The 69,093-nt window shown below is 53.0% G+C and overlaps 3 protein-coding genes across 9 annotated transcripts in view; all 3 read right to left on the bottom strand.

Moving 5' to 3' along the window:
* C1qc (complement C1q C chain) overlaps positions 1–2,129 on the bottom strand; it is a 3,521-nt gene extending 1,392 nt beyond the window's left edge. Inside the window, exons 1-3 of the mRNA XM_057784590.1 lie at positions 2,039–2,129; positions 1,566–1,758; positions 1–332 (exon numbers count right to left, since the gene is read on the bottom strand). The exon at positions 1–332 is cut by the window's left edge and continues 1,392 nt beyond it. Coding sequence (XP_057640573.1) covers positions 1–332; positions 1,566–1,746 — 513 coding nt within the window. The 5' untranslated portion in view covers positions 1,747–1,758; positions 2,039–2,129. The remainder of the gene's footprint in view (positions 333–1,565; positions 1,759–2,038) is intronic.
* A 2,886-nt stretch (positions 2,130–5,015) lies between these two features.
* Positions 5,016–8,375, bottom strand: C1qa (complement C1q A chain). Of its 3 annotated transcripts, none has more exons than XM_057784834.1 (3): positions 8,253–8,375; positions 7,052–7,221; positions 5,016–5,804 (listed from the first exon to the last, which is right to left on the bottom strand). In XM_057784834.1, exons 2-3 carry the CDS (start codon positions 7,212–7,214, stop codon positions 5,230–5,232), a joined length of 738 nt encoding a protein of 245 aa, XP_057640817.1. In that variant the 5' UTR covers positions 7,215–7,221; positions 8,253–8,375; the 3' UTR covers positions 5,016–5,229. The 3 variants fall into 3 exon arrangements, with proteins under 3 accessions (XP_057640817.1, XP_057640816.1, XP_057640815.1); XM_057784833.1 differs by having other exon boundaries at positions 7,052–7,242; positions 8,253–8,374; XM_057784832.1 differs by lacking the exon at positions 8,253–8,375 and adding an exon at positions 7,711–7,720.
* A 30,661-nt stretch (positions 8,376–39,036) lies between these two features.
* Epha8 (EPH receptor A8) lies at positions 39,037–66,939 on the bottom strand. Of its 5 annotated transcripts, none has more exons than XM_057783946.1 (17): positions 66,790–66,939; positions 61,964–62,028; positions 56,008–56,671; positions 50,038–50,193; positions 47,915–48,250; positions 45,715–45,839; positions 45,384–45,546; positions 44,550–44,643; positions 44,068–44,135; positions 43,223–43,387; positions 42,894–43,079; positions 42,574–42,635; positions 41,876–42,085; positions 41,452–41,601; positions 41,177–41,367; positions 40,839–41,012; positions 39,037–40,707 (listed from the first exon to the last, which is right to left on the bottom strand). In XM_057783946.1, exons 1-17 carry the CDS (start codon positions 66,878–66,880, stop codon positions 40,593–40,595), a joined length of 3,015 nt encoding a protein of 1,004 aa, XP_057639929.1. In that variant the 5' UTR covers positions 66,881–66,939; the 3' UTR covers positions 39,037–40,592. The 5 variants fall into 5 exon arrangements, 3 of the variants coding, with proteins under 3 accessions (XP_057639929.1, XP_057639930.1, XP_057639931.1); XM_057783947.1 differs by having other exon boundaries at positions 43,223–43,318; XM_057783948.1 differs by lacking the exons at positions 39,037–40,707; positions 40,839–41,012; positions 41,177–41,367; ... (1 more) ...; positions 41,876–42,085; positions 42,574–42,635 and adding an exon at positions 42,736–42,792.
* Between the last annotated feature and the right edge of the window lie 2,154 nt (positions 66,940–69,093).

The raw sequence follows: 69,093 nt of genomic DNA, 5'->3' as shown, positions 1-69,093 counted from the left end.
GTGGTAGACGAAGTAGTAGAGGCCGGGCACTTTGCAGGTGAACTTCCCTGTGCTGGTGTCATAGTCCCCCTGGGGGTTGGTGATGACAGAGTTGAACTTGACCAGGCCATTGGCCGCTGGGTACTGGGAGGTCTGCCGGGTGACGGTGAACACCGACTGGTGCTTCTGCTTGTACCGGCCCTCCTCACCTGGTTCCCCACGGGGTCCCATGGGGCCTGGATCCCCTGGCAACCCGAAGGTCCCCATGGGGCCATTTTTCCCACGATGGCCAGGCAAGCCAGGCTCGCCCTTCTGACCCTTGGGTCCTCGTGTCCCGGGGATGGCTGGGATTCCTGGAAAGAGAGCAGACAGGAAGGGATAGGGGGCAGGAAAGGGGACCCCAAGCCGGTTTGGCAGTGACCTCTTAGCCTATATTTCCCAGATGGCTCTGGCCAGGGGGAGGGGGCAGGGTGTGTGTGTGTATGTGTGTGTGTGTGTATGTGTGTGTGTGTGTCTCCTTTAGTCCTGCCCTTGGTCCATCCCTGTCTCACTTTCCAAATCTGTGGTGGAAGGAGAGGGGCCCTAGAGGCAGTGAAGGACAGTGGAACAAGAGCCACTATGTGACTTTGAGCCAGTTGCTTGATCTTTCTGGACCCCAGTTTTGACATCTGCAAAGTAGAAGCAAATCATGCATCTAAAGGATTTGGGCCTCGGTTTCCCCATTTGTAAAGCATGGCTGAGACGGTCATCTGCTCTGGGAGGTGAACGTACACCATGCTCAGAGAACACCAGAGCAAGGGGTTCACCAAGAGTATCACAGAACTGTCCCTGGCCAGCCTATGAGCAGGGTTTTCTAAAGTACAGCCCTGGGGGGGCCTCATGTGATCCCCTGAAGTGAGTAATTCCTTCCAGAGTCACAAGATTTTATTCTGTGGCTCAGAGGGAAGAGGGCCACATTCCTCTGTCCTCATGAGCTCTGTTCAGTCCCACCCAGCCTCCCTCATGCCCACATAGCACTGATCCCCCAGAGAAGTATGTTCACTTGGAGGAGGGATCACCACACCTGCACTCCCCTCCTCTCTAAGCCTAGCTGTCCACTCCTTTCCACAGCCCTTCCCTCACACCAGGACACCCATCGGAACATTCTGGGTAACGGTCTGGCCACCTGCCCCTTGCTTCTTGATTGACAGAGACCATCAAACCTGCCAGGTGCTTAATTTTGCCACATATGCAAACTCATTCAAAGCTGTGACACCCTGAGGAGCAGGGCCTACAGCGCCCGTGTCGCAGATGTGGAAACTAAGGCACTGCATGGTTAAGACACCTGTGCAAGCTGGCACAGGAGGTGGTGGGTGTGGCTTTGACCCTGCAGGTAGTGCACCCAGAACGACCAGGGTGGGGCACCTTTCCTAGGTGTCCACCTGCACAGTTAGCAGGCTGTTGCCTGCCCGTAGGGACAGGGCTTCTCCTTAACTCACTTAATGAGAACAACAAGCTACAAGGTCACCAGAGTCAGCTGGAGGCTGAAGCCTGGACTCTGAGGACGCAGGAACCAGCCCTGCCGAAAGAGAAGCCCACAGACTCACCTGGCTCACCCTTCAGCCCCGGGAGTCCATCATGCCCATCCTTCCCAGGAGTCCCCGGCAGGCCTGGTATCCCTGGGATTCCATAGCAGCTGGTGCTGGCCTGGCCCCTGAATGGCAAAGCCAGCAGAAGCAGCAGCAGGTAGAGTCCATGTTGGGGCTGGCAGCTGGGTCCTACATCCATCCTGAGGAGAGGCTGCGGGGTGAGGTAGGGAGGGGCTGGTACTGAGCTCCCCACTTGCCCTTTTTCCCCTCACTGCCCTGCCCCCTTCTATAGCCCTTCACCCTGGGGAGCCCACATCCATCCACAGATGAGGGTTGGGTGGATGATGGATGGATAGGGGGTAGTCGGGTCTCTCTAAGGCTCAAGACTGGGCTCAGCAAACAGAGCTAGTCCTTGTCCTATGGTTTAGGAAGGGAGCTGGATGTGGGGGGGATTGCATCTCACTCCCACCGGGGCAGGGTCCCAATCTCACCTGATGGTGTAGGGGACTTCAGGCCTAATCAAGGAGATGTCCTGTTCTCCCAGGCAGGAGGACAGAATGGACAAAGAGCTGCCCAGGGTAGGCTCTGGTGCCCCTCCCCCCACACCACCCTAATCCCACATCCTCTTTCCAGCAATTTCTCCTGACTTGACACTTTCTTTTAGGTTCTGAGCCAGGCTGACCACAGTGACACCTCTGTCCACCCCTTCCTTCCCTGGCCATAGGTCATGTGTGATGAAATGGGGAAGTATCTGCTGTCCCCTCATCCTGGGAACATGAGGGTGCATGCGTGCGTGCGTGCGTGTGTGTGCAAGTGTATGTGTGTTGCATGTGTACGTGCATAGACCTGAGCCCAGGGCATAGCTGCCTCCAGGGGCAGGGTGGCCATTGAATTTGTAGCCCCTCTTCAGCATTTGCCATGCCTGAGTCCCCATGTCCTTCCATCTCCCTGAGGGCAATTTATAGTCCCTCTTCCAGAAGAGGAGACTGGGGCCTGCCCTAAGTCACACACTGGATGGTTGTCAGGGTGACCCCTGTGCTCATCAACTCCCCAAAAACAAGCCTCACATGCAGCTGTCAAGGGGTGGGCTTGTTCTAGAAAGATCCACACACCCATTCCATTGTCAGGCTTGGGGAAGGACGCCAGGGTGAGCTTGCTTTGCCTCAGTGCATCGGCTGGTCTGGTTAGAGAGCCAGAGTCTCAGCTTTTCCTTGCTGGTGACTCCCTGATCAGTAGACACATCGCTGCTCTGCAGGCCCATTTCCCCACTGGGTGTGGGGAGCCAGGGCATGGCTGGCACTAGCTGTCTCTTTCCTGGGCTCCCACCACCTTGATGCGCAGCCCCAGCCCCATCATCCTGGCCCCCACCTTGGCTCTGGTCATAGGGCTTGTGGTGGTCAGGCCAGATGTCCCCTTGTCTCTTTCCTCAAGTGGGACTTTTAGGATAAAAGGAAGTTTGGGGTGGCAGAGCATCCCAGCCTTGCCCCTTTTATTACCTGGGCTTTGGTAGGGTCCCGTGTAGGGCACCATGCATGTGCCACACCCTGGCCCACGCTAGCAGTCCAGGCTGCCTAGCTAAGTGGTTCTAGGGGTCTTGTTTTTCCAGTCATTCTGAAGATTCTTCCCCGTATAGCCCAGAATATGCCATGAGGCCGGGGTGAGAACCCACTGGCATCCCAGGACTGGGAGGAACAGACATAGTGTGTTCTGCATTGTGGGAATGCCTGTAATGGAATCTCTTCTGTCTTGGTTGCCTCTGTGACATGTTTATCTCATCCAGCAGGTGGCAGTCTCGGTCTGTGCTCAGCCCTCTCTGCCCCGCCCACCTTTCTGCCTGGCACAGCTTCCAGTCTCAGAGGAACTGAGATTTTCAGGTGAAAGGATCAGGCAGGCTGGAATGCAAGCTCAGGAGGGGTTCAACACTCCTCCCTATTGGTTCATACATTGCCCCTCCTTTCAGGACCCCACAAAGTGAAAGGAGCCCTCCACTTCGGGGCCAGACAGCCTGGTTTAGATCCTCCATCTTCCAGCAGGGTGGTTTGACTCCTGCTTCCTTTCACGGAGCCCCAGTGCCCACAACTGTTTGCATTCCGTGCCTGTGGGAAGCCAGCACATGGGGTCCCCAAAGCGAATGTCTTTCCCAATCTGTGGAGGTGTACATTTAGGGGTCAGGGAGAGCTAGGGACAGAGTGGATGGAGAAAAAGTCAAGGAGCTCTAAGGGTCATGTGGTGGCCTGGAGCTGAGGGCCCACTCTCTCCCTGGAGTGTCCTACTTCTTTCTGACCTCAGAAGCTCCTAGTTGCAGGGGCGGGACATGGTTTGCATGCCAAAAGGGACATGCAGGATGTGCCGGGGATAGCTCTGAGACCAGGGGCACCAGCCAGTGAACAGGAGGGATCATCATCCCTGACTCTGAAGTGTATGCACACAGGGTAGGGGTTAGTGTGGGAGGAAACACAGGCTTTCTCATTGCTGTGCATGTGCTAACATGCACATCTATCACAGGTGTGCAGGAGTGTGTGCACGTGCATATGAGCATGTGTGTTTGGAGAAATAACATGTGTGTGCACGCGCAAGTGCACATGCACGAGTGTGCGCTTGGAGAAGTAACTGGTGTGTGACTCTAAGGTATACTTAGTGTGCTAGGAGGAAGTCTATGGGTTCATGTTTTGATGAGGAGTGGGTGAGTCTCAGCCCAGGAATGTGGGACAGTGTAAGTCTTGAGGGTAGCGTGTGATTGCTGTGAAACTGTGTGTGTAAGGCTCCGTGTGCGATTTTGTATGAGACCGTGATTGTGGGAATACTCTTGAACATGCAGCTTCCTCATCCGCCCCCCTGCCCCCTCCAGGCTGCAAAGCTGTCAGGATAGTCTGCTTGAAAACCCCTCAGGAAACCTAGCTCTGGGAAAGACTGCTGGGTGTCCCTGAGCCCCTCGTTTGCTCTCTCTGAGCTGGGCTGCAGAAGCACTAGTGGGATTGGTCCAGCATAGCTGGGAAGACTGGGAGGGAGTTGGTCAGCCAGCCTGACATCAGCCCCAGCTCCTCCCCCGAGGTGATGGCCTGGGGCTTGATGACCCCTGCTCCAGCCTCAGTGCCAACATCTTGGCCATGCGGTAAGAACACCCACCTTGGCACTTGGCTAGCAAGACGGAACAAAACAGAACAGCGATAGGCCCTGCCTGCAGTTTTCAGACACTGGTCCACAGCAGCCCCACCCCCCACCCTGCATCAGAGCTTTTACCAGCACCATTTAGCAGATTTGGAAACTGAGGCCACTCCGTGTGATCTGGCAGCTAGCAGGAGGTGACATCTAGATTGGAGCCAGGCTGACGTCCCCTTGTCCCCTTGCCCCCTGCCCACCTTTGTGTACAGTGCTAACACTGCAGTCTCTCAAGTAGTCAGCAATGGCTGGTTTTATGCCTCCTTCCTACCCAGTGCCCAGAACAACCACTACACTTCAAGCCACAGATACAGATGGGGTAATTTATTCCAGAAAATGCTTGAAGAAACCCCTGAGCTGTGTGCAGAGAAGCACCAGTCCTTAGGGTCCTCCAAGCCAGCCCTGCCCCCGGGCAGCTGAATCCCAGACTCTAGTTCCTTCCCTGAGCAGAGAGAAGAGGTCCAGGGCAGGGTCCCCTAACATGGAGTGGAGGAGATGGCAGAATGTGGGGTGGCTCCCCAGCTCAGGCCGAGGGGAAAATGAGAAACCCACTGAAAATGCTGTCGGCTTCAGGACCTTGGTAAATGCGACCCTTTGCGGGGTCCTTTTCGATCCACACTTGGTCCCCTTTCTGCAGCTGGAGCACAGTGCCCCCTGATATCACCTGGAAGAGCCCCTTGCTGTTGGCATCACAGAAACCCAGGGAACTCCTGACTTGGCCCCGGGAGGAGGACATGATAGACAGACAGAGATCCCACTTGGAGGTCACTTGGAAGGTGAAGTAATAGAAACCGGGCACCGCACATATGAAGCGACCCGTGTTGCTCTGGTATGGGCCCTCCTCGTTGGTGATGACCTGGTCGAAGATAACCACATTGCCAGCTGTCAGTGGGTTCTTCTGAATGGCTGAGAAAGCTGGCCTGGGCTGGTCCCTGATATTGCCTGGATTGCCTTTGACACCCTTCGGTCCTGCAGGGCCACTGCTCCCTGGGGGCCCAGTGGGCCCTGGGAACCCCATGTTGCCGGGTTTTCCAGGGAGTCCACCCTCCCCCTGGTCTCCTTTAAGGCCTCGGGTGCCCGTCCGGATGCCAGGAGCTCCTGTGCGGAAAGAGCAGATTGGTGGATGAGGGCATCATGGGTATGGAGTCCAGAGCTGCCAGTCCTCACAGAAAAAGCCTTTGCTTTAAAGAGACCGAGTCAGACTGGTCTGACTGGCTGTGTGGCGTTGGGCAAGCATCCCAACCTCTCTGAACCTCTGCTTCAGCCACAAAAACAGAGCGAAGCAAAGGCAGTCCTGTGACAGACCCTGAATTCTAGGAAATATGGGGCTCTTTGGCTGCTCAGTTGAGTTCTGCCCATGGCTGTGTCACCTTACATGTCTCCAGGTCACCAACTCCTTTCTCAGATTTGGGACCTTAGACGGGGACGGGATTAGTGTGTGTGTGTGTGTGTGTGTGTGTGTGCTTGTGTGTCAAATTGTCAGTGTTGATGAGGGTCCTTTCAACCTGCTGACCCAGAGACTGAGGATGACAGGGGACTTTCCTTCCTGCTCTGGGCTCTGGTCATAACCCCCTCCCTTCCAGTCCCCCTCAGGGTGACGTGTTCTGACAGGGTAGCGTGGACAGGGGAGGCAGGGATAGAGTAGGAGACTGGAAGGAAATGCAAAGGGCAGTTGTTATTGGCTGATTTTTCTTACATGGTTTTTGGTTTCTTTTTTGTTTATTTGCTTGTTTGAGACAGAGTTTCTCTGTGTAGCCCTGGCTGTCCTGAGACTCACTTTGTAGACCAGACTGACTTTGAACTCACAGAGATTCATCTGCCTCTGCCTCCGGAGTGCTGGGATTAAAAGTGTGCACTACCACCACCCAGCCTAATTTTTTGTTTGCTTGCTTTTGGGTTTTTATTTTTGTTTTTGTTTCTTTTACAGGCCAGACAGGCCTCATTGCTATGGGTTGACTTTTCCCTACACCCCAGGCAGGGCTCTGCCTCCATTTTACAGAGGAGAGGGTCTGTAACTTGTTTGAAGTCAACCTGTTGGCAACCTGTTAGGCAATGGCTCCTGACTCTAGATTCTAGGCTCTGTTATTTAGACCTTTGGCATCCATCCTCCATGTAGCCTCTTCTGCAGAGGAGGAAATGAGAGGGTCATGGAGGAGCTAGAAAGGTCACAGGGAGGCCTGGGGTCAGGGACAAGGTCCCAGAGAGAGAAGGCTGGGCCCACAGTTCCCGGGAGAACTGCACACTGTGGTGGCTTCCTGGAACCCAGACACACCACTGCTTCTCAGGACCATCCCTAGGCTGTTGCTTTGAGGACGGCAGGATGGGGCCCAGGAGAGAATGCTTACCTGGTTCCCCTCTCTCTCCTTTGAGACCTGGCCTCCCTGGGCGGCCAGGATTTCCTGCAACCCCATCCTTCCCATTGGGCGCTCGGCAGACATCCTGCGTCACTGTGGATACCAGGGTCACAGCCAGCACACAAGCTACCAGCCATCCCCGAGAGGCCTCCATGACGTCCCTGTAGAGACACACAGGAATCCTGGGCAGGAGGACAACCAGAATCACACATCTGTTCCACAATGAATCCCACAGGCAAGGTAGTGGACCCTTTCTGGAGCCTTTGTGTCCTCCCATGATTTACACATGTCCTCAGCACCTGTAATCAGTCATAGGTCCCTAACCCTAACCCTAATAATAACCTTGACCCTAGCCCCTAGCCCTAACCATAACCCCAACCTTAGCTCTGACTTTAAGCCTAACACCCAGTCCCTACCCTAAATCCTAATCCAAGCCTATAGGTGCTAGCTCTAGTTTTAATCCTGACCTTGACTTTAACCCTAATCTTAATCCTACCTCCTAGCTCTAGCCCGGATCCTGACCCTGACCCTGGTCCCGACCCTGATCTTAACCTTAGTCTTGATCCTGACCTTGACCCCGATCCTCACCCCAGCTCCAAACCCCAACACCTTTCCCCCTGCACCTGCTCAGCACGTGATCCGATACCCACATAGACCTCCCCGCTCTGTGGACACGCAAGCTCACATACTCCCACACATGATGGATCTCACTGAACAAATATTTACCAAGCATCAGCACTGTTTTAATTACAATCTCCGGCCCAGATGGCAAGCTATACACACTCACAAGCTTTCACAGACATCTGTCGGCTCCCCGGCAGCCTCGGCTCCCTTTCTACATCCATACACGGACTGACTGTCCCTACAAACCCTTCTGCTGGTCCAGCTGCTGGACTCTGGCTCCCCCACCCGCCCCTTGGCTTTTTGTGGTTTTTGATGGGAGAGAGACAGGACCCATTAACTCTGTTAGAACCGTGGGTATGAGCCCTCTCACCTCACCTTCCCCCAAGCTTTGGCCAGAGAATAGGATCCCTCCACCCGTCAGGTCTGGGTCTTAAATCAGTACCCCCCACCCCATACATCTTTCTATAGAACCAGCTAACAGCAATGTTCTTCCCTCCCTGCCTCAATTATCCAGACCGGTCCAGCTACCTTGTTTTCCCAGCCCCCTCCCCCTCCGGCTTGGCCTCACCTGCCTCCGTGGTCGGCTCAAACTGGATGTTCTGGCACTTTGCTGGTGGTGGGACACCCATCAGCAGAGGGGTGTCACCAGGGTGCCGCCGAGTTTCACATCCTTTCCCACTTCCCCTTCTTGGAATCTGCCCCCTGAACTTCCCCAGGGCCAGACACCAGGCATGGAAATTTTAAGCAGACCTCAGCAAGACTGGGACACGGGACGTCCTATCCCAGCCCAGTTACGAGGAGGGGACTCTGGAGGAGAGCAGGTTGGGGCTTTGGGATCCAGAGAAGCAAAGAATATCAGGGCAGAAGGAATCTGTCTTCGAATCAGTAACTTGGGGGCCTTTTTTCTTGATTAGGGAAGACACAAGAGTTCATGGCCAAGTGTTTGTAAAATTCAGAGAAGGAACAAAGAGGCTGCTGGGAGCAGAGAGGACAGACCACTGAGAGGTGGAGGCACGCAGCAATCGATTTCAAGCTTACCACTTCCTAGCAGCCAGTCTTCAGGAAGTTGCCACATCTCTTCACTCTCAGTTTCTCTTTCTTCCGTTCTCTCTGTCTCTCTCCCTCCCTTCCCTCCCTCCTTCTTTCCTTTCTTTTTTCCCTTTGTTTTCTTTAAACAGGGTTTCTCTGTGTATCCCTGGCTGTCTCTGGAACTCACTCTGTAGACCAGGCTGGCCTCTGCCTCCCAAGTGCTAGTAGGTTAAAGGTGTGCGCCACCACGGTTGGATTACAAGTGTTCTTGCATTATGCTTGGTTTATTCAAACCCAGGGCTTCATGAATACTAGGCACGTATTCTACCAACTGAGCTATATCCAAGTCCTTTATTTATTTATTTATTTATTTTTGGTTTTTCGAGACAGGGTTTTTCTGTAGCTTTGGAGTCTTTCCTGGAACTAGCTCTTGTAGACCAGACTGGCCTCGAACTCACAGAGATTCACTTGCCTCTGCCTCCCGAGTGCTGGGATTAAAGGTGTGTGCCACTGCCGCCCAGCTACCCAAGTCCTTTAAATCAATATTTAAAACAAAAACAACAGGGCCACAAGGCTGGCATGTGCTTCAGCTTGGAGACTTACCTGACATGTATAAGGTCCCAAGCAATGTTTTTTTTTTTTTTTTTTAAAAAAAAGACATATTTGTTTATGCAATATTTGCATACATATTTGCAGGGTTTTCTTGCTGTTGTTTAGTATACCATTACATCAAGTAAAGTGGCACATGCCTGTAATTCCAGCACTGGGGAGGCAGAAACAGGAAAGACCAGGAACCCAAGGCCACCTTGATGAGTTTGAAGCTAGCCTGGGCTATGTGAGGCCCTGTATAAAGGAACAACAGAAACCAAAACAAGGGCCAGAGAGATGTCTCAGCAGGTAAAGGCACTTGCCATCAAGGTTGGTGACCTGAATTGGCTTCTGACCTCCGCATGTGTGCTGTGGTATACACGCCTAAATAAATAAGCAAGCAAATGTAACAGAAGTTTCTTAGAACATGTCAGCTTTTGTGGCCTAGGAAGGATGAGACCAGCAGAACTCCACTGGCTCAATGAAGGCACCCAAAATTCACGTTTGTATCTACAGAGAAAAGAGAAGAAAGGAGGGAATTCCATCAAAATAACAAGAGTTCTGGAAAGTTTGTAAGATTGCCGTGTTAGAAACAAAATGGATTAAAGTTCTTTTGGAGTCAAGCCTGATGATGAGAGTTCAGTTCCTGGGAGCCACAGGGTGGAAGATGAGAACCCACTTTAGAAAGTTGACCTTTGACCTCCACGTGGATCTCTGCATGTAAGCACAAAATATATAACTAAATGTAATGCAATTTTTTAAAAAATTATAGTTCTGTGGGACAATAAAGCCTAGAGGAAACCCATCATTTACATCTCTATAAGGTTAAAATAATCTTGAGTTATTAATTTTCCCCCATTCATAGCTGTCTTATAGAGCAAACAGTGCATTGTGCAAAGTGACATTTCCATGAAGTGGCAGGCGACCCTTGGCACTACTTAGACACAGCTCGAACTTGGCTTTGAACAGACATGGTTATCTGCCTGCCTTGTTCGCACATGCTGGGTGATTTTCCTCATCAGGCTGTGTGCACACCCCTGCAGGAAGTCCAAGCATTCACATTCGCACACATAGCATTAGCCTGGAAAGGAGTGGCCCGGGGCTGGGGAGATGGCTCAGTGGGGAAGGTGCTTGCCTTGCAAGCATGAGGACCTGAGTTCAACCCCATGCCTGTTTATAATCCCACTGCTGGGGAGGTGGAGACAGGTGGGCCTAATCAGTGAATTCCAGGCCAGCGAGAGACTGTCTGAAAACAAAGACCACCAAGGCAGACAGAGCCCAAAGAAAGACACCTGGGTTCTCGGGTTGTCCTCTGGCCTCCACATGCTCGTGTACACACACCCTCACACACCACGCACACGCACGCACACACACCACATGGGTCAGCAACAACTGCAGCAATGTTGCACAGGGCACATCTTCAGGCCCGTACATTGTGAGTGGGCCCTTTCTTTCCTGCCTAGAGCTCAGACTCATGGACGGGAGGCAGTAGACTGAGACAGGAGCATGGCTCATGAAGTCATGGTTCATGCTTTCAGATGCATAGTGGAGTATTGTTACGCCTAAGGAGTAACAACAGCAAAATGTGTGTGTGCATGGGTGCGTGTGTGAATGTGTGTATGTGCATGCGTGTGTATGTGTATGCGTGTGTGCATGTGTGTGCGTGCGTGTGCGTGCGTGTGCGCGCGTGTGTTTTCTACTGGGGATTGAACCAGGCCTCACACACAGGGCACACGGGGCACACGGGGCACACGGGGCACACGGGGCACACTCTCATCACCGTGTCACATCCCCAGCTCTTCTTTTCTACATTTTATTCTGAGACTGAGTCTCTCTAAATTGCCCAGGTCGAGTTTGAATTCATTCTGCAGCCCAGACTGGCCTTGAACTCACAATCTTCCTGTCTCAGCTTTCCTACTTAGCTGGAATTATAGGCCTGCACCACCAGACCCAGAAAAACATGTATATACATCTGTGTCCTTTCAACTATCCAGATTCTTTCTGGTGGAGCTGTTCCCACCAAGGGCTAAGCTCTCACATCAGCACCTTAGGCGAGCCCTGTCTGTGGCAATGAATCTGCGGCTCCAGGGACAGCACTTGCTGAGCATGTATAAGCCTGGTTCTAATCCCTGGCACAGAAAGAAAAAATACTCCTGGAGGAAATAGCCAGAGAAAATGCCACTTGGGAGGACATATTAGCATTCTGCCATGGTCCTCTGCTGTCCCTCTGGGCTCTGGTGTTAGGACAGATTTTCCCTTCAGTGAGCAGTTGACTAATGCTAACTAATGATCCCTCCACAAAACGAACTGTGTCTTTGAAGACGGGAGAACACAGCGAGAGGAGCTGAGGTAGATCTGGGGACCGAAAGTCTTCCCTACCCTGCTCATCTCGGAAGCTAGCTCAACACCCCTGCTTTATTTCAAGTCGCCACTTCTAACTCTTCCTTTGAATCATAGTAGGCAAAGTATAGTGTTTATATATATATATATATATATATATATATATATATGTGTGTGTGTGTATTTCTATTTTTTTAATTTTTCATTTAGAAACATTGAACAGGCATAGTGGTACAGACCTGTAATCCAAACACCTGGGAGGCCTAACTGGGCTACATAGTGAGGTACTATGTTCAAAAAAGTAATAATTATAACAGAAGGAGTTGTAAGGTATAATTTATAGAGTGAGATGATGCCCAGTGTTTGATTTCCGGATATTGGATACCTCTGCCCATTGCCACCGGGCCAGACTTGAAACACTCCCACTGTACCCACAAGTGTCCTGGAGCCCCTTTTAGGCCACAAGCCTTCCCTTTCCGGAAGCAGAGTGGCCGACCCACTTCCTATTACCACTATTCCAACCTCCCACCATCTGCCTCATTGTCCCTCCTGGCATCTGAGTGGGCGCGAACGTCAGTTCTGTCTACAGCTACCTGGCATCCCTCACTCTCGCCCAGCACACCGGCTCCCCTGTTCTGTCAGTGGAAGTGGATGGCTTGGAACGAGGATGGGTGACATTGCGAGGTTCTCACCCCGCCCTGTGAACTGTTGCCTTGAAACCCCTCTTGTGCCGTTTCCACCACGCAGGGGCAGATTGGCCCTGAAGCCTCTCCCCCGACTCTCCTGTGGCATCCGTGCCCCAAGCCCTGCACCTTGGTGGAGACACCTTGCCTTTCCTCACCCTTCCCTCCTCACCCGGACAGTATCCCAGCCATTCTTCCTTACTCCTTTGGATCAATGCCTCCCCTCCTCCTTTGGGTCTCTCCTTCCAGTCTTGCCCTCAGCACCCGATAGATGCTTGTGAAGGCTGGAGTTGGGACGGACTGGCAGTGGCTACTGAGGTCATCTCTGCACACGCTTTGCCTCTCTTTGAACAGGCGGTGTGGAAGGCAGCTGGCCTGAGATCCAGGATCAGTGTCACTTTGGTTCTACCAGGAACTTCACCCATAAAACTGAGGGGGTGATGGACCTCAGTTGGTGAGCGTTGAGGTTTTCCATCCTCTAGAGGTTGTTACTTGGTGACATCCGGAAGCCTTTCCTTTCCCGGTCCTCACCTACCGCTCAGAGGGCTACTTCCATAGGGGACCGCTGAAAGTCTGGGTAAGAAAACAGAAAGCTGGGCCTGGTGGTCACATCTTTAATCCCAGCATTTAGGAAGCAGAGGCAGGTGGACCTCTGTGCGATCAAGACCAGTCAAGTCTATATAGTGAGTTCCAGAACAGCCAGGGCTGTGTAGAGAGAGCCTGTCTCAAAAAACAAACAAGCAATAACAAGAACCCAAACAAACTATGAGAAAAAGAAAAAAGACACTGTTGCTATTTAGAGAAGATTAAAGCCCCCACCCCCTTCCTTACCCCAGTTGGAGGGGGCACCCTGAATGGTGAAAAGGCAAATCCAGGATGTGCCAGAGGAGCCTCTTGGAGAAATCCCAGCTAGAAACCGCCCAGCTGGGCTCCAGGCAGGTGAGTTGTAAAGAGATCAGGAGGGATTAGGAAAAAGGGCTTAGAGAAAAGCCAGGCAGCTGGGGGAGCCAGATGGGAGGTGTCTCTGCACCTTGGCCACCGTGTAATCGGGCTGCTCGGAGCTTGTCTGTCCTGGCAGCGGCTCCCTGTGGGTCTTTGTTCAACAGTTCCCCTGACCTCAGGTCTAATCAGCCGACTCCTTTCCCCAGCGCCGGGGAGATGCCCAGGGTGACTGGGCATGCTGGGCCAAGGCTGGGTTGTGACACAGCCCTTACCCTGCACTCTCACTGGCGCTCTGAAATTTGGGGTAATGACAGTTGCTTCTGCTGGTGTCCTCCCCCTCTTCCCAGCCCTCTGCTGATTGCAAATAAACACCCGGTCGACGCGGGAGAGTAATTAACTCTCCGATGTGGGGAGAAGTAATCAGCCCAGAGTGTGCTGCAGGTGGGGAAAGTGAAGGCTTTTCCTAAGTAGTATGCAAATGAGCCGTAGTATGCAAAGGAGCCCCGGCTGCTCCTGGGAAGGGCTGTCACAGCCTGGAGCCTGGCTGGTGCAGGGGGATAGGCTCCCAGAAAGGGCAATGGCTGGGGTGTGTGTGAAAGAATTCATTCCTCAGATCTGGTAGGGGGGAGGGGGTCGGAGTAGGAAGAGCAGGTCTCCCCTTCAGGGTCCCAAGTTCACTTGTTCGCTGCTGTATAAGAGGCACCTGAGGAGGAGGAAGAGAACCAGGTTCCTGAATTTGCCTCTCCTCCACTCTCCCTGTGACCTTGAGTGTAGGTCTGCCTTCTTGAGTCTTAGTTTTCTCGGTTCTTAGGGGGATGCTAACATGTGTGGATTGGGCTGTGCTGAGAGCCCAGGAGTGAGCAGGTGTTCAGGACACGGGAGCTTACAAGCAGCATGGAGATACATCAAGGACCGCATGTTGCCAAGACAAGGCAGGGTCCCACCCAGGACGGCCTTCTAGGGTGCTCTGGGCTGGTGATTTGGAAGTCTCCTCTCCAGGGCCAAGCCTGGAATGCACACCTGATCTACTCTATAGAGGGAGGTTCTAAAGGCACACACCCAAGGAGGCACCGACTCTCTGTGACTTGAGTGCAGTTACTCCTGACAGTGATAAGTGTCTCTTTAAAGTCCTCTGCCCTTTCCTGTGCTGAAAATGGAGCTAGCTATGGGGGAGTTAGAGGTGACTTGGAGTTTGCTGACTAGCCCAGTTTTTGTAATTCCACCCTTGTTGAGTCTTCCAGGGGTCGGTGGGGGGGGGGGGTAGGCATTTCTTTCATCTTGGGTCTCCTTTAATATCCTGCCCTGTTCTCTGTGTCTGGAGGTGTAGCAGGTCATGGGAGAGAAGAAGTTCTATATGTTTATAAATCTAAGTGTCATAAAAAGTTTTTCAAATAAGATAAAGTCGGGGCAGGAGATGATTTCTGTTGGCAGTTTGTCTAGGGTGCACATGTAGCTTTGGGTTTTATTACCAGCACCATATAAACTGGGCATGGTGGCACATACCTGTTATCTCAGCACTCAGCAAGTGAAGGCAGGAGGATCAGAGGCTCAAAGGCTATCCTTGGCTAATAGGGTTTGAGGCCGACCTGGAATACAGGAGACCCTGTCAAAAAAAGAAGGCAAGTCTTTCCATGTAGATCCCAGGCTCTGTGATAATGGTGCCCAGTGCAGAATCCAGCTTCTGTCTGCATTCTCCCTGTGATGGGGAGCTCACTGCCTATGGAGGCTATGGTGCGTTTGGCTGTGGAGCTAGGATTGGAGCTAGGATTGCAACTTAGGTGAACTTGAGTCCAGAGTCCAAGGCCTTGACTCCTATCCACAGATAAAAGCGAGAGAGGGCCATGCGAAGTGTTGTCAAATGTGGGGTGCAAACCTCCAGCTGCCCTGCCCTGCCTTGTATGTTTCTGGAGGTTTGGCAGGTTTGCATATCCTGGATCATCCCTGGTTCTGTGAATTGGTGCAGGGACAGAAGTGACATCGAAGGTGCAAACTTTCCAGCATGCTCTTGCTCTGAGACGTCCTCACGGGTCCCAGGTAAAGCCCAGCGTCCTGGGGACCTGGCTCACTGCCTGTGCCTTGATGAGTCACTAGAACCCAGATGAGCTTTGCAGGTATGAAGAGGAAATCGCCATGGCTGAGCCACGGAGGCACTGTGACTCAGTTTACCCTGACTGATAAAGCACAGACAGGATGGTGTCCTCATGGTCTTGACCATAGCTCTCTTTGTTACTTTTCAGGACTGTGAGTGGCCACATTCTCATGGAACCTGCAGGGGGCACCATTCCTCCCTCGTCCCTGTTGAGCTGTCCAGGGTCCTGATGCGATTTAGCCTATTCCCCTGTCGCCTAGGTATCTGTAACCTACGAATTCTTAAATAAAAGATGACTGTCACCTCTACTGGGCTTAGACTCTCCTGGGATAGGCAGACACAGAAATGGAATCAGAAGACTGTGGGCACTAGAGACGGAAGTACCTGGTGTAGGTAAGAGCGGCATCACCCAGGGTAGGCTCTTGGGAGCTTGTTCAGAGAAGAGGGCAGAGGTGGCAGCAGGGACCCCCTTCTCAGTATCATAGGCTCGGGCTTTTGGTGCTCTGCTTCCCTCTGTGTAACCATGACACGGGCATCTTCTCTCCTAAAGCAACAAAAAATGACAACACATCCCCGTAGCATCACCATGAGAGTTCAGTGGGCTAATGTGTGCAGAGAGGCCAGGTGTGCTGGCTTACTTACACCTATGGTCCTAAGAGGCTGAAGCAGGTGGACTGCCATGAGATTGAGATTGAGGGTAGCCTGGGTTACAAAGTGGATTCCAGGCTAGTCTGAGCTACAGAGTAAGACCCTGCTTTAAAAACAGCCAACTGGAGGGTAGATTCTGGAGAGAGGGTGAACATGAGCTGGATTCTCAGCACCCAGATCCCAGTGGGAGACTTTGTCCCAAAAAACAGGGTATGAGCTGGAGAGATGTCTCCACAGTTAACAATGCTTGCTCTGAAATCAGGAGGACCTGAGTTTGGATTCTGGCACCCACACAAGTTGGGCACTCACAAATGCTTACAACCTCAGCTCTGAGGATCCAGTGCTTCCTTCTAGCCTCAGCATGTATGCAGAGACCTGTGCATCCCCCCCTCCTCTCACACACACAGAAATAAAAGGAAATCTTAAAAAAAATAATAAGCAGGCAGTTCCTGAAGAATGGTATCTGAGGTTGATCTCCAACCCCTACAAGTGTTGTGTGTGCGATATGCATACATACACTGGCACACACACCTGCACGTATGTATATTCACACACCTGCTCACACACAGAGTTCAGAGTGGATACTTTTATTTTATTTATTTATTTACTTATCTGAGATAGGTTCACTCTATTACGTAGCTATGGCTGTTCTGGAACTTCTGTGTAGACCAGGCTGGCCTTGAACTCACAGAGGTCTACCTGTCTTTGCTTCCTGAGCACTGGGACTTACGGTGTGTGCCAGCACACCTGGCTGGGGTGCTCAATGGATGGTAGGTGCTTAGTTCACACTTGTTGTTGCAGCCCCATTTGGTCCTTGCAGCATCCCGCAGAAGTGGGGTGACAAGTGTTCCCTCCATTTCACAGATGAGAAACCGAGGCTACAGGGGCAGTCACCTGCTCAGAGTCATGTGACCTGGAGCCAACTGAGCTTGACCTGAAGGCTGCACTACCCCATTGCCCAGGTCCGAAGTGTCATTTGTGATCAGTAGGCTGAATGTCACCCTGTTCCCCCAAGATTCCAAATCTTTGGATGTCCCCAACCCCAGCCTGACCTGTGAGAGTCACTACTTCTTTTTGTATTGCAGCAAAATACATATGACGTGACTACTGATTACCCTAATTTCAGGCATACAGTTCGGTGACATTAGGAAGGTCTTCCACGGGGCTGGAGAGGTGGTTCAGTAGTTAAGAGCACTGGCTGTTCTTCCAGAGGACCCGACTTTAATTCCTAGCACCCACATGGCAGCTCACAACTGTCTGTAACCCCAGTTCTAGGGTTTATAACACCCTCATGCAGATATACACACAGGCAAAACAGAAATGTACATAAATAAAAATTTCACAGCCAGGCACAAGGAGCACTGGGGACACTGAGGCAGGAGGATCACAAATTGAAGGTTAAGCTAGATGTATATATTATTAACCCTTCAGTCACTGAGGGACATTTGGACTGCATTCCCCTTTGGGCTACTGTGACATACAGGGGCAATATATCCCTATTTTCATGAGACCCTATGACTGTCGCCTCCTTGGTTCAGGTCCACAGAGCACAGATCAGCACCGGTCTGGTTATGTGTCCCTTCCCCAACCTGTGTTCCTCTTGCTGCTCCTCGGCTCCATGCCTCTGATTTCCCAGTCCCCACTCTCCATGAAGGTCCCCACAGTCCCTGCAGTCCAAAGCCACCCTCTCTCAAGGAGCATTTCCTGCCCACTGGAGGCCCATCTGCCTCTGGAGCTCCTGATGCGCTGTCTACCACTCACCTGGGTCTCCGATTACCTTAAACCTCAGATGACTGTGACCGCTGTCTGTCTTCTTCCACCCTTTCTACAAGGAGTTCCTTAAGACGTGGCTAAGGTTAGCATATCTTAAAGAAAGGTGGGATACAAGCTCTCCCTCCAGGGCAAACCCAGTTTGACACTGACCACTCCCACTAATGCAATATCTGAGAGGTGACCCTGCTCCCTAATCCACCCATACACAGCCCTGAGTGAGTGAACATGGGCTTCAATGTTCCCGTCACAGGAAGCCCTGGCCATTTTGCCTTGTTTCCAGCTTCAGGTTCAGTAGGCTTTGTGACTCTCTGCCATCTCCCCTCTCTTGTGTACGTGTGTGCGTGCGCACACACGCGTGCAACAACATGCATGTGGGGGTCAGAGGACACCCTTGAGTGTCTGGCCTCACTGGCTACCTTGCTGTGGACAGGAAACTTCACCTTCTGCCTTGCTGGGGACAGGATATCTTGTCCTCTGCTGCCTACTCCAGGTGAGCTGGCCCATGGACTTCTGGTGAGTCTTCCCTTCCCTCTTCCCATTTCTCCATGGGAGCACTGAGATTCCAGACACAGACTGTAGCATCTGGCTTACAGACCCAGGTCTTCAAGCAAGAACTTATACACAAGCCATCATCCCAGCCAAGGAACGTGTTAAAAAATAATCTAGATGTTCACAGTGTCAGGCTCCAAAAGTGACTTAACTCACCAAGACCTCTTCATGTGCCAAGATGCTCAGGGCAGGGAACTTAGACTTCAGTACATGTGGCTGTGTGGCCTTGAGCAGGCAGCTGTGCTTCTCTGAGCCTTGGCTTCCACATCACTAACATGAATAGGATCAACTTTTCTCTCCATGGGCTCTAAACAAAGGCAGGTGGTAAGATCCCAGCAGATCACGCGCACTGAGGCTCCAACAGTTGATAGACATCCTGTGACCACGTGGCGATCCCAAGCAGAATGTCTGGCTGCTTTCTCCAGAGCCTTTTGCCGCTCAGTGGGTGTGGACGCAGCTAGGTAGTCATGAAGCCTCCAGTCTCTGGGAGGTCTCCCCCTGCTCACATTTGGCCTGCCCCCCTCCTTGTTCTGTAGTCCTGGTTCTGAGGCTGCAACCACCCTCAGGCTTCCCACCTAAGTCCCAGAGCTGGATGTGGCCTGGGCAAGATCCTCCTTAGCCATGAGGGGCCTGTGACTTCCTGCTTCTGGCGGGGGACTAACCTGGGGTGTTACAGCAGAGAGGGCCCCTTTGCATCTCAGCAGTTGGGGTGAACAGGTTACAGCAGTGATGAGAGTTTAATACATTGAAAGGCATGGTTCTCGCTCTATACCGTAATTAGCCGTGGTGGCCGTGCTCCCCTAATTGTCTCTCTCACTCCAGACGGGAAGAGATCAATAGGAAGCGGCTGCTGTGTGCTGAAAGTCACAATTAATTAATTGTCGAGCATGTGTGTGTCTCCATCTCTGTCACATCAAAGGGCCTGGGCGGCAGCTGCCCACATCTCAGCGGTGTGGGGCCAACCCATCCCCCAGGCTCCAGGTGCACACCACTACATGCCAAGGGCTTGCTGTCCCCTCCCACAGCAGCAGGCTCCAGGGAAAGGGGGTCCTCCTCTGACAGGCAGCATCACCCGCCACCCCAACCCTGGGCCGGCTCTACCTTGCCAGTCGGTTTCCCCCTCCTCCATCTAACCCAGACACCCCCTGCAGTTCCTGCAGCTTGGTGAGCTTTTCCAGCTGTTGGTGAAGTATTGACTGGGGGAGGAATGCGAGGAATGCCGGGAATTCATGATGTGGTGTGCTCGCAGTGTGGGGCTGCGCTGAACGCTGTCTTTCCGAACCTTTGGGACGAGTAAAAACTGTTGAACACACACATGTGCACTCAAGGCAAACACACGTGCACATGCGGGTGCCTTCCCTTTATCGCATGGCCAGTGAGTGCCAAGTTCACCCATCTTGTCTCACAGTTGCTTTGGAAGTACAGGACGCCATCCGTGCCCCACAGATGGGAAAATAGAGGCACATGGGGATAGGGCTTGGCCCACTGAGGGAGGAGGCTGGAGGGTGGAAAGGGTAAACTCGGTGACCCACCCTTCTTCCCCCTAGCAGGGCTATTGAAGGGGGAGGGCACTTCCCAGCAGAGGCTAGGAGAGAGCAGCTCTCCTCTGAGGCTACTGTGGAGGGAGAGAACTCAGTGCATCAGAACACAGGTGCTCTTGTTCCTTCATCCAGCGGAGGGAAGGGAAAGTAGCAGACAGAGAGGAGAGAGGTGAGGGAGAGAGGTCAGTGAATCCAGAATCCCCCCAGCCAAATTCAAGCACAGACTAGGTGTTCATAAAGACACAGGCATGCAAGTGCATGCTCTCTCTCTCTCTCTCTCTCTCTCTCTCTCTCTCTCTCTCTCTCTCTTTCAGATACACACACACACACACGTGCGCGCGCACACATGTATATGCACACACCTTGTCATACACATACAGTGTACACATACATACATACGTGCATACATACTCTCACACACACTTGGTAGCAGCACCCACCCCATCTTTCTTGGGGGTTTCTGTAGCCACCCTAGGGCCAGATGTCCAACTTTTCCATCCAACGGGTAGAAGACCGTCTGTTCTCGGATGTGTTGTGCTCACCCATTGGCTAACACACCTAGGGGCTCAGTGAGGTCCCTGGGCCATATTGTGCCCCACAGCAGTAGGTAGGGCCACTTGGACTCCCGGCACCCAGCTGTGCCCAGGGTTTTCTGCTTGCAGGAGCCTCTTGGTTATGGAAAGGGCGTGTTCTGCTCACCCTGGCGTCTTCTGCGAGTCCCTCTCACCTCATAGCAAGCCTCCCAGTGCTTGCCAGTTGACAAATATTATACCAGCCAGTGCTGCAGGGGAGGCATCCTTGTCCTTCTGTCTACCTCTGGCGGCATCACGGTGAGAACAGAGGCGCAGTCTCACCCCCCACTCTCAGCTGGCCGTCAGGGGAGGCCACCTCCACTCCCCCATCACCGCTGCCTCCTGTCACCGAGCCTTTGAAGTGTCGCCTGATTTTCCAGTCTGTCTGAAGTCCTTTACTGTTTATGTAGCAGCTGGTCCAGCGAGGCCCTCCTGCCGGGCATTTTCATGATGGGGATAGCCGCTGGGGACACAGGGAGACAGCCACTGTGTCTCAGGGGGGCTGTGAGAGGAAGCCAGGATGACATTCCCATCTTCAGGGTCTCCTAGACCGACTTTGCTTATTTTTTTTGTTTAAAGAGACAAAAAGGGAGTTTCTGAGAACCCCGATGTGCTAGTTCACTTCAAAGAAAAAGGAACAAAGACAGAAAAACCCGAAACAAGGGGCGAAGGTGAAACTCAGAAATGCTTTGGAATATTTTTGCTGCTGCAGCAGCTGTGTGGTGGAAGACACTAACTGGGCTGGACAACCTTGGGCAAGTCGCCTCTAGTCACTTGATCCAGCATAGGGGTTGAAGGATCCCCGCTACTCTCCCCCTGTCCCAGATTAGGCCTCTTTTCCAACACAGATCAGGCAAAGGACAAGGCTACATCAGGATGCTCTAACAAGCCCTGAAGAATGGATTCCCCATCGTGAGAGAGCCATAGCTCAGGACCAGAGTGGTTAAGCAACTGGGCCGAGGTCACACAGTGAGGAAATCTATGGTAGAACAGGGCTATTGAATCTGTCTCTTGGCGACAGTCTGGGGCGTTTTTTCCTGCCTCTCCTGGTTCAGGAGGAAGTACTTAGAAAGGGGGTCTCCTTTCCTTTAGCATAATTTTTCTCCTTACATCTTTCTTTCTCTCATGTGTGGTATACGCGAGGTCAGAGCTTGCCTTGAAGACAGGGTCTCTCATTGAACCAGGAGCTCTACACTTCTACCAGTAGGACTGACCGCTGAGCTCTCACGATCCTCCGTCTCTGTCCCTACAATGTTGGGGTTACAGGCATGAGCCCCTATGCCTAGCTTTTTAGTCTAAAATTCATTCTATTCGTGCGTATGTGTATATGCCGGCATGAAAGCCTGCCGTGTGTATTGGTGCCTGAGGAAGTCAGAAAAGGGCGTTGGATACCTTGGAGCGTGAGATACAGGTTGTAAGTCACCCATTTGGTGCTGGGAACTAAACTCTAGTTGTCTGTAAAGCCGACCTGGCCGTAACCACTGATGCCTCTTCCCAGCCTCCCTCTTTACCTCTCCCAACAGCCTTCATGGGTGAAGGCTCTGGGGTCGAACACAGCTCTGTCCTATAGCGCTCTCTCAGTTCATGCCTCCAGCCTCAGTTACCCTCCCTGTACAATGGGCACCCTCAGGCCTCGCTCCCGCACAGTGGTGAATGTTAAGGCGCATAGTGGCTATGATTCCGGGCCAGCGTGAGTATCTGGGGATGCTGTTCACTGCCTGTCAGCATCTTCAGTACAGACTGGGGCCTTCTGCTTTGTTCTCAACTTTTTGGAAGAGGAGGGGACATGGGCTGCTCTCAAAGGCCTGGCTGTCACATCCCCTCTCCCATCACGGGCCCTTCCACCAGAGCCCCTTCCTGGGAGAGACAGGCAGTGCCTGCCAGGCTGTATGCAAAGTGTCAGCCTCATGTCACTCAGAGGCCTCAGCCAAACTGAGGAGCCCCCAGTGGGGGGTGCCCAGGGCCTGGCCTTTCTCCTTTACACTGTCACATCTCTGACTGTAGCCCCTGGGAGGTGACCCTGCTGGTTGTTTAGGTCACCTGCCTGGGCCTAGGGACCTGTCAGTGTGAGCCGGCCTTCAGGAAGCTGGAAGGCTGGGGAAGGCTCAGCCTCAGCAGGGTGCTGGGGGAGGGGGGTGGGGGAGGGGGATGGCTCAAGCACAGAACAGGCAGGGTAGAAGCTGAATCCACCCCTCACTCACAGGTGAAGTTGTCTCTGTAGCGGAGGGTTCACATGTTGGGGGTGGGGTCGAGTTGGGGGGCTGCAGAGCTAGGCAGTATCCTCTCCACAGGGCTCTGGGGAAGCCTAGAGTGGCGCTCACACCAGTGTTACACAGGTGATAGGAACCGGCCAGGTGGGAGATGGTCACCTTCTTGCTTCTCTGGTAGGCACAAGGCTCATCATTTCTTTCGTTATTATTACTATTGTTTTTTTTTTCTTTTCATTTTTATTGCTTTTCCCTCGCTGGGATTGAACCTGGGGCCTCAAGTATGCTGGGACAAGTGCTTGACGACTGAGTTGTGTTCCCAGCTTTTATAATTCACTTTTTATTTTGAGACAAAATGTAACAAAGTTGTCCAGGCTGGCCTTGCACTCCCTCTGCAGTCCAGGCGGGCCTAGAACTTCCGACCCTCTGCCTCCGCTCGGCTCGTTCATTCAATAAAGAGCAGTTGCTCACTCCTGTGACCCCCAGCCCCTGGGGCCCAGAAGCCCATAATGAACAGAAATGAAGTCACTCAGGGAGCTGACATTCTAGTGACAGAAATGGCCCGGAGGGGTCAAAGGGTGGCACAGAAGACCTGTTTCTGAGTCTGTCTCCACCACTAACTTGCTGTGTGACCATGAACAAGACACTTCCCTCTCTGACTTCAGTTCCCACGTTTTCAAAACGGGAATAGTCACCCAGTTTTAGAGCAGCAAGAGGCCAGGCCTGAGAGAGCACGAGGAGAACAGATCCAGGGATGGAGATCAGGGCTAGACAACCAGCAGGGGATCTGTGGGGAAGCCACTCACAGCACTTCCACTCAACACGGACGTCCAGCCTGAAAACCTAGAAGCTGTGATCCCAGAAATGGTGACTTGGCCTTTTGATGTCACCATTTTGAAGTCTCTACTTGCCTGGACAGCCTGCCTTCATTCATTCATTCATTCATTCATTCATTCATTCATTCATTCAGTCCTTGTCAATCACCAAACAGTTGGTTAGCATTTACCATGTGGCAACTCCATGCTAGACACAGAGCTTACTGTGAGGGAGTGTGTGTGTCAATTTTGTCTTAATGCATTCATTTCATGGAGGTGTGTCTCAGGGTGCGTGTGGAGGTCAATGTCGTCTGACTTGGTGACAAAGAACCTTTACTTACTGAGGCATTTCACTGACCCAGTGGTGTCGGTTTCTTCCAGAAGCCTTCAGCACCTCTGCTCCAGGCGTATGCATCTCTGTTCCAGGCATTGAGAACAGTGATTAACTGATTTGCTCTACCCTTAGACACACCACAGCCCTCTGCTGAGTGTGGAAGATTGAGCCTGTGCCAGGCTCTGTGCTGAAGGCAGAGAACAGAGACTCAGGGCTCCTTACACACCTGTTCTGCACCCTACTCCAAGCTTGGAGAATTGTAGCTGACGTTTTATATGCAGACTTGAAACCCGGTATCTCCCTGTGGCTAATGAATCGTCGAGCTTCACAAGAGAAGCCAACAGACCCCCTTGTCCATGAATTTGCTAATTGAGCTCCTCAAACTCAGACATTAACCTGCATTACCATAAAGACTGTGGAGGATGGTCTATGCTCACTCCCGGCTTGGAGCTAATGGAGAAAATCTGTTGAGGAATAAAACTGAAATGGAATCATAAAACCTTATTTTCACCATTAATTTAAACCTCATCTTCCCCAAATACATTTAGTTAAATCTTTCTCTTGAACTGTGGGGCTGGATTAGGGAGCCTGGGGCTGACAGAGGTCATGCTGTACTGAGGTTGTGGCTTCAGGGGTAGCTGGGCTGCCTCTCATGACTCCCTCACTGGCCCATGGCCTTAAGGGGTGGCTCTAGTGACTATAAGACCTCCTCCATGTGAAGAAAGGAATGGGCAGAGAGCAGAGGAAGAGCAGGGAGCTAGAGAGGAGACAGACAGGTAGGCCTGCCTGTCTGCCGGGTAGGCAGGAGAAATCAAAGGACAGGGTAGCCCAACCAATCAGGAGCGTTTACCAATGGCCAGCCTGACAGTTATAAGGACAAGAATACAAATGCACTGGAGGTGGCTCTGGAAGGACAGACAGACTTGATATAGAGAGAGGAAGGCCAGCAGATAGAGTGGCCGGCAGATAGGTGGACTGCTGGGCCCACTTAGAGCAGAAAGAGTGGTGATGGCTTGAAGCAGGTCAGGGTGGGGTGGTCAGTCTGTCTGCGGAGAAGCTGGATGGATGATTGACAGGCAGTGGAGAGGAGGCAGCAGCTGGGGGCAGGGACTTGGGCTGTGGGAGTGGGAGGCGGGGTAGGGGTCCCCCATGTGCTCTCAGCAGGAGGGGAGAACCGGGTAGCTGTCTTCACATTGCGTGTCAAGCCCTTTGCGTGAGGGAGAATGGCATGTAGGGTGCTCCCCTGGGCCCCAGGCTTCCTGACATTATCCCCTCCCTTCTTCCCCCTCAGAGTACCATGGCACGCAAGGCAGGGAGTCTGGAATGCTCCCTGAGTTTGGCTGAGGTGGGTGTGGGGCACTGTCTGCAAACTCTGTGGTCACCTGGGCCCAGTTGTCATCAGGGGTTCAGACCCAGTTCACAGTCCCTGCCCTTGGGATTGAGGGGTCGAAAAGTCTAGAAGGAACCTGCTGGGTTGTAGCCACACCTCTCTACCACCTTCTCATCCTCCACCCCTCTCCACAACTCAGGTGTGTAAGATCCTATTATAAACCCCACTTAGTAGACCAGTAGGGCTCAGAACAAGGAGGCAGGGGGAGGGGAGACATTCTCTCCTACTTGTGCTCTGGAGGTGGGGCTCCCAGTTCAGAGCTCCTTGGTTGAGCTGAGAGTCAGCCATACCCTAAGTTCACTGCAGGAAATCCAATAGCCCTCAGGACTGAGCTGCATCACCCAGTTTTTGAGGCTCTCTACCTGACTTTCAGATGGTGACAAAGTCAGGGGACAAGTCCTTCACAATCCCATAACAGCTGTGATTGGTCAGGTCTTCGCCTTCAGCTCCAGTCCAACCCTACTGCTGAGCATTGGGGAGCTCCTCTAAAGAGTGAATGGCGTCTCCCTTCCAGTTGCCTTGATTTGTTATTATTATTATTATTATTTGCTTTTTTTCAAGACAGATTTTCTCTGTAGCTTTGGAGCCTATCCTGGAACTAGCTCTTGTAGACCAGACTGGCCTCGAACTCACAGAGATCTGCCTGCCTCTGCCTCCTGAGTGCTGGGATTAAAGGCATGTGCCACCACTACCTGGCTTGATTTTTTTGTTATTATTATTGTTATTTTGGTTCTGATAATTGAACCTAGGGCCTCTTGTGTACTAGGTGAGCACTCTACCCACTGAGTCACTTGCCCAGGCTCTATTATTGTTTCTTTGTTTGAGATAGAGTCTCACTGTAGCCCAGGCTGACCTGGGACTCACTATGCAGCCCAGACTGGTTTTGAACTCACAGCAATCCTCCTGCCTCACTCTCTTCTAAGCGATTACAGATGTGAGCCACCACACTCAGCCGTCTCATCTCTTTGTAGTGGCCAGTCTTCAGGATGCAAGCACAGGAAGATTGTCATACCTATGGTGGGAGCAGCGGCAGAGGCTGTGACAGTGGCCAGTTATGGAGCCATGACTGAGAGGTGGTCCAGCTCTCAGGACATCTGTGCTTAGTCCTCACCCATGGGGCTGCCACTGTCCCATTCCTAGGACTAGCCACCCTGGAGCAGCTTTGGAACTCATAGCAGAAGGCAGAGTTGGCATCCATGCTGGAACCTTTTTGTCATCTCAGAGATGGGGTCCAAGCTGGGGCATCTTCATGAACCATGGGGAGCAAGGGAGGAGGGGACATAGTGGCAGATGGTGGCACAGACAGGAGAGCCCACAGGGCCAGTGGGCAGGTGGTCTGAGTGACCTACAGGCAATGGCTTCCTTGAGCTGCTGGTGATGAACACTGCCCCAACTCTCATGAAAGAAACATCAATTCTAATCTCCTTCAGCTTCACACACTGGGCCCCTACTCATCCATTTTTTATTCATCTCTTCTTTAAAAACCAACCATAGGAGGGAAGAGGGGAGGTAGTTGGAGAAAGCTGGGGAGCTGGGTTGTGGCTGGGCTGTTGAGCCCTGGGCTTGTTCAGGGAGCCTTCATAGCACTGAGTCAACAGCAAGGGTTTGGAGTCAGACACATGTGTGTGATTCCAGCCCTGTGGCTTTCCAGCTGTGTGACAATGATCGAGTGGTTTTCCCTCTTAGAACATGGTTTCCTCATGAATAACATGGAGCCATGGACACACATGCCTGTGGGCTGTGGGCTGTCATGGGATATTAGACTAAGATGTATTACATTTATTTATGCTGTGAAGTGTTTTTTTAATGATGCAAAGATGTGTTGCATTCTTTTATATTGTATTTGTTTAACTCTGTAAAACTGTCTTATTTTGCCTGCCCAAAACACTTGATTGGTCTAATAAAGAGCTGCATGGCCAATAGCAAGGCAGAAGAAAGGATAGGTGGGGCTGCCAGGCAGAGAGAAAAAATTTGGAGGAGAAATCTAGGTTCAAGAGAGAAGAGGAAGCAACAAGAAAAGGAGGCCAGTCACACATCCAGCCAAGGAGTAAGAAGGAAAGAAAGATATATAGAATAAGGCACAGTAAAAAGTCCAGAGAAGCAAAACATAGTTAAAGAGAAATGGGATATTTGAAGTTGGAAAGCTGGATAGAAACAAGTCAAGCTAAGGGCAGACATTCATAAATAAGAATAAGTCTCCATGTATTTATTTGGGAGCTAGGTGGCAGGCCCCCAAATAGTTAAAAAAAACAAAACAAAACTACAGTGGTCAGCACATAATAGGTGTTCAGTAGGTAGCAGCTATAGTGCTTAGGGGTTGATTCACAAGGACTGATCCTTTTTGTCAGGAATCCCACATATTCCTGACTGAGACAAGACAGTCCCATACTGAGGAGCTCTGGCTGTACGAAGAGTTTCTTAATTGAAATCTGTCTTCCCAGGGCTTCCACCATCTGGTTCTGGGAAGATCTTCCTCTACTGTTACATCCCCTCAGGCATACCCACCCTTCTTCTCTCTCTCAGCTGCAGCCTTCCAGACTCTCTGAGTTCCTGATGCTCCACAAGAGGTGTTCAGCCAACAGTGAAGCAAGCTCCAGGCATGCCAGGCCCATATGCAACACGGCGGGAAAACTCATTTTCCCTAACCAGAGATCTCTTCTCCTAATAATATGACCCCCAGGACCTGAAGTTATCATTGGATCAGAGTTTACAGCTTTTCAAAGTCAGTCGGGGTCCACCCCAAGCGCCTACACAACAGATACTGGCAGGTGCAGTTTCAGCACCAAGAGCAGCTCCCTCAAACTCAGGTGTTTCCTCCCTCTCCACCCAGGGACTCCTCCTACAGATGTTTGGTGACAGGGTGCACATGCTGAACTATGAATGTTAAGGAAAATTATAGAACAAAAGCCTAGACAAGTAGGGGTTTGGGAGAAGGCCATTTGAAGTTGGAAACAAGAATCTGGGTTCCTTCAGCTGCACTGTGGGAAGAAGGAAATCCCATTACATTTGTTACATTAAAGGCATGATGCATGGATCTTTCTGAGACTTAGTTCTTCTTGACATTGTATCGAGGACTGTGCCTGGCTTGAGGGGGATGCCTGAACCCAGTCAAGAGACCAACTGCCCTGTTAAGTAGATTCAACACCACGGACAGATCCTAAATGCTGAAGAGATGGAGAGCCTGGGTGCCAGCAGACCCTTTCAGTGTGACATGTGCGTGCGTGCGCGCACACACAAACACACACACACTCACACCCATTCACACACAAACACACACACACTCACACCCATTCACACACAAACACACACACACACACACACACACACACAGACATACACACACGAAGTACATACCCAGTCTCACACAGGCTCATTAACAACTACAGAGACGTGAACCTTTGGACACATGCACACAAAATCACACTGCGGTGCTGTGCAGCCATCATACATACGTTTATGAGCCTGTATCACCTAGCCTCAGCTTCCTTTGGTCTCAGAGAAAGTGATTACCTGTCCCAGCTCTGATCTTGCTCATTTGCATGCACATAGATGTACACACACACACACAGGTGTGTACACTCACTTGGAGATGATACCACACATACCTTTTTGTACCCATGGCATACCAACCATCACATGAGCTCATATACGGACATAATCCTTTCAGACCTCAGCTAAGACCATAACAGTGGCTCTGCCCCTCTGGCCAGTGGGCCCCAGAGGCCTTGGAAGGCAAATTCAGGTGTGACTTGTTGACTGGCAAGGTGAATCCTGAGCCAGGGTGACCTGGGCTGTGGTTGGAATGAGAAATGCTGTCTACAGGCTCCTGTGTTTGAGCATGATGTAAACACCAGTTAATGTCTCTGTTTTGAGAGCTTGAGGAACTTTGTAGGAGCAGGGCCTATCTGGCTGATTGGGTCATTAGGAAGAAGGCCTTGAGGGGGTGTTGTCTGAATGCATGTCTGTCTGGAGTTCTTGCTTCTTGATCTGCTGAGGTGTGAATAAGCCTAGCTTTCAGGTCCTATAGCCATAGAGAGAAGAGCTTTCCTACCACCATTGATGGAGCCCTCATAGCCATGGATGGAGCCCTCCTCCCACTATAGATAGAATCCTTAAATAGCCTTGGATGGAGCCCTCCTCCCACTACAGATGGAACCCTCCTATAGCCATGGATGGAGCCCTCCTCCCACTAGAGATGGAACCCTCCTATAGCCATGGATGGAGCCCTCCTCCCACTACAGATGGAACTGTTGAAGTGGGAGTGGCGGGGCTGCGGCCGCCCGCATGGCTAGCTTATGTCCTGAAATAATTGCATGGAAACTGTATTTTTTTAAATCACTGCCTGGCCCATTAGCTCCAGCCTCTTATTGACTAGCTCTTACATATTGATCTAACCCATTTTTTTTTTTTTTTTTGGTTTTTCGAGACAGGGTTTCTCTGTGGTTTTGGAGCCTGTCCTGGAACTAGCTCTTGTAGACCAGGCTGGTCTCAAACTCACAGAGATCCGCCTGCCTCTGCCTCCCAAGTGCTGGGATTAAAGGCGTGCGCCACCACCGCCCGGCTGATCTAACCCATTTTTAATATTTTGTGCAGCACCATGAGCTGGCTTACCAGGAAAGATCTTAAACTGCATCTGTCTGGAGTGGGAGAATCATGGCGACTCACTGACTCGGCTTCTTTTTTTCAGCATTTTGTTCTGTTTACTCCACCCACCTAAGGGTTGGCCTATCAAATGGGCCTAGGCAGTTTCTTTATTAACCAATAAAAGCAACAGATTATTACAAGACCCACCTCCATCACATGGAACCCTCCTATAGCCTTGGATGGAGCCCTCCTCCCACTACAGATGGAACCCTCCTATAGCCACGCATAAGCCTCTCTTATTGCTATGCATTCCTTCCATGGTGGACTACATCCCCTTGTGGTGGTTTGAATGAGAATGACTCTTATTGGCTCATATGTTTGAATATTTGATCTCCAGCTGATGATTGTTTAGGGGGGTTAAGGAGTGTGGCCTTGTTAGAGGTGTGTCACTTGGGGTGAGTTTTTAGGTTTCAAAAGACTCATGCCATTTCCAGGAGATCTTTTCTCTGCAGCCCCTTCCCTCTGAGAGTACATTTGGGTGTGTGGATAACTGCTGTCAGCATCTAGCAGATGTCATCCCTGCTCTAGGGTTACCTTGACCATGTCTAGGCTTGACTTTTTCTGCTAAATCAGCTTCTTCCTCCCTGGCAGAATCTGCACCACTCACTCATGCTCCTTCCCTTCTCCCTCCAGCAGCAAAGTTCCCAGACCCCTCCTTCTTCCTCGGGGCTTCTGCCATCTCAAAGCTGGAAGGTGGCTCTCTGGCTTATTTTGCATTTTTGGTATTCAGAGAGAAGCTCTCTCGGTAATCTCCCCACTCTTGATGCTCGTCACATCCCTCTTAAAGCCACTGGAGTCCCCCCTCCCCATCTTTTATTCATCACCTTCCACCAGCCCCAACACAAGAGACACAGAAAAGCATACTCTCCCAGGACTGTGCCTCGCAGGCCAGCATTGACCCTTCCCCAGCCACCATGCCTGGGGAGGTGGGCAGGTCCTTGTGAGGTGCTGGATGCTTGGGAGAGAATGAGAAGACAGCAGGAGGCAGAAGAGGCATGGCTGAGGTTGCTACAGCATCTGCGGTTCTGGCTAGCCTACCCTTCCTGCTTACAAAGCTGCACCCGTCTTTGATGGCTCAGCTTTCACATCACAGCTCTCTGCCAGCTTCCTTGAGGTAGCAAAGACAATCACCTGTCCCTTGCACCTAAGCCATCATAAGTAGACTGTGGGATGGATATGCAAAGTGACCCCTTGCTATAGATGATGAAACGGGATTCAAACATAGGTCAAACTTGGCATTCTTAAGTTTGCAGAGAGGAGGAATCTGGCCTACTATTTGAAGAGAAACTAGAAGCCCAATTAGGACTCCTTCACTGACACACTATCCCACACTGAATTCTACTAGGTTCAGGTCTGAGATACGTAGATGGGGACCACTCTCATTTCCCACCCACCCAGACCCCAAATAATCACACAGAAACTATATTAATTAAAACACTGCTTGGTCTATTAGCTTAGGACTCTTATTATATAACTCTTATATCTTAAATGAACCCATTTCTTTAATTCTGTGTATCACCACAACAAGGCTGTGGCTTACCGGGCAAAGTTCCGGCATCTGTCTCCTTTGTCAGCCACATGGCGTCTCCTTGACTTCACCTACTCTCTCTCTATATCTCTGTTCCAATTTCCCACCTGGCTATATTCTGACCTGCCATAGGCCCAAAACATCTTCTTTATTAATCATTGGTAATAAAACATGTCCACGGCATACAGAGGGGAATCCCACATCAGAGATAGGCATGTATGTGTTCTGCCTTAACAGAGCAATTCCCTCACTTGTTTGGGGCCAGTCCTTCATTAGTCCACGGGGAAAGTAGCATGTCTACCATGGTGTATTGTGAGTAGAGAAGCCCAGGGTCCTTTGTGATCTCAGAGAAGCGGGGTTCTAGCTCTCAATTAGGGGAAGTGTGAAGAGGTTAAGAGCAGCATTGTGAGTTAGAATTAGCCGAGGGGGTGGGGAGGGAAGAGGGAGCTTCCTCTAGTAAGAGTCACACATGCTAGCCAGGGAAACCCCAAGCCCTGATGGACCTACCAGAGCTTCTGGTGGTCAGAGAGGCCTTGTGACTTGCTGAGGATCAAGAGCAGGGAATGGATGCTGAAATGAGCAGGGAAAGACAAGAAAACGGGGCTTGGGGCCCTGGCTACCTCTTCCAGTGTTTTCTCTGAACTCCTGGGCACATTCCTGTAGAGGTGGGAGAGTTGCATCAGCTTTGTCTGTTCTAGGAGACTAGGAGACAATCTTCTGGGATTTCTGTTTGCTTAGGGAAGTCCAAAGCAGGCGAAGCTTGCTCAAAAGAGATGGATTTTTGAGATGGACAGTGCAGACACTGTTTGTGAAAGGGGAGGTGACCTGGGCACCGGCTCACACTTCTCCAGTTGTCATTCTGTTGGTGGCACCTAGGACAGGCTTCAGTCAGTGGGGGTGGGGAGGACTTCTTATAAATGCAAAGTACAGGAAAATATGTGGCTTGAGATCACATGTGGGCCATGCATCTGATGTTGGGTGAGCTTGGGAGAGTCCTTGACCTTCTCTGGCAGGCTTGGGCTATTTTAGGTAATAAATAAGGGGCGAGAGATGAGCTACCAGATTACTTTAAAGTCCTTTGATTCTTTAATAAGGGAAAGGGGGATTATCTGCCATCTGAGTCTGCGATTTGGCACTCTGTTCTCTCTAGCCTATGAGCATCCTGAGGGCAAGGATTATCTTATTTATTCTGGAATCTACAGACCCAAGTGCGATGTCTGTTACAGAGCAGGTGCCCGGTAAGCATTCATTCAACAAACATGAATTGCTACCTGCTGGGGACAAAGTACTGAGTGAATCACACAAGGGACCTGAAAGCAAACAAGCTGATAATCACACATGCGAGATAAGCCCTCCAGTGAGGAGTAGAGCAGGCATGGAGGTACAGGTGGATGGGAGCCCCAGAAGAGATCTCCTCTTGTGGTCACCTGTGGCTGAGCCTTCGGGAGTTTGGGAAGAAGGAAGATGGAATGCGAAGCTCCAAAGAATGAGAGGAAGTGTGCTGGGGGAGGATGGTGGCATGGTGGTGGGAGAGGCAGGAGAATCATCTGGGCAATGCTGAGAGCCAGGAAATAGTTTCAGATGCGATGGAACACTAACTCATAGATATCTGCCTGTCTCTGCCTTCTGAGTGCTAGGATTCAACTTATGACCACTTCACCTGTCCAGAATTATTTTCAATTTTTAATTGTGTGTGTGTGTGTGTGAATGTGTGCCCACGAATGAGTTCCTGCAAAGGCCAAAGTCATTGGATCTTCCAGAGTGAAAATTAGAGGTAATAGTGAGCCACCCAACATGGGCATTGAGAACCAAATCTATGGGGCTACAGAGGTGGCTTAGTGGTTAGAACACTGACTTCTCTTCCAGAGGACCCAGGTTCAATTCCTAGAACCAACATGACAGCTCACAACTGCCTGTAACTCCAGTTCCAGGGTTTCTGACACCCTCGCACAGACATACATGAAGGCAAAATACCAATGAACATAAAATAAAACAAAATAATTAAAAGAAACTATAAAATTATTTTTTAAGACATGAAGAATAGGGGCTGGAGGGGTGGCTCGGCGGTTAAGAGCACTGCGCTTCCAGAGGTCCTAAGTTCAATTCCCAGCAACCACATGGTGGCTCACAACCATCTGTAATGAAATCTGGTGCCCTCTTCTGGCCTGCAGGCACACATGTAGGCATAATACTGCATACATAATAAATAAATAAATAAATAAATAAATAAATAAATAAATAAATCTTTTTTAAAAAAAGAAGTGAAGAATAAAACTTAAGTTCGTGTATGTCTAAGCCATAGTGCACCTGTGAGGATGAGAGGGACACTTACACTTGATTTTAGCCAAAAATATGAGATGCAATCAGATAACAATTTATTAGAGTAGGTTCTTTTTTCCACCATGTAGATGTGAGAATTAAACTCAGGTCATTAAGCTTGCATGGCAAACTTCTCTACCTCACGAGCCATCTCTCTAGCCCCAAATTGGTGTTTTAAAAAGTTTCATTTCTCTGAAGTTGGGGGGCAGTGATGGAAACATTAAAATCCATGAAGAAGCTCCCACATGGCCTTGAAAGTATAGGACACGGAGCCCTGTCCTATCTGGGGCTTAGACTTGCAGGTATATTGCAATGCAAATTGTGCCCGCCACTGGAGTCCAGAACCCTGGACAGCTCTCTGCCTCAATCCAGGACCTTGGACAGCGCAGTCCTAGCCAAGTCTCGGGCAGCTCTTTGAGTCTTTTTCAGAGACACTAGTTCTTCCCAAAGCACCTCAGAACCCTCCCTGTTGATTAAAACAACAACCGCAACAAAAGCTATTCTTTTGTACATTTTATTTTGTGGGGGAGATAGTGTGGCACACACATGTGGCACAGGTTCATGTGTGGTCAGTTCTCTCCTTACACCCTTGTGAGTCCCAGGGTTTGAACTTAGGCTGTGAGGTTTGGTGGTAGACACCTGAACCCACTGAACCTTCGTGGTGGCCCAGGTACAAAATCTACTTTTTAGAGAAGCCCCAGGTTCACAAACAAGTTGAATGGGAAATAGGATTTGTAGGTACAGGCTCTGTGTGGTTTTGTTTGCCGTTCATTTTGTGTGAGTGTTTTGCCTGCATGTATGTATGAGCACCACATGCCTGGTGCCTCAGAGATCAGAAAATGTCTTCAGGTCCCCTGGAACTAGAGTTACAGATGTTTGTGAGCTGCTGTGCGGGTGCTGGGAACCAAACCTGTTTCCTCAGTAAGAGCAGCAAGTGTTCCAAGCTGCTGAGTCATCTCTTCATTTTTATGTTGCTGTGTGAAGCAAAGTTGTCTAAATTAGGGATTTTATTGCAATGAAGAGACACCATGATCATGACAACTCTTAGAAAGAAAAGCCTTGGTTTAGTCTGTCATCATCATGGTGTGACATGGTGACATGCAGGCAGACATGGCGCTGGGGAAGGAGCTGAGAGTCCTGTAGCTTGACTCTCAGGTAACAGGAAGTGATCTCAGACATTGGGCGGTATCTTGAGCATATATGAGACCTCAAAGTCTGCTTCCACAGTGACATACTTCCTCCAACAAGAACACACCTATTCCAACAAGGTCATACCTCCTAGTAGTGCCCAAAGAGGGACATTTTCTTCCAAATCACCACATTGGCCTTGAAATGTGTCTCAGGCTGGCTATCTGCCCTACTCAGTCTCCTTGATGCTGGAGTTTTAGGCAGGTGCCCACACATCCAATTCCTTCTGGCTTTCAAACTTTTTTTTTTTTTTAAGATTTAATGCATGTGCATGTCATATACTTGTTGAGTGCCCTCGAAGGCTACAAGAGAACATCAGGTTCTCTGGGGTTATAGGCGCTTGTGAGCTAACCAACGTGGATGCTGGGAACTGAACTCCTGTCCTCTGAAAAAAGTAGCCAGCGCTCTTAACCACTGAGCTCCTTCTCCAGCCTCCAACCATTTTTATTTTTAGTCATAGACTATTTTGACACACAGGAGTGGGAAAACCTGGAAAACAATTAACGGGCATATATGCATCCATCATCAAGATTGAGCACTTTTTGGGGCCATATTTATTTCAGCCCTGTGTTTTAGAAAAGAAAATCAATGAAACAGAACAAGTAGACTGGAGCTGAAGCCAGGGTTTATCTGCCCCACAGGGTCTGTGCTGCCATTATCCAGTTATTCATTCAAAACCTCGGCATCCTGTTGCAGTAGGCACTTCTGAGGTTTCCATAAACGAGATGACATGGTGCTTGCCCCGCTGTCATTCATTTCTCTCCGGATGACGTTTGGAGGACTCATCCATGCTGACTCGTGTTGATCTGGTTGTGTTAACCGAGGTAGATTATTTCATTGGACTTGTTAAGCAGTGTGCTTTCCTGATCCCCCGCCGAGAGCCTGTCTGCATCTTTGCTTTTCTGTTATGTGTTAGGCTGGGATGGATACCCTCGGACACACGTGATTTTGCATATTAATGGAAACCACTGCTGATGGGGCTGGGAGGGTAATTTAGCTGCAAACAGATTGCTTAGCATTCTTGGGGGAGCAGATTAATTCACAATACTGTCCCCCAAAGCTCCAACTCCAAAGTCACAGTTGATGCCCCCCCCTCGGTGTCTTTTCATCTGTAGGTGGCATTGTTCCTCAGCGGCTGTGAGAGTCGGGTGCTAAGGGCTCATAGCTGTCCCTTCTAAGCAGGCTATGAATTTGTGGATGACCCACAGGCTGTGGTTAACATGAAGGTACAGAAAGACAAGCTATAGGGTCACTGATACTCCAGTGCCTCCCTTGATCATGTTAATGCTAATGTCGCAAGATCACTGCACTGCCCTGCTGTCCCCTCATGTGCAGGACGTCCTGTGCAGGACGCTCCCTCCCAGGTCCTGCTGAGAGACCAGAAGCTATGGCAGCACGCATTCATTGTGATATTGACCAAGTCATAGACTTGTTCATTTTAAAATTTACTAAATGTTTCTGAGCTGGGTGTGGTGGTCTACACCCTTATCTCAGCACTTTGGAGGTAGAGGCAGGAGGATCAAAAGTTCAAGGTCATCCTCTGCTATGTAGTAAGTTCAAGGCCAGCTTGAGCTACAGGAGCCCTTGTCATAAGACAAACAACAATAAAATTTTCCTAAGCATTTTCAAATGACTCTCCAGAGTAGCATGCCAATTTGCATCCCCCCATAGCGTGCCAATTTGTATTCCCCCAGCAGTCTATAAACAGAGCTGTTTCCTTCACTCCATCCATAGCCATTATTAAGCGGATGCTACACTCAGATTGATGTAGACTGTGGCCTCATTATTGTTCTAGTTTGCATTTCTCTGTTTATTGGTTGAGAATCTTTGTAATATCTTTATTGGCTATTCAAATTTCTTCCTGTTGTCTGTCTGTCTCTGGCCCATATTCCTATTTTGGAGAGGGGGGGAGTTGGTTAAATGATTTCAAGATTTTGTTATTATTATCATTTATTTCTGGTTTTCATGGTACTAGAGATGGAGCCCAAGGCCTCATGCCCACTAGCCAAACACTACCTTGGTGTGACATCATGAATCCTGTGGATTTTAAAAGGGTTTTCCCCTACACTATTCATGTGTGTGTCACACATGTACACATATGTCACAGTGCACATGTAGAAGTCAAAGAACAACTTTGGGAGTTACACTGACCCTGGGAATCAAACTCAGGTTGTCAGGCTTGTTGGTAAGTTTTATAACCCACTGAACCACCTCACCAACCTTTGGATAAAAAAAATAAAAAAACAGAAACAAAAATCCAGAAATTAGTTTAGAAACAAATTCTGGTTTGACTACACAGTTTATAAGTATTTCCACAGTCTGTATGTAGCTAGAAAAAAAAAACCATTCTTATTGGGCTGGGAATATATCTCAGTGGTAGAGAGCTTGCCTAGATCATGCCCAAGACTCTGGATTTGATTCCTAGTACCACAAAAAGCATTATTCTTACTAGTCTATTGAGACAAATTCTTGCTGGGCAGCTCAAACTGACCTTCACTCATGATGTAGCCCAGGCTGGCCTTGGGCTTAAGAGCTTCCTGCTTCTGCCTCCCAAGTGTTGAGATAACAGATGCTACCCCCCATCTATCTATTTTCCAGTAGAAATCCTTGTATTTAGTAATTAAACCTCATTATATTTTCTTTTATCATTTATGCTTTTTATGCCCTGTTGATATTTCTCCCCTAGTTGTTTTCCTTTGAAAATTTTATTAGCTTTCTTTATCCATCTAAGGCTACAGTCACCCTGGAACTTATTTTGTGACTAGTGTGAGTTGGGACCCCGGTTTTCCTTTTCTGCAGCGCTGTCGTCCTGACATCATCCTTCAATGAGTCCTGGCTGTACCCTTGCCATTGTCAAACTCTCCTGTGTATCAGGCTTGGTTCGGAGGCAGAGTATCTGCTATTTTCCTAAATTGGTCCCTGGCTTGGGACTAAAACAAACTCTCCAGTTCCCACTTCAAGATGGTGACCAGCACACCGGAGTGAGTTCCTGTGCCTTTCCTCCTTGTCCTTTGAGAAGCCACATTGGCGTTTCTAGGTTCTTTCTTACTCCACACTTGCCTTGAGCTGACCTTGTCGCACCGCAGGGACGATGCTGGTGAATCTTTTATTCAAAGTGCAAGGCGTAGCGCAAAATGGAGGGAAACAACCCACTCTGACTCGACAAGTTTGCCCGTTCCCAACCCACCTCGCTCCTTTTCCTCTCTGCATTCTATGCTTTCTACCAAGGGTTGCCCAGAAAATCAACACCCAGCCCTTCTTTCTTCAGGAAACCCTCGGGGACAGTCCCAGGCACTCTTCTTTCTGGCCTCCCCGAAACCCCTGTGCCCATTTCAGGAAGGTCCAGCATGCTGGATAGTCTGTGAAACTCCGCTCAGCTTCATGGCCTATGTGGGTTCAGTGGAACCTGATGATTGGTAGGTAAGGGTGAAGTCTGGGCCTTTTCCTTCCAGAGAACAGCAGGAGTCACAGGGAGGGGCCTGGGGCTGGGTTTAGAGTTCCCATCAGGTATGGTTTCACAGTGGTTCTCGCTGCTGGGACACAGGACCCTGTTTGCTCACTGCCTCTCCTCTGTTCCCACTCTGTCAGTCAGAGGGAGCTGAAGAGGGAGGACGCCCCCTCCTCAATTGGAAAGCCTTTACTTGTCCACGGAACATGGAAGCATCTTCCCCAAATGCCCATGCCACTGACTCAGACAGCCTTGAGTCTCTCTGTTGCCATGGTGTCCTGTCCCATCCAGGCACTGATGTCTGCTTGCCCCGTTGGCTCCTGGTATTACATTCTCAGTTTCCTGAGGTGACTTCTGGGCCTCCCTGTCTCCCAGTCCCAGTGAGTTGTTCCCATGGGCCTTTCCTACCTCATCTTTCTCCACTAGCATGCATGTTTCTTACCTACGAGGCGTCCAGCAAGGCCATCAAACTGCTGTGAGGACTGGGCTGGGGGCTGAAGCCCAACTGCAGCCTTGGAGTCAGAACCTGGCCTAGGGGAGGATTGCATCTCCCAGTGTGTGGGCTTCAGTTCGCCAGTACCCCCGACTTGACTCCAAGACCCATTTCTCCTGGAGCAGAAACAGCTGGGGATTGGGGGATAATCTTGCTGTGAAACACACATTGCTAGTGCCCAGTGGAAACAGGAATGGGGGGAAAAACAGGATGCACAGGCAAAGATGAGACAATTTATTCTCATCACAGGTAATTTCCAGACAGAATGGGAGCCACAGAGAGGTCCCAGGAGCCCCCAGGGGGACTCACCTCAGAGGCCTTGTCTGAGGATCCCAAGCCCAGACACTGGGTGAGTGGGGTGGGGTGGAAGACGGGGTGTTCCCCCACCTCGTGTCCTGACCATGTTTCCCACTTCCATAGGAAGGAAGGGCAGCTCGGCTACATAGTACTATAATATATAGAAGCGCAGGAGCTGGCCGCGGCACCTGGGTGGGGCTGAGGCCCCTGAATTATTGCAGGAGGGAAGGGGCTCAGTGCTGGTGTCTCGCGGGGTGCTGTGCTGGCTGTGGGCAGGGCTGGGAAGGGGAGGGGGCCGCCCTTTGCTCTGTGCTGGGGCTCCTTGGGCCCTGCCTCCCCCAGGGTGGGGCTCTCTCACCCGGGGTGCTTTGTATGTGCTTTGAAGACCATTTTTGCATTGCCAGGAGTGAGGAAAAAAATATCCTGACATGGTAGAAAAAAAGATATTTACATACCCTGGTGGGCCGTAACGGGGGTGTCAGCCTGTGGGTGACGGGCTTCCCAGGCCCCTCCCATCCTAACAGACCATGACTGGGAGGAAGGGGGCCCGATCTGGAATTTGGTTGTCATGTGACCTCAGACAAGGCATCCCCTTCTCTGGGCATTCCTATCTGGTATAGGAAGGGGTGGGATTGGGGCTTAGAATTTGCCCCATGCTCCTGTTCCCAGCATGGGCAGGGGTGGCAGGGATGGGCAGTGAGAAGTTGGGAAGAGGCATCACAGCCGTAAGAGCTTGGCCAGGCAGCCAAGCCCTCTGAGGGCATCTCACACTCTGCTGTGACACTCTATGGAAGGTGGCCAGAGGGACTGGCCAGGAACCCTGTTTTCCTGTTGAGCAGCAAGAGGAGCCAGGCAGAAGCTGCAGGTGGCTCCCCCATATAGGAAGGAGGCCCGGACCTGAGATATAGCCATGGTGGGCTCACCCAGGCTGGACAGTGGGCCTGGTGCTGGTGTGATTCGGAAGCAGCCTGGGCTCCAGCCTCCAGGCACTGGGGGGAGTGGAAGTGGGTCTCTGCCTGGTCCCCACGGGTACTGGGAACTAGACAGTGTCAGCTCAGATTCCTTGCTCACACTATCATGCCTCCTCATCCATGATGCGCTATCTGTGGTCACATCCATGTGGCTCCTGCCCTAGTGGATAAGCACACGCGTGGTAACCTCCACACATCTGGGAACAGAGACATGATCACATATTGTTTCCATCAACTGCCAGGACCTTTCTGACTACCACCTACATGCATGAATGCACACAGGTAGGGGAGTGACATCACTGCTGGATTCTGGTGTTGGAGGGCCCAGGCTCTAGAAGACACAGGTCCTCTGCCTCCAGGGGGCAGGTGTTCTATCCACCTGGAGCACCAAGAACCTTGTCTCAGATGCCTGACTGCTCTAACTGTAGGTTCTACGGCAGAGCTCCGGGGCTATTGCGACTTCTGGGTGGCCCTGCGGAGCCCCTGACAGCTAGTATGACCAGGGCCAGGCGGCCAGGAGTCAGAGGTGCCGGTGGGGCCCCTGAGTGCTGCTTAGCTGGGCCCTCATGGTCTGGATGCTTCCAAGGATCTTCTTCTGGTGGCCCATGAGGGTGATGCCAAGGGCACGCACATCCCTGCCAAAGAAACGAGGTCCACTAGTTTGGCCTTAGGAGTCTGGGAGCTGGGAAGAGAGCCCACTGCCCACCCCTGAACTGCTGTGGAACTGCTTCTGGCCCTGCACCCTCTTTCCCGCCCTGTCACTCACTGGGCATTCATGCGAAGCACCATGCCAAGGGAGGAGTACCCGCCGGCTGCAAAGTGGTCCCGGTACCGGCCCATTCGGATTGAGTCCAACCAGTCCCCCACAGTGAGGTCCCCACTGCCACTTCCACCTCCTCGGAGGTCAAAGCAGCTCCTGGCAAAGGCAGGGGGTGGGCACCTGGGAGCAGAGAATTCAGTGAGTAGCCTATCAGGGCTCTGGCCTTTGCCAGGGAAATGGGCACTGGGCATCCTCTCCCTCCATCCCAGTCCCACATAAGGTAGATGATTTGCAAAGCTGGACTCCGGGAAGGAGGCAGTACGGCTGGTGCAGGGCTCAGGTACCTGCTGACGGTGGCTGTGGCCCTAAGGTTCTCAGGGCTGTGGATTAGGGCATCGAGGACGCTCACGACTTGAGAGAAGCGAGGCCGCTGGGCACGGTCCTTATGCCAGCAGTCCAGCATAAGTTGGTGCAGGGTGCGTGGGCAGCCCATGGGTGCTGGCAGCCTATAACCCTCCTCCACTGAGCTGATGACCTGGGTGGGGCACAGTGCTGGGCTCAAGCTGGGTTCCCTGTTGGAGCCCCACTGCTGCACCTCTCCCCTGGGTCCCAGACTCACATCCTGGTTGGTCATGTTCCAATAGGGCCGTTCACCATAGGCCAGCACCTCCCACATGACCACACCGAAGCTCCACACATCGCTGGCTGAGGAGAAAGTGCGGAAGGCAATGGCCTCGGGCGCTGTCCATCGAATAGGGATCTTTCCTCCCTGGTATGGATACAAAAATGTTGAAGGAGCCTGGGTTTGTCCTCTGGCCCCAGGCAGAGTCCTGCTTTCCAGTCCACCAACCAAGAGTGCCTGCCTTAGGGGAGCCCACCTCCCCAAGTCACTAGAAAGATAAGGGAAGACTAAAGCACCCTGAAACACATGGTGTGTTTCACGGAACACATTAGAACGTGACTATCTGCCCCCCCAAGCTATAGAAACAATTATAAAGCCTCGCCTATACCCCCCTGCTCACAAGAAGATGTTGGAAACGCACCGCAGTGGTATAGGCGGCTTCAGGGTCATCCTCCAGAGCCCTCGAGAGCCCGAAGTCTGACACCTTGCAAACCAGATGGCCATCTACCAGGACATTGCGGGCGGCCAGGTCACGGTGGATGTAGCCCAGGTCTGAGAGGTAGCGCATGCCAGCGCCCACCCCTCTAAGCATGCCCACCAGCTGCACGATGGTGAACTGCCCATCGTGAGTCTGCAAAGGGACACAGAGTGGTGTGGGCTTTGGAGGTAGTTCCTGGTTCAGGGCTGGGGAACCTCCCATAATTCCCTAGAGACTGGGCAAAGTGAAGTGTCGAGCTGCTTAGAGGTGTCTCCTCTGGGGAAATGGAGGCCCAGAAAGGTCACGTTCCAGGTCTGACAGCCCCCAGTGAATACCCAGCAGTGGTGGCACAGGACACGCTATCCCTTAGCTTGGGGCAGGGCATAAGGGCCCTTGCAAAAGTGGGACCTTCACGGTAGGGGGGTAGAAAGCAGTTCAATCACCTGACCCTAAAGATGTCCCTTGTACCTGCCTCTCCCCCACATATGTGAGATGAAAGCTTGGGTGGGGTGAGGGGTGCCACTTACAAACCCTCAGCAGCCAGACTGAACCTCCATATGTGGACGGCAAGCGAACATACCCCATCTGTGTGGGTGGCAGTGAAGGATAAGCACCCTTCCCCCAAGTGGGCTCAGACATACCCTGAGGAAGGCGTCCAGAGAGCCGTTCTCCATGTACTCAGTCACGATCATTGCCAGACGGCCTGGACAGGGAAGGGGAGATGCAGGCCTGGTGTGTGCGGGGTCAGGGCTGCCGATCAGGGACCCCAAGAACATATGCCCACCCGGGAGGTGGTCAGGACCGTTTTTAGGGTCCGACTGTGGTCCTGGGCTCTGAGTACTCCAGGGTCATTTAGGGACCTGAGACATAGGGACAGAGTTAGATGGCCCAGCAGCTGGGCCTGATCCCCCTGTGAGTAGGAGCGTCCCACAAAGTGAAGCTACCCTTGTCTGGCACCTACCACGGGTGACGACACCCTCAAGGCGGATGATGTTAGGGTGGTCAAACTGGCCCATGATGGCTGCCTCGCTCAAGAAGTCCTGTCGCTGTCTCTCGGTGTAGCCAGCTTTGAGGGCCTTGATAGCCACAGGCATGTCCCTCTGGCCCGGCACCTGCAGCCGCCCATAGCACACTTCTCCCGACTCCCCTGTGGGGCACAGAAGGAGCAGGCAGAGGTGGAACCCAGCTTCCACTAGGGTCCACTCTCTCCATGCCTCCAGCACCAGGTGCGCCAGGGTCCCCATTCCCTACCCTCTGGCCATGGGTCCCCTCCCAGCCTCTGGGGCTCACCCGAGCCTATGATCTTCTCGATGTGGATCCTGGATGCCTCGATCTCTCGGGTGAAGCTGCGGCCCGCTCGACCTGGTTCCTCGTAGGTGTGGGGCTCTGCACAGAATTGGGGTTCTGGGAACTTCCCCGGGGGGTGATTCAAGGGCAAGAAGACAGGTGGGGGTGCTGAGGAGTCAAGGAGAAGGGCCCTCAATAGGGACAGGAGGAAGTTACCTCTCCCAATATTTCCTGGGGGGAATGGGGTGTCTCTGGGAATCCCTAGATTTAGTGTCAGACAGCAGGGACCCCACAAGGCTTACCCATAGGCATAAGTGGTAAGTTTACGGCATGGCTCTCTGGATAATTCTGACATGTCTGTTGTTCTCTGTGCCCCTCCCCCCGCCCCGTGCAATCTTAAAATTGCTCTTAGGATGGTAATGCTACTAAGAAAAAGAGTTCACAAGTGCCAACTCTGCCTGAGGGTGGGTCACTAGGGATTCTGAGGCTGCATGGAGCCTCGTGGGGAAGACTATTCTGACTGGCATTTAATGGGCACGTGGTGGGACGTGGAGGGGAAGATCTCCCCTGCTTCCTGGAATCTCTCTATAGGACTCTGGAAATCTTTCTGTAGTGGGGTTCTTGTCCAAAACTGCACAAATCCCCACCAGAGAAATCACTGAGTGGACATGGCTAGGCCTCGGCCTGACCAAAGAGCCTTCAGCATCCGCCAGGAGGCTGTCATCCGACAAAGTGGGAGATGCCTCTGTAACAGTAGCCTTAGCCTGGGCCCTGCCTGGCCTTCCCTATAGACAGCTGGACCTGGCAGCCCTGCACTGGGTCCTGCTGGGGCGAAGCTGCATACTCACCCTGCCCATTCTGGTAATGCATCTTCTCCTCATCCGAGTCCTGGAAAGCCTTGCTGTAGCCGCAGTGCCTGCATGGGGGTGGGGGTGGGAGCAGTCACCACCCTGCTGGGGCCAGGCCAGCCTAGACCTAGTCAGAAGATGAATTAGAATGCCCCTCTCCCAGCAGGTTGGCTCTTGTCCCTCAGCAAGTCTGCAGGGGACGGTCCTTGTTTTGGGGCTCACAGCCCATGGGGATAGCCCCAACAGCCACAAAACAGGCTCTGCTGGGCCACCCTAGTAAGTCCCCTTTTTTTCCTGGCGTGGGTGTTGCTGGGCGTGGCTAGGCTGTGGCTGAGGTTGACTAGGCATGTATGTGTCTGGGGTAGGGCTGAGGTGGGACCGGGCTTGGTTGTGGCTGGGGCAGGACTGAGGTTGGTTGGAGAGAATAGGTTCTGGCTGGGCATGGCTGGGTTGTGGCTGGGGTGGGGCAGAGATGCACCTACCTCTTCTTGCAGATGAGAAGGAGCAGGAGCACCACCAGGCCCGTGATGAGTGTCAGGCAGATCCAGACAATGGTCCGGGTATCATAGCGGGGTCCTGCAGGAAGGCCTGGTCTTTTGCAACCAGCAGCCTGCTCTGTTCCCATGCCACCCTGCACTAGGCTTCCCTTGGAGTTTGTGCAGCTGGGCTGCCTGGCTTCCCACTGTGCAAGCTGTGCATGCTGGGGACAGCTACTTGCCCTCTTTGACTCAAACAAAGACGAGCTGAAAACCACCTGTGCTGCTGTCAATCTCACAGCACCAGGAGTGTGTTGAGAGAAGTGAGCACTGGCCTCTCTTCTCAGCCCTGTAAGGTCGGGTCTGGCACCGTCTGCAGCCTACTGGAGGCTCTGAGAACTCTTACTGGAGGCCACACAATAAATGGAAGGGAAGGGGCATGACTGCCACCTTTGGTCTCAAAAGGACCTATAAACACTGGGGCTTGTGCACACCTTTAACCGCTGGGCCCCCTTTTCAGGGTTTCTGATTCAGGGCAACAGGCCTGGGGATTAGTATTTCCAACAAGGCCCCAGTGATGTGGATGCTGTGGGTCCCAGAATACACACAGGAAAGCCTCTACCGTCTGTGGAGAACATGAGATTACAAGAGATGTCCCTGGGACACCCATAAGGTCATCTGGAAGAGGCCTTCCTGCCTGTAAAAATCCCACTGGATTGGATAATGAGAACAGGGGTCCTGAGGGCACAGCTCGGTATGGCCACAGGTTTTCCCCTGCTCGCCCTCCTCTTCCTGGTCTCAACAGTGGAGTTCCTTGTCCCTCCCCCTTCGTACACTCACGGGGTTTCCCGGTCTCCACCTCCATAGCCTGGCTGAAGCGGCCACAGCCAGCTGAGGTGCGGGCTCGGACCTGGAACACGTAGCGAGTGCCCGGTTTGAGGCCTGACACGGTAGCGCGGGTGGTGACAGCCTTGAGGGTGGAGTAGCTTTGCATCTCCTTATCCTGACCAAAAGGGACGAGGGCGGTGAGGCCGCGGGGCTCCGAGGCCCTCCTTGCTGCCCTTGCCCCTGCCGGCTCCTTGCCCGCCCACCACCTCCGGGAAGCCCGCCCACCTCCGGGAAGCCCGCCCACCTCCGGGAAGCCCGCCCACCTCCGGGAAGCTGCTCAAACCTTCTCGTAGTACTTGATCTCGTACTCCAGGATGATGCCGTTGGGCTGCTCTGGCTCCTGCCACAGCAGGGACACGCTGGTCTGCCCCGCCCGCTCCTGCCGGATCACCACCACCTGGGACGGGGCTGGGGCGGCAGCTACCCATCAGGCCCAGCATGGGCCAAGCCCAGGCCCCTCTGGGACCCCAGACTGAGCTTGTTGACCCTCCTGCTTCTACACCAGGTCAATCAGCAGCCCCATACCCTGCAAAGGCACTGGACACTCCCTGTGGCCAGCACAACAGCACAGCCTGGCTCTTGGGCCGGGATATGAAGTTGGCTACACCTGGATAGACCTGGTTGCCCTCAGGGCCTTCACCCTGAGCAGAGGTCTGACTGTAGCAGGTATGCCTGCGGAAGGACCCTGGGCTGGAGTCCTGGCTGGGGTAGCACTGGACAACGAGGGGCAGGAGCTGAGAAGGCCTGTCTGTGTTCAGGGGTTCTTTGGTCACCGGAGGTGCCCTGCCTCCTACCCCTGGCTTCATCTTCAGGTATCCTGTGCTCTCCTGAGTCTGCTCCAAGGTCACACATAGCTACAGACAAGGCCAAACAATGACATAAGCTGGGCATGGTGACTCCCACCTGTAATCCCAATACTTGGGGTGGAGGCAAGAGAATCAACATGAATTCAGGGCCAGCCTGGGCTGCAGAGTGAGACCCTGACTGGCCAGTTCTTCCTGCGTCTAGGTGTCCTGCTGCTCCAGCATGCCTGGGAGCGCTTTGAAGGCAGGAACTGCATACAGCTGGTGCCCAATAGATGTTGCTGCTGCTGCTAGACACTCTGACGAGAAAAGTCAAGAAGCCCCTATGGAAGGACCTGAAATAGGGGAGTCAGATGTGGGAGCTCACAGCTCTGAGGTGGCTTTCTTTCTCGCTAGCCAGGGCCAGCTAAGTCACTTTCCGCTGTCCCTGCAGGCTGCTCTAAGGAGACCGGGGCTGGCAGGCAGATGGTCAGGGTTACAGAACAAGGAGAGGCACCTGCTGCATGTGGCCATGGTGCCAAGGTGGGGAAAAGGCTAGCAGGTGCCGTTGAGGTCACTCTGCACGGAGAGCCTTGTGGGCCTTTTGACAGGGACAGCACGAGACCCACGGTGGGTGGAGTGGGGTAGCGGTATATCTCTTTCTAATGTGGGTGCTGTCCAAATGCTGCTGGGGTCTCTGCTCTTCCCTGCCCGCCTCCAGCCAGCCACCTGCCTTCCTGCTCCTGCACACAGCTGGCAGAACAGGGCTGTGAACCCAGGCAAGGGTCCGTTCCTGAATACTGTTGGACAAGTTGGTGGGAAGATGTGTGGAAAGGAGCTGTGTCCTGGATAGATGTCACTGGGCCATGGGAGAGATGGGAGTGGTGAACTTCCCAGGAGGCTGCTCATCTGGGTCCCGACCTTTGCCTTCTATGTGGAGACGGGAGTTTCTGAACCATGTCTGTGTATGTTAATGGTGGGGCGGAGCTGAGGGTCCTGGGAATGTTTCAGGGTGACCAAGCATAGAAAGCTGCCTCTGGCTGCTCTGAGGACCAGGCTGCTGCCCGGCAGGCAGGACCCCCAGAGTTTGGAAAGAACGAACCTCCGGGGGCTGAACTCAGTCCAACTGACCAGAAATAAGGGAATGACCATGGTCCCAATATATCCAAGCCCACCTGGCTCTAGAAATAGGCACGGATGTGATGATATCTGGGGCTGGGGATGTGGTTTAGTTGGTAGGGTGCTTGCCTGGCATGCATGAAGCACTGGGTTTGATACTCAGCCCTGCATAAACTGGAAGTGGAGGGCCATATCTGTCATCTCAGCACTTGGGAGGCTAAGGCAAAAAGACTGGTGTGGGTTCAAGGCCAGTTTGGGCCAGCGTCAGACTCTGTTGCCAGCTGCTGGGCTGGGCACTCTCCCCTCTCTATGCCTCCACAGTATGGAGGGCAATGCCGTTACTTCCACTTCACAAGAGAGAAAGCAGAGATATAGGTAGGGAAAGTTCTAGAATCCAGGCTTATGACCCCCCCCCAAAAAAAGAAGCCTGCCTCTGTACTTTCTGGGGTACATCCATTCACAGTATAGGTTCTACTTTCTTGCAGGCAAAAATGTCCCCTGCGTAGGTCTTGGTGGGAAGGAAGAGCCAAGAGAGACAATGACTTAGGGAAGCAGGGGGGTCCCTAGGGCTGCTCCGCCTACCTGCCTGGTTCGTGGTGATGTTGACCATGGCAGCACTGCGGGGCTCGGGGCTCAGGTTGGACACACCATTGACAGCCTCAATCCAGAAGGAGTAGTTCATATGGGCCAGCAGGTTGGCCACCAGCAGGCTAGCCTGTGCCAGGCTGGTCTGCTGCGGGACGAAGCGGGTTCCACTCCCACAAGCCTCACAGTGGCTCAGGGCCCAGGGGCAGCGTCGGCACACTGCGTTGTAGGTGATGTCACTACGGCCACCTGGGTCCAGGGGAGGGGCCCACTCCAGGGTCACGGATGTTCCATTCACACTGGAGATCAGGTTCACTGGAGCTGAGGGTGGCCCTGAGGGCAGAGAGTAACAAGTTGGGGTGACACTGGCCCAAGGCCCCCATTGTATCTGGGGCCTCTTTACTAAGGAAGCCACATCCACTCCATCCTCCAGAAGCTCACAGGGCAAAGACTGTGCCGGCATCAGAGACAGGAGCCTGAGTTTCCATGTCACAGGGTCACAGTGTGTGTCCTACAATTCCCACTTATAGCTGGAGGGACACTGCACAGCCCTGGGGAGCCCACAGCAGCCACACTTTATGTAAACAGCCTGGTCGTGTCCACCTGTCTCATCTCTGCATTCTTGTGCTAACAGAAATGCCACCGAGCACTCTCTGTGGAAGAGGAATCCTGCTGTGTATGCACTAGGCTGTGTGGTACCACATATCCCTGCCTTGTCCCTGGAATACAGCCCCAGGCTGAGCAACACAGACTCTGGGGAGAGGGGCTGGTGGCTCCTTACTTGAGCTAATTGTGGTGCTGGGCAGATGTGTCATGGGGCTTGAGCTGGGAGAGCACAGGGTGGGTAGAGGACCCCAGGGCTCATCATTCCAGGCTGGGAATCTTGGCCTTGAGAGATTAGAAGCACGCGTTCTCAGAACCCTTCTTAATGGGTTCTCGGGGCTCTTGAAAGATGAAGAGAAGAATTTCCAAGCCCAAGGTACAAGACACCAAAAACCCGGAGTTACAGACTTAGGCCAGTTGGTAGCTCTGGGCCCTGTAACATGGGCTTGGGAAGAAGCCAGAGTCTAGCCAAATGTGGACACCTGTTTGGGACCGAGAGCTAGGCCCGCCTCAGCTGAGGAGGAATTCTTTTTGCCCCATCAGGTCCACATCAAGATAATGCTCAAGCCTGGGCAGGAATCACTGTGGAGGGACGACTGGCGTGTGTGTGTGTGTGTGTGTGTGTGTGTGTGTCACCCATGGGTTTGAGCACATCGGCCGGCACATGTATGTGTGGCACCCATGGGTGTGAGTACATTCAAGCCCTGACCTGCCTGTGCAGGGAGCCTGGGGCTGGGTGGTGATGGGAGGGGCAAGGGAGGAGGGATCTAGGCAGCAGCTTTGACGCAAAATCATGCAAGCCCCTCTGCAGCAGGCAGTGAGCTAGGGTTGGTGAATGCTGAGCCCCAGGCCAGTGGAGGTCAAGGGCCAGGGTTGAGGAACAACACCAATGTCAAGACAGTCCTGCAGCCCTCAGAGTCCCCTTGGGTACACAGGGCACACATACACAGAACCACACCCTCTCCAGGCACAAGTCACACTTGTTCAAGCTCAGGAATCCATTCAACTGTGCTGTGTCTCACACACAATCACCTGAGAATCTGTAATACACATGAATACAAATGCACGCTGCACACTCACACTCAGGCGTGCAGACACACCACACACGCACGCAGCTCCCAGCATCCAGCAGCTCCTGCTGGCTTGTCTAGGACGGTGAGGGTGAGAATGCTGTTCTGGCTCCCACCCTCAACTCACACTGAGCACAAGGCTTGCCCACCCAGCCCTGGGACACTGACATCACTGCCAAGTCTGATGACCAAAGCCACCTTGCTCCAGGAAATCAGGAGCCCTGACTGGCTGTTCCTTTAGGAGAGAAAGACTGAGGGAAGGACAGAAGGAGATTCTTGGGTGTCTCTGAAGAGATGGCAGGGGACCACATCAAGACTCCAGGAAGTCAAGCTTGATGCTGCAGTGAGGGCCAGCCCCTCCCCCACACACAGCCCACCCTTATTTCACAGACACACAGCTCCTGAACCTTAGGGGTCCTACCAGGAGAGCTGCTAGGCAATACTCACGGGTGCAGGCTGCCGACGGTGGGTCCAAGGCCGCGCGGTAGTAGCTGAGGTCACAACGGCAGGTCTGGGCCGCAGGGGTCGCAGAATGGCTGTGGGGTGGGCATCGGGCACACAGCTGGTCCCCGGGGGCTGATTTGTAGAATCCCAGCTCACAGGCTGTGGAGGATAAGACAACTGCAGGCAATCTGGGGGCCCACCAAATGGCTTCGGGGAGACTCCCCTTGAGCTTCCCAGTGTTTGTGTTGGGGGTCTTGGAGGAACGAGCTTCTTGTCTGTAACACAATGCTGCTATCCTCACCAATGAATGAGGGGACAGAGTGTAGAGAGGACATTTGACTTCTGCAAGGTTGCGCGGAGCTGAGCTAGGACCTTGATATGCATCCCAACACCAAAAGGGACACCCCAAAACCCCACTCCCAAGCTTCCCACATCACCCATCCTCCTTGGCCCTGGGGTCTGACAGGGCCCAAGCAGCTGAGAATCAATGGTAGTGTGGTTAAAGCCATGACCTGTGTGACCTGAGTGGATCAAAGAGGGAGAGAGGGGAATGTGGGCAAGTAAGAAAAGCCCCATGCATGACCTGTCCCAAGCCTGAACAAACAGGGACCCTCTCCCATTAAAGCCAGCTTCCTGGCTCGAGCACAAACCCTAAGGTGGCAAAGGCTATGGCTGGGGTCTCATACTTCATGCCTCACAAGTTCCCTAGGGAACCTAACTCCAAGGCCCACCACCCTGTTACCTCTGCTGCCAGCGGCTTGTCTCCTGTCTGATCCTATCTTCTGCCGAACCTGCCACCTGTTCTACCTCATCTGAGTGATAGTGGCCCCACCTGCCCTTTCACATCTGGCCAGATGGCTTAGAGAAGGACCCAGGACCAGGCCCTTTCCAGACCCAAGAGACCCTGACAGGAACCAAACCCACTTTCCGGGGCCACCACGTTAGGGAAGGAGACACAAGATAAACATGATGAAATCATCTTCAGGAGGGCAAGGGGATCGCGGAGGGCAGTGTCAGAAGCCCCCTCCCCAAGGAGGGGGATGTCTGAAAGATAAGAACAAAATCACACAGGCAGATGGGTTCAGGAATTCTGGCACCCCCGCCCCCGCTCAGTCCCTTGCAGTTCCAAATAAAAACAACCTTCTCTGCCAGGCCAATGCAGCTGCCTATCTTCAAGCCAGACTGAACAGGCTGCTGGCCTCAGGGCCTTTGCACTTGTTGGGTTTTCTTCCCAGGGTGTCTTTTCTCTCCTATCCATGTGCTGAGCTCCTCTTTCTGGATCCATTCCAACTGGTCCTTGATGACAGCCTTGCTGGCCCTCTCCACTGAACACACAGAAGTGACTGCGCCTGTCCCTGCATCTCCCTTTTCGCAGTCATTGTCTTCCCCTGCATTCCCAATCCAGGACCTCACAGGTCCTTAGGAGGTTAGGATTGATTTGTTCCAAAGCCGGTACTCATGGGAACCCTTCTGGAAGGTCAGGCAGACCCAGTGCCACCCAGTCGCTTCCAGCTCTGTCATAACGGAAGTCCTGTGCCACAGGGACAGCCACAGGCTCACTGGATTCTCTCCACACTAAATCCCATTCTGGAAAAGCCAGTCCCCCAGAGAAGTTTTATTTAAGGATGTCATTTCAGAGCACGGTGCCTGTGGATGCCGATCAGATCTCTTTATTATACCTGCTAAAGCTAAGCAAATTCTGAAAGTCAGCAGACTTGTAAGAAAGTGAGAGGCAGGGGAAAGGACGACCCCAGAGTGACTTTGGGGGCTCAGCATTGTCAGGTGATGGGCAATAATGTCCATGCTTTGAGGTACCTGCCCCATCCAAAGGGACCCCAAGAAGATTCAGGCTTGATTCCATTTGGGCTCTGAGTACAGGGATCTGTCTCGGGGTGCAGCCTGGATACAGGCTCCTTCCGAGGCAGGGAGCTATCAGGGCAGCACTGTTAGCAGGGGGCTTGGCACCTCCATACTGGACCTGGGATTGTGCTGAGCAACAGTGCCCTCCCTGTGGTGGGCAGACCCCTGTGTGTGAGCAACAGTGCCCTCCCTGTGGTGGGCAGACCCCCGTGTGCTGAGCAACAGTGCCCTCACGGTGGTGGGCAGACCCCCGTGTGTGAGCAACAGTGCCCTCACTGTGGTGGGCAGACCCCTGTGTGCTGTTCCTCCCCTACCCATTCCCCACTCCCCTGCCCCTCCACTACAAACTAGGTCAGAGGAGCTGGCTCTGCCCAGGGAGCCTTTGGAGCAGCAATGGACAGAGAAGCAGTTCTTAGGGACATCTTGCTGTGGCACGGCATGAAGGGAGCACAATGTGACAGGCATCTCTGAAAAGCTTTGGCTGTCAACAGCTCATAGCTGTTGGATGGGCACGAGGGGTTGACTGAATCTCTTTCTGGTATAACCCCACAGTTGGGCTAAGTGACACAGGGCACGTCATTGGACCCTGGTTTCCTCATCTGTAAAACGGGGACAGCAATAGTGCTAGCTTGGGGCTGCAGAGAGGGTCACATGAGCATCAGGATCTGGTGGTGCCTGGCACCGCTTACTATAACTAGATACGATCAGCAATTGTAGTGCAATCGTTTTGTCTGTGTGTGTGCCTGAGTGCGTATGCCTGTGTGTTGGTGAGCATGTCTCCGTATGCTTGTGCCTGTGTGTGTGTGTATGTATGCATGTGCCTGTGTGCGTGTGTATGTGTGCCTGCGTGCGTATGTGTGCATGTGCCTGTGTGCATGTACCTGTGTGCGTGTGTATGTGTGTTTGTGTGTATGTGTGCATGTGCCTGTGTGCATGTGTATGTGTGCATGTGTCTGTATGTATGTGTGCATGTGTCTGTGTGTATGTGTGCATGTGCCTGTGTATATGTATGTGTATGTGTGCACGTGTCTATGTGTGTGTATATGTGTGCATGCTGGGGATAGAACCCAGGGCCTTGCACAGGCTCAGCAAGCGCTCTTACACTGCATTGCACCCCAACCCACAGGAACCTTTGGCAGAAGAGGGAACAGCTCAGAGAGTTGCAGCCTTCAGCCCCAGATTCTCAGCCCGGGAGGTGATGCAAAGACAGTTAGGACCACCTAGCTGGGCCCCTACCTGGCTCTCCTCACAGTCATGGACTTAGAAGTGGCTGTGTCTTCCTTAACCACCAAGCCATCTCTCCAGGCTGGCTGTGTCTTCCTACAGCTCACCGGTTGGCAGTTCCCTCCTGCTCCACTAATACCCAATATGGCTATCACGTGTCAAGGCCAGATTAATCCACGCCTTGAAAATAAAATCATCTTTAATAAGAATACTAATCACCGGGCCTCAGGGAGCCCTGGATCCTGGAGGCTGGGCTAGGAATTAGTGGCTGGGACAGATGGAGGCGCTCTGGGCTGTGGCCTGGTCCTGCCCCGTGACCCAGGGGGCTTCCGGAATGGTACAGGGCTGGAGCGGCAGGCTGTGGGCCAGGAGAGGCCGCTGCCCCGCTGAGGGCACCTTGCCCAGCCTGCCTGTCAGGCTGGCAGCTGCCCACAGCCTCCACCACCTCTCTGCTCCCCCTGCACCAAGCCTGAGATTTGACAAATAAGATGCCCGCCCGTGGTCGACCAAAGGAAATTAATTCTAAATCAGATTTTAAACACAGGCAGGAAGGCGAACGAGCTCGTCGTCCTCGCTCCCCTCCGCATGAGCCTCTGATATTTATAGAAAGATGATTAGGGCCCCCGAGGGTGATTTACATTCCCATCCAGGTGACAGCAAGGACGGCAACTAGGCTTCAGACTCTTCCTGCCACTTGGGATGGGGGTGATGCTCCAAGGCCCTACCACATGCTGAAGGAGTTGGGGAAAGAGAGGAGTACAGGTGGCTAAAGAGGTCACTGAGTCACTAAGTGTCAACTTCCTGCTTGGAGGATCCCGGTGACTGGAGATCTACCTGCCAGTCCTTGCTGTGTGTCCCTGGGCCAGTAACTTTACCTCTCTGGACCTCTGTCTCTCAATGGTAAACTGGACTAGCTTCATATGATTCGACATTTTTTGACGCCTGAAAGAAATCTCACTTGGGCACCTGAGGAGCCAGGTGACACGGCAGAGTTTACAGTCTCCAGACAGAGACCCAGGCAAGGCTGCTGGCCTGGTTTCCCATGTGAAGGTCTCAGTTCAGACCCCATGTGGCTCCTTCCAGATGGGGTGACATAGACAGTCACAGATTCCACCAGTAGGGCTGGGGAATGTCCTTCCATGTGGGACTCGAAACCCGCAGCTCATCCCTATGGCTGCCTGTAGTGCACTGTGAATTGATATTTTTTATAAAACCTGTAATTATCTTGCAACTAGCGTAATTATGTTGCATTATGATTTAAATGTAAAACTCAAAACACACTGCACTTCCCTAACCCTGCCCTGCGTGTCTTTGTTATTTTTTATTAATGGGCTGGCAGCTGCAGGCAGGAAGCTTGGCCTTGGCCTCCCAGTCTCTGAGGAATTCTCACCAAGAGCCCTGCCCTGCCCCGTTTCTCACCTCTTTCAAACAAGGGGACTTCCTAGTCTTTCCCGCAGGCCAGCTTGTCTTGGCGCACGTGGGACTGACTGGCTTACTTGTAGAGCTGGTGGCATACAGAACTGGGAGCTGAGACAGCCCTGAGCAGGTGTTACCAGCTAGTAGTCTGCCTAGTCATAATGGCATGGCTGTACCCATCACTAGTAGCCTGAATGGGATAGGTGGGCTCCATGGGTAGAGGGGGAGTCTTGAGGGCCAGGTGGCCTGGGATCAGATCCATTCTGCTACTCATGTTAGAGGGTCTCAATTTGTCCCATGTGCAAGAAAAAAAAAATCCCATCTCACTTAGAAAACTGTTGTAAGGATGGGGACTTCCTAAAGGCAGGGTCCTCCGGCCCAGACCTCCATGCCCTGAGCCCACAATATTCAGTGGAAGAATAGATAACCTAATGTGTTAAGGGAATACATTAAAGTCTCCAAATATGGCAAACATTGAAAAGGTGCCATAGAGACAGTGTGTTCTCCTTGATCTGCAGGAGGTGTCTCCATGACTGCCACAGAGGAAGGTCTCTCCCTGAACCCTCTGTAGCCAGAACCAAAGTTCTCCATAGCCAGGCTTGTCTGTGCTCTGATGGCAGAGGGACCATGTGTCCAGCCTCTAGGGGATCCAAGAAGGGCAGAGGGAAAGCAGGCCGAGCCCCACACCAGCTGGTGCCCCAGCTGGTGCCCACGGAACTCCCCTAGGTAACTTGTTCTCAGCATACCAGGCTGCAGGGTCCCACATAGCTCCAGAGAGCACAATGTGTGCACATGCTTGTGTGTGCACGTGCACAGACACAGGCAAGCATGTGTGCATGCAGTGTGGTGCCTAGTCTTGGAACACCCGGTTGTTCAGCTGTTCTCAACAGCACTTTGCAAGTTCCCCTGAGTCTGGGGCTATGTGACAAGTCCAGCCCAGCCTGTCCTCCTTGGGTGGCCCAGTAGGCATGTCTTTGCAATGTCCCCTCTCTACGCTTCTTTACTCAGAACCCTGGTTCTGCTTCTGTTCACTCCACACTTTAGAGGGTTGATTGACTTTCAGCTTAGAGTCCAGAGTCAGCATCCGGACCAAGCTTTGCTACTGCCTAGCTGCGTGCCCTGGGGCACGCTGCTTCCCCTCTCTGCGCATCCTCAAAACCAGGGCATTAACAGCTCCTGCTTCACGGGGTGGTGACGGGGACTGAGTAAGTTAATACATGTGAAGCCCCTAGAACAACAGCCTCACAGATTAGCACACAGAGTGGTTTCCTACCCTAGGGACACGCCTGATAGCATACCTGATCCCTTTGACAATGTCGACAGGACAGGCCACCTGCCTGTTCTCCAGCCCCCAGATGCCCTGTGCATCTGCTGACAGGGAGCCAGATGGCTAGGGATGACATACACCAGCAGCCCTACCCACACGGAGCCACTTGCCACCCACCCGGTCAGCCAGCCTTGAGTTCCACTCACCCATACAGGCATCCCGCCGCTCCTCATAGCCAGCACTGCACACACACTTCCCGATGGGTACCAGCCACTCGCCCTCGGCACTGCAGTACATCTTGGGTGTGTCACGCTCCTCCGAGTGCCGCACACACTGCCCTCGCACCTCTACCAGTGAGGACGAGTCAGCCCCGGTCACTGCTTCTGAGAAGGCCGCCAGGTTGCGTACCATAGCGGGGCACTTCTTGTAGTAGATGCGGAGGGAGAGGATGGCGAGGCAGGCGCCTATGTCCTGGAAGGCCAAGTAGAAGCCGCGCTTGCTGAGTGGGCCCACCCCACGCACCTCCGTGTTCAGCTTGAGCCTCCGCACACCCAGGTCAGCACCCGTGAAGCTCTCATCAGCCGCGATGGTGTCGATCTTGAGGAACTGGCTCTCCTGTGTGCTGGCACCCAGGTCCCGGTCAGACTCCAGGTAGTGAAGGTTGAAGGTCTCCTTGCAGGTACCCAGCACGCCGGGAATGCTGTTGCAGTCACGCAGTGTGAACTTGATCTCGGCGTAGACACGCCGGGCGCCGTCACGGGGCACCCAGCTTGTACGCAGCCAGTTGTTCTGATTGGGACTCATGACATTGCACACTTGGTACGTGTGGATGGGCCGGAAGGACTCGTCCACCTCATTGATAGAGTCCCACTGTGGCAAAGAGAACACAGTCTGCTAGGGTGGAGGCCACACATGGCCTTCTCCAGCCAGCCCCTGCAATAGGTACCAGGAAAAGCACAGGAGAAATGTCCCTCTGGGCAGGCAGTCACCACTGCCCAATGCCAGACATCTGCAAATGAACCCTCAAGTTACGCCCATGGAAGTGTTACTGAGGAAGAGCCAGCTGTGTGCCACCAAGGGGTACACCAGAGCCCACCTTCGCCTGACTGCCGCCCAGGCTCTGACCACTGTTTCTATATGGCTTGTCCCTCCATTCCCAGGGTGACAGATCTAGCTTAGAGAAGTGGGTGAGTCCAGTTTCCCATTGAGCTACTTAAGGGACCTGTCCAGCAAAGAAGCAGTGGCCCTTGGTTGTACCCCACCTCAAATCCCTCTTCGGCTCCCTTTCTTTTGTGGCTGCTTGCTGAATGACTGACGGACTCTTCCCTTTACCCTGCTGCTTTTTGGTTTGTGGTTTGTGGGAGACAGGGTCTCTTGTAACTCAGACTGGCCTTGAACTCGAACTCCTCCGTTCCTCCTGCCTAGACCCTCTGAGTGCCTGGATTATAGACCTGACTGGTTGGTGGAGTGCTGGAGATAGAACTCAGAGCTATGTTGTGTGCTTGGCAGGAAAGCTACCGAAAAAGGTTCTGCACCACTGTCCTTGGCCTGGGATCCTAGGGCTGGTCTGGATCCCACTCGGGCTAGAACGAGGCTGAGGGAAAGTTAAGTGGTACTGCTTCTGTCTGGTCCTAGCCAGGCAATGGAAACAGAGATAAACCAAATACCCCCACAGAGCTGAAAGAAAGGCAGCCGGGAAGCAGGGGAAATCTGCCAACCATATATCAGACGAGACATTAATATCCATAACAAATAAATACGGCTCACCAACGGAAAACTAAGAGTCCAATTAAAAAAGGAGCAGAGAACTTGAAAAGACATTTTTTTCTAAAGATACACAGATGGCTAAATAGCACAAGAAAAGACACTCGACATCGCTAACCACTGGGGAAATGCGGATCAAACCTACAGTGAGAGCCCACCTCTCATCCGTTAGATATTTAACAGAAAAGAAGTGCCGGTGAGGGCACAGAGAAGGCGGGAGCCTGGTGCATGGCTGAGCCTGGTGCATGGCTGAGCCTGGTACACCGCTAAGCCTGGTGCATGGTTTAGCCTGGTGCATCGCTGAGCCTGGTGCATGGCTGAGCCTGGTGCATTATTGAACTGTGCAGCTGCTGTGGCAAACAGTGTAGCGAGGGCCTCAATAACCAGAATTACATGAGGCAGCGATTCCTATTGTACATCGTCTTGATGAGATAGCTGTATACCCACTATGCTCACGAGATGGGCAGGCAACCGGATGTGCTGTGGAGTGAGTCTGCCTAAAATGTCACATCCCCTGGGTCTGATCCCCAGCACCGAAAACACAAACATCTCAAGTACACAACCTACCTGTCTACCAACAGACACACGGACAGAGAAAATAGCGCACACAGACAGGGGACTATTACTCAGCATTAAAGAGGAATGGGAGCCGGGCAGTAGTGGCACAAGCCTTTAATCCCAGCACTTGAGAAGCAGAGGCTGGCAGATCTCTGTAAGTTCAAGGACAGCCTGTTTGGTCTACAGAGTGAGTTCCAGGGCAGCTAGGGCTACACAGAAAAACCCTGTCTCGGAAAACCAAACCAAACCGAGCAAAAACAAAACAAAGTGGGCTCCTGGCCCCCCAGCAGTGGAGAGTGTCAGCTCAGGGGACCTGAATCCAGATGGGAGAGGGAGGGTAACACCTGAGCCCTCCTGATGTGGCACTTGCCAGCTACATTCTGGGTGAAGCAGGGGCTTATGTAGGCACAGTGAGGGAAGAGCCCTGGCTCCCTCATCCACACCACTACCTAGCTCTAGCCAGGGGCAGGCACTGGGCTGAGTCCTGAGGGTCTCAAGGAATTGCTGGGGCTGAGGACAGACGGCCATGTCCACATCTGTGACTCTCTCTCTCTGCCCTGTCAGAACTAAGGATCTTATTACTTCAGTATGGGGCTAGGGGGCTTGAAGACCCTCCCTCCTGATCCACTAATCTGTAGGTTGAGTTTGCTCTAAGTGTGGCACAGTGGGGGTCCTGAGTGCCCCAAGGCCTTCCTTCATGTCACAAGGCCCTCCACCTGTCCTCATTTCTGCTGGCCGCACCAGCAGCCACCCCAGCACCCCCAGACAGGCCCATCTCTACTAGGCTGGGAGGACGCCAGGAGAAAATGTCTACAGAGTGCTGAGCTCAGGCCTGGCACAGGAAGACGCTCAAAGAGCAGAACACGAATGCACTGCTGCCCTTGCCAGCAGATCCCTGGTCCACATGCCTGCAGGACCATTAGGACCAGGTTCTTGCCCACAGAGCTTCTGGGGGGGGGTGTGTGGCCTCACTTGTAAGAGCCCGTGCTTGCTGCCCCCCACACCACACCGTAGCCCCAGCTCCAGGCAGCGGTGCCACATCTGGGGCTAAAGTCATTGTCACAGTTAATGGAACACCAAAGAGCTTGCCAGATGCTCCCTGTCTGCTTCCTGCCAGGGGCCCAGATAAATTAACCAGCTTGAACAGAGTCCGCTCCAGCTGTCCCCACCAGTGCCAATGGCCTGGCCCAGCCCTGGCAGCCCCAGAGTGAGGGCAGACTCCTGGAGTGGCCAGGTTCCTGGAAATAAATGCAGAGACAAGCCAGCCCAGTCAGGACCACTCTGGGCCACTCGCACCCAAGTTGCCTCTGCAGGGACACCTCAGGCTGTCCCCCACCGTGTTCTCTTCCCGGAACAGAACCGTGCAAAGCAGCTGTGCAGCCGTGGGCCTGTTACACTCCCTCTTTGAGTGTTGGGTGTTTTATCTATGAATGTCTGCTTCTAGCTACTCCAGGGCATGGTAAGGGTCAAGGGAGGTGTAGACAATAATGTGCCTCCTTCTAAGGGCAGCGTGCACTCTGGCTGTTCCTCGCCAGGCAAGCCACAGGATACTCCAGCGGGGCAGAAAGAGAGATGCGTCCTGGTTAAGTACACAGGGTCCGGGCCTAAGCAGAGTAGATTAAGCTCTCAAAAGCTTCTGGCTTCTCATTGGCCAATGTCCTTTCTATGTGTCACTCTCTGTAACTTCACAGAGCATGCTCCATGATCATCTCGGTGTAAATGAGGAGGTGAATGGCCTGTGCCATCCCACTGGTCAGAGAAGGCAGCGCTGGACCATCTTGGGGCCTGGTACCCATGCCTTCAGCTGTGTCCTGCCCAAGCGAGATAACACCCCCTGATGCTAAGCACAGACCAGAGGACCAAGGAGCAAGCTGCAGAGAGTTGGGCAGAGCTTGGTGAGCCAGTCCCTGAGGCTTTTCTCCTTGTTGGGCAGGAGGATCAGCAGAAGGGCCCCGAGATGGGAGTATGTGCTCACGCCCCCACTCGACCTGCTCAATTTCAAGTCTGGGGTTGGAGCCAGCTAGCTATTCCTTTTTGGGCAAGTCCAGGCATCCCTGGAGTACATCCTTGGCTCAGCAGACGATATGAATCCTCCCTCACCCCTTACAGAGAGGTCAGACAAGCCCTGAGCACCTGAGGTGCCTATGGATTCCACGTAGGTGCCAGGCCTAGAGAGATCTGGGTTTGAGTTTGGCTCACCACCAGAGCAGGGTTCTTTGCTTTTTGTTTTTTGGGTTGTTTTTTTTTTTCTTTGTTTGCATCTACTACATTGATGCAGGACTCATCTGTGGAATGGGCCTACCATTCTCCAAGGACTTGCTCCCGTAGCGATATAAACACAAGGTTTTATCATTGTTTTCTAAATCTCAGAAGAAGCAAGAAGATGCTGCGCATGCCTGGCATGCCCTGAAAAGCTGAGCCGTCTGTCACCAGGTGTGAGCCTCCCCAAACCAAATCCAGGTTCTCATTAACCTAATGGCCAAGCCCTGGCCCCAGGGCAACAGAGACAGCCAGCACAGAGCCCACCTGGGGCCAAGGCCACCTCTACCTCGCAGTTAAGAAGCAAGGGAGATGCCCGCTCAGCTAGTATCAGGGCACTCAGCATGGGCCAGGTCTAAGAATGGAGTTTCCTATGGACAGGTCCATCCCAGGCCCTTCCCAAGGACAGCCACACTGAGCAGCATTTCTCAGGAGCAGAAGACCCAGCCTCTGTCCTCAAAAGCGGTGGCTGTGCAAGCTACAGCTCTGGGCCTCGAGAATTACAGCACTCAGGCTTGTCCCTGCCAGCTCCCCGAGTCCTGTGCCCAGGGCTGATGGCAGTTGGCTCAGCCCACTGCTGCCTGCCATGAGACCCCAGAGAGGGGGAACAGAGATCCATCCTTACATCCAAGAAGAAAACCCCACCCGAGGTAAAACAAAACAAGCAAAAACCCTGTCCCTTTCCAGGCCTGAACTCCTGACGCCACTGTCATCATCAAGGACAAACTATGCTCTGTCCCCAGGACTATGGAAGTCAAAAGTATTCATAAAAGTCGTCAATATACACGCCTGTGCTGGGAACAAGGATTCGTGTCACACATGTGTGTGTTCATTATGGGATACAATCACAGCACACACTAGTAACGATGCTCACTGACTCCAAGAGCCACACTGCTGAGGTCCCACCCTGCACCGAGGCCATGTGACAGCCAAGGAGGTCACCATGCACACCTGCCTTTCTACAGACAGGGAAACTGAGGCCTGGAGAGGTGAGGTGGTGACCCAGGTCCCACCAGTCACTGTCCCACCTTTACTATGATGTCCATGGAATTTGGGGAAGATCGTGGAGGCCACAGGTTGTGCAGTATTGTTATGGAGTCCACGGTCACCTGGAGACTGGGAATGTGCCATCGTGGACTGTTGTACTCAAGGTGATTTCGACAGACACTCAATGCTCCTGGGTCCTAGGAGACCCTGGTGAGGCCTGGCAGTTGGAGGGAGGGGACTCAGCCTAAACGAAGGAAGGCCTCCGTGGACTTGATTGTCTATTTTTCTGTTGCTATGGTTCCAACTACCTTGCGCCTGGGCTGGGCAGGCCGTGAATATGCAAGTTCAGGGCACAGATATAAAGATTCTCAAACGGAGGGTTAGACGGGAATCGGGGGCCCGTGTCAGAGCCGGCTCTGTGACCCCAGGGATGCCAATGAGCTAAACTGCTAAGAGCTATCCACTCTGCCTCCCATTTCTGTGCCCTTGAACGAATGAAGATACTTCTCAGAGTCTCTGCTTCCTTTTGACCTGTGTCATGCGAAGACCCCAAACTGTAACCTCTCAGAGAGACGATGCAACTCCATCACTCACCCCGTGAGCCGGATACGTGAGCCAGCCCCAGTCTCCATGGATGGTGGATGTGTCCAACAGGTTCACTGTCAAAGGAAGACAAGAGGGCATTAGGACCCTGGGACCCCTTCCCAGCCAGCACCAACCACAGGGGTCACTCTTAGCTGCCCCTTCCCAGGAGCTCACAGTTCCTATCCCAGGATGCTTGTTCTTACCAGCATCCTTCAACGCCCCAACCAACAGCCACGTCACTACTGCAGCACGTGCTACCCAAGCCCTGGGCGTCCTGGAATATCTGGATGTACAGAGCTGGGTCTGGGCGGGGGCCGTTCTGGTTCTGCCTCTTCACCCTCTCTAAGCCCCAGATTCCTCCATTGTGGAACGGGGGTGGTGGTGTTTACCCCCAGTGCTCTCTGAGGAGGTGACAGCATTCACGTTTACACTATCAAGTCCTACCATTTCCCCGAGGACAGGCACGATTTTAATGTCCTCAGTGTCCCCAGGATGGAGCTCGGCACCTGCTGGACCACTGAAGACAGGAATGGGAGGGTCATGGATGGACGAGAGCTCCCTCCTGACCCCATCTGTGTCTGAACTCTGCCCACGGGAGCCTTAGATGACACCTTGCCTCTGACGGTGTCTCATGACAGTCCAGAGAAGCAGTCTGTACTACTTCCACTTAGGAATGAAAGACATATGTCTTCGAGAGGTTCGGAATCTGCCTAGAAGCCCGGGTGTGGCTAGCAGGGCCAGCACAGAGAGAACTACCACTTGACAAGGCTGACCAGAGAAGCAGGTTCTCTGGGTGGTGCCCTGGGCAGTGGGGGAGGAGTCTGATACAAATGGCAGCTTGTCCAAAGTCAGGCCCCACGACCACCTGGGGGGCCTGGCAGAATCACAAAGTAAAGAGGCCGCTTTTGGGGTCAGGCATTCCTGGGCCCTTGCTACATGAGCCCCTCATTACAAAACGGCTTCTATTTCTTTGAATCTCAATTCTTCATCTTTAAAATGAATCAGTAAGACTTGGGGGTTCAGATGGGGGCAAGGAAGCCAATTGTAAAGCACAGAGCCAGCTGCCTGGTCCAAAGCTGGTCCTGTTGACACTCTGTTCTTTTTCCTACAACCCTATGCCTACTCACTCACTATCCTGCTTAGAGAATAGGACTCTAGTCTCAACTATCTGCGTCTGCTGTGTGTCCTAGGAAAGTTCCTTCCTGTCTCTGGACTCTGCTGCTTTTTTTGTTTGTTTGTTTGTTTGTTTTTTTAATCTCAATGTGCCTTTGGCTCAAAGCCCCATAGCCTTCCGTGTTTTGTTTTTTTTTTTCTTCTGTGGATCTCGGTCCCTAGCCCACCACCATGGGCTTCCATCTACCAGGGTGGAACGTGACCTGGCTAGGTCACAGATGGTTAAAGCTCTTGGAACTTTCCCACGGGGAGGAGGGGTATCCTTCTGTTTGACATTTGCATAGCTCCAAGTTGGCCCTCTCTAGCCCCCAAAGACGCAGCCAAGTGTCCTCAGGAACTGTGGAGTGAGGATGCTCTTACAGACTCATTTTCTTCTTCCTTCCACCCTCCCGCTTCAATGTCAGGAGCCTGGCTGAACCAGGGAAGACTCCTCTGCACTCCTTTCTAGGTCTCCAGGGACTGGGTGGGACCAGAACCAGAACAAATGCCCACAGAGGGAAGTCCCCTCTCTGGAGCCAGCCCTACGCCAGGGGCGCAGGCAGAGAGAAGGCTTTCCGTCTCCCTCCCTCCTTTGCTCTCAGGCAATAGAGAGAAAAGTGGGTCAGGCAAGCTCTTTCCTCCTGCTGGCTGGGGGAGGGAAGGGGGCTGTACTGCAGCCCCCCCAAGACCGGTGGGGCCCCATTAGGAGAGAGGGTGGGGAAAGAACACCCAGAGGTGTCACCACACGAGCCAGTATCCCACATGTGGGTCTCAGCCTGAGGCCTCTCTTCCAGGCACAGAACAGTCCAGTCCAGACCTGCTTCTACATTAGAGGACCCTCCATTGCCACAGAGGCTCCCCCTGAACACCTTGACTACAGGGCCACCGTCTGTCCCCAGGAAGTACCACCACATCAGCCGGTCCTCAGATAATCCACAGATAAGTCAAAAGTCAATTCTATTGGATTCACAACAGGCTACAGGAATCCAGGGCTGTTTGTTTCGATCCCTTCTAGACCATTCTCTGCCCCTTTCCTCCCATCCTTTTCCTCTGGACCACTGCCAGCCACCGTACCTCGCATCTCATCCGCTCATCCGTGAGGGTATGGAGAAGTGGGATGAACCTCAAAGGACAACCCACGCCAACAGGGGTTGATGGGAACTGGGTGGAGTTCTGAGGCCCCTTGGACCAGACCCCCTGATCATACAGCTGCCTGGTTTACTGTCCTGCCAGACGGTGGGATCGATTCCCTGCTCTGGATGGATCTCATATTTGGAAAATGGGAGGCTGGACTCCGAGGCTTCCCACTGAACCCTTCAGGCCTCAGTTTCCTCATCTGGAACATGTCCACGGGCAGTCCTCCGAGAACTCCCTGTCCAGGTTGTTCTGGGGACCACACAGGGCCGTGAGGTGCTGAGCAGCAGAGATAATTCCACTGCGGCTTCCCGCCTGACCGTGGAAGGCATTATGCGATTCCTTTTCTCTCCAGAACTGTCACCTTCCCCCATTCCATTTCGCTGAGACTAATACTTAAATTGATTCACATTCCCTGAGGACACAGCACGTGATAGGGAGGCCAAAGAATCGGGGTGGCCCAGGGACATCAAGCAGGACATGCAGACTGCCTTAGAGACCACCCTGAAGTGGAGGACGGTCCACTCGAGGGAGCGAGAAGGGGTCTGGCGGCTGGTACGACTCAAGGAATCTCTGCAGGTGTACGACTGCCCAGCAGCCACTGCGAGCAACGGGCAGCTAGCCAGGCTGGGCACTGTCGCCTCCGCTGGTCCCCAGCTGGGAAGTGTGCCTTCTCCCCGAGTCCCCAGTGGTCTCCCTAGCAGGTTCTGGCTCTGTACCAGTGCAAGGATTCATTGGAGTTCCATGTGGACATGGGGCCCAGGTCTCTATCATGTGGCCATCTGAGTTGTGTGCATCACCCCTGCTTGCTGGCCAATCTACAAGCTATCATTTGGCTCTGTGCCTTGCACTTAGCTGTGACCCCCTCAGTGTGGGCAGGTTTCTCCCCTTTTTTCCAGGCCTGCCTTTCCTCCAGCTGTGACCCCTCTGTTGCACGCGTTCCTTACCTCGGATCTGTCTGCAGCATTAGAGCCTAGAAAAAGTCACCGTACCATGGGGACTCTGGGACCCACAGCCTGTGACTCTGGAAGTTGAGGAAAGGACTCAGGGAATACAGCTGACTCCTGGAGCCTTTCTGTAGACCTCCTTAAAAATTACTGGGCTAGAAACACCACCGCCACCCCCCCAGCCCTACCCACCCCAACTCGTGCGTGCCGCAGCACTTAACCCAGCTCTGGGAAACCTGTTCTCTCAGGCCATCTTTCTCCTGAGCCCTGCCTCTGCCCCCTTCCCTGCTCACTCAGAATAATGCCCCCCAAACCTGTCTTATAACTAGATAGCCAGCCAGCTCTGCCTGCCCACCTGCAACACGCCCCCATACCTCCTCGGCTCTGCTTTCCTTGGGGACAGCATCCTACCTGTCTCAGAGTGCACGTTTTACTGGGACGAATGTAAGTCACAGGGTCTCTTTCTGAGTGTGCTGCGGCACCTAACATGCCTATGTGGGTGTCACAATACATTTCCATGTGCATATATCTGTGCACATGCGTGTGCAATGGCTGCACTGCTGTGTGCAATGGCTGCACTGCTGTGTGCATGATGGCATGTGTGCTGTCCATGCATCTCAGGTTCTGCTAGCCTGGGTCTGTGTGGATGAATGAGCCTGTGCTTGTGGGATGCCTGGGCCCCCTGAGCTAAATGTTTGTATTCCAGGTACACTCTGAGCAGGAAGAATAGTTCAGCTTGCTAGGGAGCAGTGAGCACTATAAGTCCTGCCCGACTGGCGAGACTGGCTTTAGCCCTGAACGGTGGGCCACAGCCTCCTCAGCACAGCATCCTAAGAAGAATCCACACCAGAAGCTGGGGTGTAGGGAGGCAGGACCCTTGGTCTGACTGCAGTGTCTGGTGTGACTAAGAAAGGGTGTGGGTGGGCACCCTGGAGTCTCTCTAGCTCTGGGGTTTCTTCCCCCACCACAATTCACTTCCCAGATTCTTTTGGTTTGATGTCCTGATGACTCTGTGACCCTCCCACCTTCCTGGGGCCTGAGTGAAGGGGGCACCTGGTTTTGACCCAGACAAGAACCTTCTTGGAGGCAGCATGCCTCTGTCTCTCCCAGTCCTTTCCTCACCGCACCTCTTCACATCGAGTGCCTCTCCATTGCGCCCCTTTCCCCTGACCGGCCTCCGCCCCCACCCCACTCTCAAGCATCCCTCAAACCCATGTTCCCTAACCCCTGTTCTCTGGTCTCTGTCAGTTCTTGGCCTTGTTTCTCAATGCCATCTTCAGCCCCCGTTCCTTCAGTCCCCTGTATCTTGTCCCCGATTCTTGGAATCTTGCTTGTCTCCCTGTCTGCCCGGTGCCTGCCAGTTCGTTCTGTCCTAGGTCCCCATCCCTTGCCTTCTCTCTGTCCCCTCTCTCCTCCATACCTCTTCTGTCTTCTGTCCAGTCCTGTCCCCTTGCCCTGGCGTCCTATTCTCAATCCCCTGTGTATCTTCCCTCCGCCCCTGTCCGTGCCATCCCGAGCCCAGGCTGGCTGGGGTCGAGGCGGTGAAGTTGCGCCCCGGGCAGCGCCGCCCCCGCCCCCGCCCCACCGCGCCGCTCCGCTCACCTTCGCCGCGCCCCGCAGACACGCAGGTGGCCGCCGCCGCGGCCGTGACGACCCAGAGAGCAGGGGACAGGCGGGCCCGGGCGGGGGCCATGGCCGGGCGGCGCCGCGCTCCTCGGGCTCGGCCCGGCGGCCGCGCGTGGCGCGCTCCTGCCTCTCCCGCACCCCGGCCAGCGCACACGCGGCTCAGCCGCACGCGGGCACCCGCGCCCGCCGCCGCCCCGGGCGGGGCCGCCCCCGCACGCAGCCAATCAGGGCCCGGGCGGGCGGGACGCCGAGCCCGCACCGCGGCCACCGGCCGGCAGCACGTGCACACGCCCGACCCGGCCGGCCCGCGCCTGGGGGCGTTGGCCCCCACGCCACTCGTGGACCGCACCGCACACAGGAGGCTTCACGACCTAGGCGCGCCTGGGGATGTCCCAGAGGACGCACGCGGGACGCACGCCAGCTCTCTCACTCCTGCCCATGTAGTACCTCGCAGGGGACCGCGTTCATGCTTCTAGTTCATGGGCCCATAGGTAACTCAGAGCCACTTGCTGTTTACACACCTCTCTGCCTCCCCCACCTCCAGGACTAGGCGGCCACCGAGGTTCAGGAAAGTCATACAGATCAAATGCTCCAGAGAGCTCTGCATGCTGGGCATACTACCCTCCCTGAGCAAAGCGGGAGTCACTATGCCTGTGCCCCCGGGCTGTGGTGAGAGTTAAGTCAGAGGATCCAGGTAAACTCTTAGCATCCTTTAAGGGCACACAGCCAAGCTGGCAGTGACTGAAGTTAATTTCCTACTTCTCCTTTACCTGATTCTGCTAATGCCCATCCATCCTGGGAGGGCCACAGACTGGGGGTATCGAGTTATGTAATGTCTCACGGGGAGACCCCATCACCGTTCAACACTCTGAGCAGTCTTTGGAGACCAGCCCCAAGTGTGAGTGCCAGTGAGGATGAGACACACAAGTTCCTGATTGGCACAACCCTTTGCTGAGGTCACACAGAACATACTTGGGGAGCATACCCATGCCTTAAGTACACTGAGCCCCTGTTTCCGGGCCTTATAAATACACCTGTTCTAGCTTAAGTTTCACGCCGCTGGGCAGGGAGGAGCTGAGAAGGAAACTAAGGCCATTGGGAGCCTTAGGTCCCCCAGCTGGATGCTCGAGGGGGCTCCAGACTGTTTGGCTCCAAGCCCATTTTTTCCCACCGCATCTTTATCACAGAAGGGGCGAGGAAGTTCCTTTTCAGAACTCTTTCTAGCAGAATGAGCCGACTGTCTCAAAAATGTAGTGAGCCTCCTGTTTCCAGAGACATTTAAGCAGATATTAAGCTGAAGATTGTCAAGGTGTGGGGCGGGGGGAGGGAGCGATAGAAGAGGCAAATTTGACTGGACCTAGGGCAATGAACTCAAACACCTACGTGAGATCAGCAGGCATCCCTGGGATATGAGAGTCCCTGAGGAATGTCCCGGTGTGTCCTCTCTGAGGAGTCTCTACTTCCTAGCCTCTGTGGTTCTGGGTATCCCAAGGCTATGGAGAGTGGAAGAAGCCATTAAAAGTGCTCCAGCAGGGCCTTGGGCGAATGACATCAGGCCCGGGGTGGTAGAGCAGCCATAGGGCACTGGATGGGCTGGGGGCGGGGTCTTCCAGTCACTGAGCACACTCAGTCTGGACCCACATTATTCTCACTGAACCCCTGCAGCCAGGCTCTAATCCTGACACAGACAGGGACAGGGGGATGGCAGAGAGGACCAGTGATTGAAGAGTAATCAGAGCTCTGAGAAAGATGCCAAGAGGGTGTGGGGAAGGAGCTATCCCCACATATGTGCCATCTGACAGTTGAGGTCCGCTCCTCTCTCTGATGCTTGCTGACCTACGGGCAGGCCCGTCTGCACAGGATCTTCCTGCTGCACTGGAGTAGATGTTGAATGGCCAGGTGTGGCTTCCAGAACCCTTGGAGAAGGGAGCTGAGCACTGGCTCCTCTCTTACCAGCACAGTGAAACCTTGCTCTGCAGAGCAGGCAGGTCAAGGTGGCAGAGCTAGAAGCCTGGCTGAACTGGGGCAACCTCTGGGCTGTCCTCCTGCACCCCCCTCGGGCCTGGCTCACTGGGGCACGGCTGGAGAGGGTAGGCCCTTCATAATCGGCACGCCAGTCTCCTCCTCCATGCCTGGGAAGAGCCTGAGATCTAGACAGAACTTGTATTCTCAGCGTGAGGCCATGCAGCTTCCTTAAGCCTCAGTTTCCAGTTTGTAATGCGCCACCTGGGTTGTTTTTCTTTTCTTTTCTTTTTCTTTTTTTTTTTTTTTTTTTTTTGG

Source organism: Chionomys nivalis, chromosome 11 (genome assembly GCF_950005125.1).
Source record: "Chionomys nivalis chromosome 11, mChiNiv1.1, whole genome shotgun sequence".
Taxonomy (NCBI): Eukaryota; Metazoa; Chordata; class Mammalia; order Rodentia; family Cricetidae; genus Chionomys; species Chionomys nivalis.
This window is presented reverse-complemented; position numbering and strand designations above follow the sequence as displayed.

Bases quoted from the DNA above. Each gene is read 5' to 3' on its own strand.
- Epha8 (XM_057783946.1), bottom strand. From the start codon at position 66,880: ATGGCCCCCGCCCGGGCCCGCCTGTCCCCTGCTCTCTGGGTCGTCACG. The intron at 56,672-61,963 runs GTGAGTGATGGA...TCTTTGCCACAG, and splicing joins TCACGTATCCGGCTCACGGG to TGGGACTCTATCAATGAGGT. The intron at 43,080-43,222 runs GTGAGCCCCAGA...TGTGCCCCACAG, and splicing joins CGAGAAGATCATAGGCTCGG to GGGAGTCGGGAGAAGTGTGC.
- C1qa (XM_057784832.1), bottom strand. The intron at 5,805-7,051 runs GTAAGCATTCTC...CTTTCCGCACAG, and splicing joins AGGAGAGAGAGGGGAACCAG to GAGCTCCTGGCATCCGGACG.